The sequence below is a fragment of the Cupressus sempervirens genome, chromosome 9, assembly GCF_028749045.1.
Source record: "Cupressus sempervirens isolate cs-2001-9-10 chromosome 9, ASM2874904v1, whole genome shotgun sequence".
Taxonomy (NCBI): domain Eukaryota; kingdom Viridiplantae; phylum Streptophyta; class Pinopsida; order Cupressales; family Cupressaceae; genus Cupressus; species Cupressus sempervirens.
The window spans coordinates 75,387,819-75,459,907 of record NC_143126.1 but is presented as its reverse complement, the minus strand read 5'-3'; positions in this window follow the sequence as shown (position 1 = coordinate 75,459,907).

Genomic DNA, 72,089 nt, shown 5'->3' with positions numbered 1-72,089 from the left:
CTGTGCGTTGAGTATCCTGATTTCTTCATTTGCTTTAGTGATTTGATCAATAAGGTCTTCATGTTGATTGGATTGATTTTGTTCTTCATTTTTTCTTGCCTCCAAGTCTTCGTTTTCCTTATTCCTTTGTTCCAAGATTTCACACATTCTTATTGACTGAACTTCTTGTTCTCTTTTCAATTTTCTTACCTCTTCTTGTAGAGAGCCATTCTTTGCTAGGAGTTCTTTGACTACCTCATTAGCTTCATCTAAATTGCTTGATGGAAAAAAATCTTTGATTTTTTCTTCAACATACTGATGATCATTCATTTTCCTTGCAAGTTCCTTCCTTCTTTTTTAGGTATTGGGAAAGATGCTCTTTTGCTTCCTTGAGTTGAGCTATGGCCATCTCTAGATCTAGCTTTTCATTTTTAATTGCCTTGTCAAGTCTGAATATCTCCATTTGTCCTTAGATCTATGCTCAAGTTTTTAAACTTTATCTTGAGAACCACAATTCTCTAATACCAATTTTTGAAAATATTCAAGATATGATAAGTTACTGAGAAGGAAGGGGTGAATCGATAACTTCAAAACTTTTCTTTAAATTCACAATAAATCCATCTATACTACTGTATACATTAGTATTGAAAGATACAACATTAATCACACAAAAGAACACAATGTTTTGGCGACCGAAAAACCTTCCAAATAGAAAGTAAAACTAGGTTGGGGATGGTACCCAGAAAACTTCACTACTCTAGCACAAAGTTGGTCTGTTAAGGCTTACATTGACCACTTCTAGTGATCTGCCATGTTAGGAGCACAAAGGACTACTAGGTCCACATTGTTCGAGGATTTACAAACATACAATGAAGTATGCACTTGGTTAAAATATTTATACAAAGACTGTTAAGTCCACCCTATTAATTGATTTAGAAACCGATTCACTTGTTAGGATAAAGAAGTGGATCTACTTACAACTAATTTCTCATAAGATCCTTTATGCCTTGATCACCTTATGTGATAGATATGACTTAGTGACCTTTTGATACTTGGTGTCCACTACATTGCATGACATCATCATGCACTTAGTAGAAGTGAAGCTCAATGTAGTTTTGAATTTGGTGACCACTGGTGACTCAGTAGATGTAGTATCACTCGATAGATACTAACACTGAGTTTACCTTGCTTCACTTGGTAAACACTACTTCTTCCAATGCTTAGTTTACACTGAATTTCCATGACACAAACTTACTACTCGGTAGACACTATGAAGCGTGGTAGATATTCAGAGGCTCGGTAGAAATTGTTGTTTTTCACATTGCTTGTATTCACTCAGTAGCCACTGTTCTACTTGGTGTAAACTATTGAACACATCAAAGCTTGGCTAATACTCGAATGCTCAGTGAGTGTAGAAAACTAAGTACTGAGCTTTGTAGCTATACTGACATAGATAAGTGTTGACACTAATGGAAATAATAACTTAATGCCAACAGTGACTTATGAGAACAAGAATGATAGATGGATCATTAATAGTGGGTGTTCACATCACATGACTAGAGACAAAAGTAAGTTCATCACCCTAAATTTTTATGATGGAAATAGTATAAGATTTTATAATGATGCACCACATTTGATAAAAGGAAAATGTTCTATCAAATTCATAGATAAGATTTTATTTGACAATGCTTACTATGTTGAAGAACTTAACTATATTTTTGTCTGTGTCATAACTGAATAATTTAAGATATAAGGTTAAGTTTGAAAGTAAGATTGCTAAAATATATTGACACAAATGGAAAACTGATTGGAAAGGGTGATTAGACTAGGAGTAATCTATTATACCTTAACATAGAGGATGCTACTTGTCTATTTGTAAAATTTGATGATGTATGGATATGGCACAAAAGGATATGTCATGTTACTTTTGATAATTTGGTCAATATCAGTAACATGAGAAAAGTTAGAGGTTTGCCTAAATTGAAAAAACTTGATAATATAATGTACAAACAATGCCAGTTAGGAAAATTGACAAAGTCAAGTTTCAAGAGGAAACCTCATACTTGTAAAGAAATACTAGAGATTTTTCATACTGACTTGTGTGGACCAATTGAAGTGAAAAGTACAAAGAAGATAAGTACATCATGATGTTTGTTGATGATTATTCTAGAATGATGAAATTTATATTTCTAAAACAAAAAATTGATTCTTTCTAAGTGTTCTTAGCAAGAGTTGAGAAGGAAAAAAATAAAATTCTAAAGTTTTTAAGATATGATAGAGGAGGAGAATTTACATCAAATGAGTTTGAGATGTTTTTTAATGATAGAGGAATCAGAAGATAGAATCTATCCCTAGAACCCCTCCATAAAATGGAATTGTTGAAAGGAGGAATAGATCTATAATAGATTGTGCTAGAACACTCATGATGGAGAAAAATGTTTCTTTAAAATAATGGAGAGAAACTATAATTACAATTGTTTATACCTTGAACCATGTACAAGTCAAGAAAGGTACTCATTCAACACATGTTGAACTATGGTATGGATACTCACCCAATGTAAAATATTTGAAGGTATTTGGAAGCAATTGTTACATTCTTAAAGACTTCAAGAATGGTAAACTAGATGCAAAAAGTGAATAAGGTATATTCCTTGGCTATTGTACAAGAAGTAAAGCTTATAAGTGTTTAAATACTAACACTAACAAAGTTGTTGAAAGTGAAAATGTAAATTTTGATGAATATACATAAGTATATGATGCTAAACCTATAAAAGTGCCAAAAGAATACAAATCATTTGTAAACTTTTATTAAGGTATGCCTACTAAAGAAGATGTTTCAAATCAAGCTACAAACTAAAAACAAGTTTTAGTGACTATAGAGTCACATACTATGAATGTCAAGTTGCATTCATGAACTAAGCTACATTCAGATGCTAAGTTACACAATGAATTTGAAGCACATCTGATTCTAAGATTAGTAGAGATGCTGAGCTACCTGATAGAGATGCACACGATGACTCTAAAGTTGAAAGAAAAAATGAAGAAACTAGAGCTGAATTGGGATTTTCCAAATATGTCATGTGACATAATCTTGCTGGAAAAATTATTAGAGATAAAGATGCTAGACCAATGACAAGAAACAAATTGAGAAATGATACATATTTATTGAGCATGAAAGAACTTGAGAGATGCATTAGATGATATGGACTTGAGTAAAGCCATGGAAGAAGAGATTGAACAAATTGAGAAAAATAAAACATAGACTCTAGTTCCTAGACCAAAAGAAAAAAATGTTATTAGCACCAAGTGTGTATTTAGAAATAAGCTAGATGAAAATGGCGAAGTCGCAAGGAACAAGGCAACATTAGTTTGTAAAGGATATGCACAAGAAGAAGGAATTGACTATGGAGAGACATTTTCTCCTATTACTAGATTGGATGGAGTAAGAAATTTATTTGCTTAATTTTCATACAAAGGTTTCAAAGTTTATCAAATGGATATTAAATCTGCATTTCTGAATGACATATTATAGGGAGAAGTTTATATAGAATAGCTAGAAGGATTTGTTGATGTTAACAATAAGAACATGGTATGTATATTACAAAAAGATTTATATGGTTCGAAACAAGTACCAAGACCATGGTATGAGAGGCTTCATAATTATCTTATGAAGATTGGATTTGAAAGGACTAATGATAACAAAAATCTATACATGAAGATTGAAAAAAAGAAATTGTATTTTGTTATCTAGAATTTTTGTTGATGATATCATATTTTTAGGTCAAGATGTTTTATGGAAGGCTTTTGCAGATGAAATAAAGCAATAATTTTTGATGTCTATGTTTGGAGAGATCAAATTATTTATGGGTTTGCAAGTATATTCGATCAAATATGGTATATACATCACTTAGTCAAACTATGTCAAAGAAATATTGAAAACTTTTCGATTGGAGGATTCCAAACTAGTAAGTACACCTATGGTGATAGGATAGAAGTTGTCAAAGAATGATGATTCACCTAAGATGAATCAGACATTGTACAAGTCTATGATTGGAAAATTACAATATGTTGTAGATAGCAGACTTGACATTGCATTATCTATAGGGATAGTTGCAAAATTATTTACTAATCCCAGGGAGAATAATTTGATGGCTATAAAGAAAATGATGAGATATTTGAAACGAATAGAGGAGTATGGTATATACTATAAGAAAAATGAGAAATTTGAATTAAGAGCTTATACTAATGTTGATTGGGGGGGGGAAATTGAAGACAAAAAGAGCACTAGTGGAGGAGCATTTTTCTTAGGCAAGAGACTAGTTACATGGACTAGCAAGAAATAAAATTGCACTTCACAATCTACTGCTAAAGCTAAATATGTTGTCATTGCTATAAATTGTACAAACATTGTATGGATCAAACAACTACTCAAAGGTACAAAGGAAGAGATCATGAAACTAGTGACACTTTATTGTGATAATACAAGTGCTATAAACATATCAAAAAATCCTATGATGCACATAAAGACTAAGCACATTGCAATCAAATATAATTACTTGAGAGAATTAGTTCAAGATAAAGAAGTAAAGATGGAATATGTTAACACAAAAGAGAAAATTGTTGATATCTTCAAAAAAACACTACCTAAGGATGCTCATGAGTATCTAAGAGGTAAACTAGGGGTGATACCCCTATCAAAGGCTATCTAAGTAATAAAAGGAGTGCCCTACATCAACAAAAGGAGTGCTCTACATCAAACAAGCTGATTTTTATATGTTACAAATTGATTTAGAGGATCTTACTTTAGGATATGCCTAAAGTAATCAAAGAATTGACACTACAAAGAAGAAATTGAAGAAGCTTATATTTGTGTGTTAAGATGACAAGTCTTTGACATTGTTTTCAAAGAGGGAGATAGTTACTGATCAAGGGGAATACTAGAAAGAGAGAGGTAGTTATTGACCAAGAGATATACAAGAGGTTGGAGATTTAACAAAGAGGTAGAAATCCTAACATCTACCTAGTAAGAGGGAGATATGAGAAGAAATTCAAAGAGAGTTATAAGGATGACACAAAGGAGTTTTATAACCTATTCAAAAGATGAAATTTTTTGATAGAGGGAGAGATTTCAAGACAAGAAATTATTTTCTTTTTGGTATTTTTTTGGTCATACTATTTTATCCTAGTTAGTTTGGTTGATCAGTTTGATTTTCCATCAATGCCAAAGAGGGAGATTGTTGAGAATAGATTAAGGGAGATTGTTGAAGAAAGAGATGTTTGAGGACAGAGAGATGTTTGAGAAAAGATTGATACAAGTACGATCAATATGTTTAAATCATTGTTTTTTCATTGATGTCAAACTTGTTATTTGTTGGTAAGATAACTACTTATATGATTTAGGTACTATCACTTATTTTATTGATGAAGAGGATTTGCTCAAAAGATGTAGCAATAGAACCTGGAGGAAAGGTTGAGCTATGTTATGTAAAGGAGTACAAGAATCAATTAAGACAATGATTACATGATGTTTTAATAATCTACTTAAGGTTACAAAGGCTAGTTAATTAAGAAAGTATAGAAGAACAAGTTAAACAAAGTTTGTCTACCAAGGTTGACTGAGTGGATAGTAGGTACTGAGAAAATTTAGTGCAAGATAAGCAAGAAATCAGTTGGATCTGAGTAAAAGTCTATTCTAGTGTATGCTGAGAAAAATAGTGGACGTCGAGTAAAGATTAATTGATGTTAAGCACCGATAAATTTTAGTTCCTACCAAGTGATTTTATAGAAGATATTGAGCAACATAGTATGTGTTGAGCATTAGAAGCAAGTTAATGTCGAGTGGTTGCATTATTTGAAAGATCATGAATTTGATGGATCTAAGTTGATAAGTTTATTTTCTTGGATTATGTGAACCAGGTGGAAGATGCAATTGATGAGCTAGTGGCATAGAACTCAAGGTAAACCATTTTGAGGTGAATTTAAAGAAAATTAAAGGAGAAGTTTCTAGAAGAGATATGAAATATGGGGTAGATTCATTATATCCTACCTAATCTATCTTAACATTAAATTGCATGATGGAGAATGAGAAACAAAAGATCTTAATTTCATATTTATAAGAATGGCCAGTTAGAAGCAAGGGTTGTCATGTGTGAGAACCTAAGGAAGATAAGGAGTCAATGATTTTGCTTCATCAAGTGATCTAAGAAAGAATTTTACATTGGCATGTTAAGCAAGAAAGCTTAAGGGTATAAATGCTTGAAGGGTGAACAAGTTGTCAAAGTTGAAATGTGTGAAGGCCAAGTAGAATGGAGGACTAAAATAGAGATATGTAATCTACAAATGGAATTGTAGGTTGTTATCAGATCAAACCTTACTCACATTCTCTAATAATTGTATCAATCTATGGTAAATCTTTTGGATTAAGGTTGACCTAATAGTCATTTGTAAATCCTTTAATTGGGTGACATTTCAAGTGAATGGTCTAAAATCCTTTAATAAGGCTCACTCCTAATAGGGTGTTTAAAATCCTTTAACAGGGCCACATTTAACAGTGTGTATTGTAAGCTTTAATAGGGTTTGCCTTTTCACAAGTCATCATATCAAAAGAGTGAAAAAGGGTAGCATGTTACTTGTGGTTTTTCCAAAATTGGGTTTCCATGTAAATCATTATGCCAAATGTGTTGCTGAATCTGTTATGTTTCATGTTTACATTTTTGCAAATTGATTTGATAGTACCTTACATGTTTTAAGTGATTGCATAACAAATTTACCCCCAATCCCCCTCTCAATTATCCTAAAGTATTCCAATAATATATAATCTCTCGAGCTCTCTCATTTGTTCTCCCCCACACACTTTTCTCCCATTCCTTTCTCCTGTCCCTCATGTTGTTCCATCCATCTCTCCTTTAACTTGCCCTCTCTCATATCTCCCTCATTCCTTTCTATTTTCTCTCACATTGGTTTTATATATCTTCTTGCTAGTTTTATATATCTTCTTTCTATCCACCCCTACTTTCTAGCTTCCTGTCTCTTTTCTCATTTTCTTCTTTATATATCTATATATTAAACAATTTTCTTGAAAACCCAACTTTTCACTACATTGTTTTCAGCTTCTATTTATTCCAACAAGATCTACATTGAGGTGGCTTCACATGCATGAATATCATTCTTGTGAGATTTTTTGTGCAGTTGCTAATGATATGTTTTTAGAACCAAATGCTAGTTTCATAGGTATTAATGACATATTCCCTTAATGCATGTAATTCATAGGCATTATAGGGTTTGACCATGATTAGGAATCTCTTTCCATTAAGTTACTACATAATGCAAATAAAAAGTAAACTAAATGTATGCCGCAAAACAAAAATCTGACTTCCCACTATGTATACTTACTTGAGCTTCTTCAAAATTGTGGAATGTATAGAGTTTATAAAATTTAAATGAAATTTTTATTCCTAGTCACGACAATGCAAGAATCATAATAGTATTTTGGATTTCAATCACAAGTGTTAGAATTACAATAGGAAAGGTAAACTTCTAAGCAGGGGGGGAGTGAATTAGTAGTTTAACCTTTGACCCATAAAACTTTCACCACACATCAAATCTCATACATTTACTATGTAAATTGAAATACCATGTAAAGTATGCACATCTAAAATATGTAAGAAAGTAAACATTCACACACATATAACACCATACATGATTATCCAAAAACTCTCCAATGAGAAGGTAAAACTAGGGTGGTGATGACACCCATAAATCTTCACTATTGTAGTAATAAAATGTATCCAATGACGGTTACAATGCTTTGACCATGACACATGATCTACCCTATGAAATGTCTATCCTATTAAAGGATTACAAAGACTATTATGTCTCACCCTATTAAAGGATTTCAACAACCTATTAGAAGTGTGCCTTGCTAAAGGACTTCAACTCACTATTAAGTAAGCACCTTGTTAGAGGATTTTAGTATAGCCTATTAGGACTACTTAGTTAAGAGATTTTACTCATTCACCTATTAGAATGATTCAACAATGATCCTATGGTTAACACTTGCTTGCCTGATAATAGATCACCTCTAAACTATTTTCTTTTGGATCCTCCTTGATTAAATGTCTCTTTGTTGTATACTCTTCTCTTTCCTCTGTTATGATCTAACTGATTTTGTAATGTAATCTCATTTCATAACTCCTTAGTCGCCATGAATGTTCTTTTTTTTGCATGCAAGCTACTCTCTTTGCTCCTTCATACACGTTACACATGCTTGAGAGTTTAGGGTTTGTCCTCCTTAAGAAGACTTTGGTGACTTATGGTTAGGTATGAATAAACAGATATGATTCATCCATTTTGTTGCTTAATCCTTCCCTTTTTCTAATTGGTTGCATGTAATTACATTGGGAATCCAACTTAAGATTCATCCTTATCTCTAAAATATCATACCTCATCCTTAAATTAGCTTCAAAAATGGTTTACATAGTGTTGGGACTAAAAATTACATGCTTCATTTTTAGTCACATTTCAAAAATTTTGAGAAAATTAGGCCTATAAATGCTTTGTGAAGCCTATGTACCTTCTATTGAGTTAATGCATAAATGGTGTTTAATGTTTCTAACACCCTTCATTTAGCCTGTTCACATATTCTATAATGATAAACTGGCATTCTGAACCATTTGGTGAAGTCCCATTTTGAGTTGTGTTAGTTTTGCATTTTCTGTCCAAGTGTCAAATAATGACAAAGAGCCCAGTTTTCCATTTAATATCTTTTACCCAATTTCATTTCATACATCGCAACTTTGAGGATCTTTAGTATGCATAAAAGAGAACCTATTTTTCAAATTTCAAGTCATTTCAAATCCATTTGACTAGGTTTCGAACCCCTCAAAGTTGGTCAGTTATCTCTATTGTAAATCTGCATTTTGTTCAAATTTTTAGGTAGCCCTGTTCAACCAGTCACATCTTTGACCCTGTTGACCCAAATAAAGAAATTTCTTTTCTATTATGTTTCAGGGGTCAGACACTTCATATGTTCCAGTTTTGAGATCATGACAAATCCATTTACTTAGTTTGCAACATGATCAAAAACCCAGTTTACATTGTTTTGTTATGGCTAAAGTATCTAGATTGATTCGTACACTTGTTCGACATGTTATAAAGTTGATCCGGTGATTGGAAAACATAAATAAACTATACCATCCTATTGGGTCCTGGAAATTCTTGAAGTATGCCAGTTCTCAAGTCATGTGAATCCATCTGTATACTTCTTTACGTCTGGCTATTTACCAAAAATCACTTTTTGACACATTTCCCAATTAAAACTTCAAGTGCTTGTTTTTAGAAATTCGCCAAATGTTTCTTTTGATTTTTCATGAGCCCAAACTATAGAATTACTTTCTCCTCATGGCAAAGAACTTATATCCTAGTTTTCAGAACCCCCAAGTGATCAATAACCCAGTTTTATAATGCCAAACTCGAGCCCAGTTTATGTTTTTAAAGTATCAATGTTTGGCAATTAAAATCTCTTGACTAGGAATTCATCATGGGCTGAAAATTTGCAGTGTAATATAGTATATAGGATTGAACACTCATGCCAATTTTCGTGGCTTGGTAACTTGATTGAATCAATTTTTAGAGCCAGGTAACATGCGTCTTGACAGAGATTTCACAGTGGATCTAACTATGTACAAAGGTGAATCTATTTTTATTTTATAACTCAAAAGTGTGCACTACAGCATTTGAGCTATAAAGGATAAGTGAATGTTTTAAAAATAACATGTGGAAACAAATGGAGTGCATTGATGTTTCCTATTCTGCAGGCAACATTTTAATATCCAACACTAGGAAGCATAAAAGTACAAACCATACGAATACATGTTTTAGAATCAAGTTTGGATGATAAAGCATAAATATTTATTCTAAAATGTGGAGAATGCTGATCTTGGGATTTCTTCCAAGTCAAAGGAACGATGAATTCTCTATTTTTTTTTGCCTAAAGTTGCCCTCTTCATCACAACTTTAAAAACTCTTTAAAGTTTTTAATAAAATCAATATATATATATATACAAGAAGCCATCCACGTTAGAAGGCTGGGCATGGTAACTTGCATAATGAAGTCCACAAAAAAAAAAATTACTATCTCATATCGGTGCACACAAGTAAAGCCCACACTCATGATAGTCTGAGCTTGGCTGGATGCCAAACAAAATGAAAAAATTATAGCAATGGCAGGGGACTTCTACGTGAGTGGAAGAGAAGAGCTTCAATACTGAATGAGGAAAGTGGCACAAGAGACAGGTAGGGAATAGAAGTGTCATCAGGCAGAAGTTTTCAAGCAGGGAAGAGGAAGTTTTCTTTGAGTTTTTCCCCATGTTGGAGAAATAGAGCCTCACGCAATAAGGAGGCATTCCATTTAGCCCACATCAAACCACAGTTTCTCAAGTTGGATATCAACGTTTTAAAAAGGAAACCAACCCACACTTTATAGATGAAGATGCAGTAGAGGGTGCATCCATTTGGGAGCATAAGCCGTAGCAAGCCAAAGGTTTTTTTTTTCTTGGTTGGAAACTCCATACAAGAAAGAGAAGCCACATTTTGAGTTTTATCCCAAGCAAAAGGAACAGGGTCTCCACGTTTTTTGTAGGGAAGGCATGTAAATTGCAACCCACACATAGCACAAAGACTCATGCCAAAGTAAAGCAAAGGAATCAAAATTAAATCATAGGGATGGAGTGAAGAATAATGAAGCTGCTGGAAATTAGAAAAAAATATACAGTCTAAATGCTTAGTCCCACATTGTCTATGGGTTGAAGTTTTTAATCTTTAAATAGAAGAACATGCACAATGCATTGTGTCTAAAAGACAAGAGGCTTTTGTGAAAGCCAACTCGTGTGCATGGGCCCATGGCTGGGCAGTTGTCAATGAGGAGAAAATTTTGATGAGAAATTCAAATCTGGCCAAAAAAGTCCAAGTGTGGCATGTCACCATGTCGCTTGCTAGAAAATCTCAAAAAATCTAGCTAGTGACATAGCGACTATCTGAAAAACTCAAGAAATTGGCGAGAAAAAAAAGATGGTCATGGGTCCCGCATATAGTGTAGTCAACAAATTAGATCATGCCAAGTGGTGATTAGGAGTGGGGATAGAATAACCAAGCAATGATGTGGCAGACAATTTTTAAAAATCACCGAGTTGCACCATGTGGCGAATCCGATGACTGTCGTTAACTTGCTATGGGAGAGTTGCAGGGAAGTTAATATAGTGAGATAGTGACATTGATGTGGCATGGGTGAGTTGGCACAGTGAGGTGGTAGTATAGAGGACCAATCAGAAAGCACAATGTGGCTGGTCAAACCAGTTTGACCCTGAATTTAGAGGAATGAAGAGAAATTTGAAAAATAATAAAAAATATTCTTTTTCTTTTTCTTTTTCAAGCTGGACGTACAAATTCTTTTTAAATTTAAAAGGTTTTAAATCTAAAGTTTAGGCATTAGAAATTTTTAAATTTTTTAAAATAATAAAATTTCAAGGTTGCAAGTCTGAATTTTCAAATAGAGGGGACTGTTTTTCAAACGAATATTTCAGGCATTTTTGAGAGGCTAGATATGCCTTATCATATACCACCAGAATCATGAGAATCCAAATTTTCCATTTCTGAAGTCAGTTTTTGCATAGGTGCTTCCTGATTTGAGTTATAGCCAGAATCGTGAATTTTGGGGCTTTTTAAATGGAATGGGTAAAAAACTAAAACACTAGTTAGAAGATCAGTAAAACTAGGTAAGAATGCAATTAGAGTTCACTTTACTCACATTCACTCAGTAAAACTTGAATTTTGCCAAGCATTTCAATGGGTTTTTAGATATTTTGGTGACTCGAGAAGTTTCATGCTAGGAGAGGGAATTGCATGTGGACAGATGTCAAATGTAGATTCAATTCAAAATTTCCTTCTTCCTATATATCTCTCATACTTTCTCATGGTAGGGTTTTTAGTTTTTTTTTGTGACTGAGAAACCAGTAGGTTCCAGTTCTTTGGAGAAAATTGGCACATTACTATGATACCAAGGTTTTGGATCCAATTTTTAATGCATTCCCATGATTGTGATACCACATTCTTCAGCAATATTGTCTTGGATGAACAGTAGTAGTAAGGTTAATACAACAAGTTCTCATATGTTAGGTTTCTTTGTGTTTTCATTTCATCCATATGGTTGCATTGTTTCAAGGAAATAATACAAAGAGCACTAGATGATTGAGTTTTAGTTGAATCTTTTCTCTATTCTCAGTGAGTTGTAATGTTTTATGACCTTTGGACAAAGAACCTAGGTTATAGTTGCAGTCCCTTAAGGTTGTATGTTGTTTCATTGTTGCTGATAATTCAAGGAATTGCATAAATGCTTCATAGAAATCAACAGGGTTATAGATTTATTGAGGAGGATATTAGGTAAGAATGAGATTTAAACTGAACATAGATGTCTATTTACAAGTTGAATAGATGGATCAGATATTTGAAGATACACATATGTCTCAGATATTCATATGTATGTTTGTGATTCATGGATTTTCCCAATGGTTAAGGCACTGATCAATTACAGGATCATTAGGTCTTACTGCTGCATATCTAAGGGTTTGTTGAAATCAAAATTATTAATTAAATGTTCTTTCCATTTTATGTTGAAGAACCTAAATGGAATGCCCTCACTTAGCGTGTGAATATTCTAGATTTGTATTTAGCTACTATAGATTTGTGTCATTTCATGAGTGACTAGGAGAAATAAGGGCTTGTATATGCTTAATAGATTCAGGAATATGTTTTGCACTGGTACAATATCAATTGAATCTAAGGTTCACCCACCTAGGTTTAGCAGAGCGTGAAGTAGAAGAAGGGTTATGCCTTATAATTGGCCCATTGTCTGAAATGGCATGTTGAAAATGGGAGTTTGCTACCCCTAGAAGTGTCAATTTCTCAGTGGCATAATTGAAAACCCTCTAGCATTTTCAAAAACCAACAAAATGGCAACTCTGTTGGGGAGCTACAGATAGAAGAAGCTAAAATCGCTAGCATGAAATAGGTTGAATATAGCAAATGTATAGCAATAAGTGTTTCTTATTTCCTTGCTGAAGTTTCATGCACCCTAGTATGTTTTATCCATTTGCAATAGTATTCTTCAAGGTTGAATGTAGATTGTGTTGTTGACTAAGTGTTATTTTCAATCCATTTAGTCGGTTGTGGTTTTCAGAATACTATTGTAATTGCAGAGTCAGAATTGTTTAAAGATGTTTTCTCTCTTTTGAGTATTTAAAGATTTGCAAAGTTTTTCAAAGAAAAATTTCAGTTCAGATTTGTAGTGTTATGAATCATGTTTAAAATCTTTCTCACAATAGTGAGTGGCGACTCTATCTCTCTAAAGGATCTCTGAACCAGTGTAGATTGGTTGTATAATTTCTTTCAAAGAGTTTCCAGTTGAAATAAGAAGATCTAAAAGTTGTGTGAATTTTCAAGCAAGAAGAGATATCTATATAAGTTTCTGACCAGTAAGTTTCAAAGTGTTGTTTGAATTTTTGTTAAAAGTTTTTGAAATGATAAATGCGAATCACTTCTATGATTTCATTTCTCTCCTCAAGGAGATGGCAACTCTATAATGTTATGATCAGTGGTGTAAGGAATTCATGTTAGCACTAGGCCAATCAATAGATTAGTGGTTTCATGCAACAACACTAAAGGCATTCTCATTTTCATGTATTTTTTTTCATGAAAATTGACTGTTAGACAAGTGTGTTCTCCATCAAGTGAAGTTTCAGCACTAAGAAGAGGAGAATGGTTTTAAGGTTATACATTTCATTAGATTATTTTCAGTTGGCTGTTTTTAAAATTGGTGAAGTGTATTTTAGAAGTTGAAATGGGTAGAAGGGTATAGATCTGCTACAAAATATAAATTAGAAGTTGTTATAGGTGAATGAGGTTCAAATTTGTTAAGAATGTCAAGATTCAGTTCACCTAGGATGTAGCCAGTTAATTAAATGCATAGATCCGTTTCTACCAAGTGGTATATGCCATTGAATTTCAATGGTATTCATGGTTTCCCAAATGTCATTCCTAATGATGTTCAAAATAAATTGTCTAAGTTTAGTGGGAACCATATTGTTTCAGCTAGTCATCATATTGAGTTTTTCATTGATTTGATGGGTGACTACGAAATTGCTCATGAGGATGTGCACATGAAGCTATTTGTTCAGACCTTAGAAGGTGATGCTAGAGACTAGTTTTCTTTTCTACCAGCGTGTTTCATTTCATCTTGGAGTGAGTTGCATTCCTCCTTCATGGAGCAATTTGAAGAACGGGTAAGAATGTCTAATTCTTATGATAAGTTTTTCAAGATCCACATTGGGAGTGATGAACTTGTCCCTCAATTTAATATTAGATTTGCAAAGGTTTTGAGTGAAATCCTTGAGAGTTATAGACCTGATGATCAAATGTGCTTAGCAGTGTATTTTGATGCATTTGATAAGAAAATGAATTATCTACTAAGGGATAAAGAACCACAAAAATTATATCAGGCTTTTATGACCGCTAGAGATATTGAGAATAATATGAAGTATGGATTGACTAGAGGTTATTTTACCTTCAATGATTGCTGATATAATGTGTTTGAAAGAAAAGTGGAACACAGTGTTGATGTTTCAATTTCAAAAGAAAATGTCAACACCCCTACTGTAAGTTATAATCAAACTGAGAATTGAAATCAGAATGTGTGTATAAGAAAGGTTAGTCTAGTTGCAAATAGAAACACATATGTTCATGATGCTACAATAGTGAATAATATTTTAGACTCTAATAGGTTTCAGCGACATGTTGATTTTGCATCTCAGACATTGGTTACAATAAAAAATTCTTCTCATAATAGTTATGTATATGATGATGTTACTAATGTTTACAATTTTGAAGTTGTTGAACCTAGATCTCAGTCTTGTGCAAGTGAGAAGGCTGAAAGTTATGTCTCTAATCATGAGTTTGATGTTGTTAATCGGACATGCCATGGAGAGTTAACAAAAAGTGAAGAGCATGAATCATAGTCATCTCAGCCACAATCAAAAGAACATAATGCACATGTTGATAATGTTTCAATAGTAAATGGTAAGATGTATTCTTTTAATCAGTTGGATAGGCAAGAATTGAATTCTCTTATTGAGAGGTTGCATTATGTTAATGATGAATTAGAAAGATATGAATCTCAATGTGGGTATGAAGAATCTATAAGTCATCTTCCAAGTGATGAAAATGAAGTTGTTTATCCAATGTACAATCAAGAAGCATCATATGAAGCTGATGGTGAGAGTTTTTGCTCAAATCATAGTGAGGAAAATGACATTGTATGTTCGTCTTCATATGAGTCTGATCTTGATTGGGAGGAAGAAAGCAATGATGGTAGTGAACATTCATCGAAAGTTGAAGGTATGAATTCCTCCTTTGATTCTGAAAATAATAGTGCATCTTAGTTTTTGCATCATACAAATCAGTTAGCCAATGAAGATTTTAAGAGTGATCTGTCCCCAAGGTATGAAGATAAAAGAATGTTGAGTCTAGTTAAGGTTAATGATTCTAAAGACTTTAGTAGAAGGTTGTCAAATGCTTTTACATCAAACAATAAAAATAGAGCATGTAGTGAAGTGTTTAGGAATGAATCACAGTTTGTTTTTAATGGTTATCCTAAACAAGTTGATAAAGAGGATGTGACTATGGATACTATATGTTTGGTAGAAGAAATAGAAAAGGAGTCTTCATATAATTCTAACTTTTCTTCATACGCTGAAAGTTGCCATGAGGATAAATTGGGTAGTGAATTCAAAGTATATGAAAACACTTTATATGATTAAGCTTTTGATGATGAGCAACCATGTTTTGTCCTAATATTCAAAAGGGATTACTGTATGAAGTCATTAACCCATTGTTCAAAGACAACATGGAGGTTTCAGATATAGTAGGGTTAGATGCAAATTGTGATACATTGTCATATTGCTATAATATATTAGAATATTGTTCTTCCATTTCTGATATTGAATCTTCTAACGATGTTGTATTTGGTGAGTGTGAAGATTAAGTGTGTTATGGAGTTGTCTTTGAAGAGAAACTGACACTTCATGGTAAGTTCTATGATGATTCAAATGAGATAAAAGCCAATCGACACTTCAATTATGAGAATACATCAGAAGGTTATGAAATATTTTCAGATTGTGATGATGATGTTATGTATGAATACAAGTTTGATTGTTCATTTGAAATTTAGCCAACAACACTTGAGGAAATGCAAAGTCAAGGTGATTTAAAAATGCATGATATATATAACTTTTTCTGTGAAGTTGAGAATGAGCACTTTGCATTTCTGGTAGACAACATGCATGAATCAGTTAGTAATGATGAATTTCAGTTTGACACCAATATTCATGAGCGTGTTGATAAGTATTTTCACAATGAGCTAACGGTTGAGAATGAAGCACGTTTTCATATGCATTATGAAAGTAAGAGAGATGATTTTTTTTTGCCAAGTGATTTGTTATATGATGATAATATGATTGGTGAAATTGATAGGAGAAGAAATTTTAGTTTACCTCATGAAAGTTCAAATGAGAATTATGTTTATGATAGATGTAAACAGTTTTGTTGAAGTTCGGTGCCTTGAGGCCATCGTGTGTACATAATCTTGCTAGTTGTAGTTGTTTCCCTATTTTCAATAAAGCTGTTTCAGAGAGTTTTTGAAGTTTAGGAGTGTGGTCTTCTTCTTCTAGAGATCTAAAATCTTGCCATGCCCACAGGGGGCATGCATCCCCAGACAGAGCCACTGTTGGGACTAAAAATTGCATGCTTCATTTTTAGTCACATTTCAAAAAATTTGAGAAAATTAGGCCTATAAATGCTTTGTGAAACCTATGTACTTGCTATTGAGTTAATGCATATATGGTGTTTAATGTTTCTAACACCCTTCATTTAGCCTGTTCACATATTATGTAATGATAAATTGACATTCTGAACCATTTGGTGAAGTCACATTTTGAGTTGTGTCAGTTTTGGATTTTTTGCCCAAGTATTTTGAGTTGTGTCAGTTTTGCATTATTTGCCCAAGTGTCAACTAGTGACAAAGAGCCCGGTTTTCCTTTGAATATCTTTTACCCAATTTTGTTTCATAGATCGCCACTTTGAGGATGTTTAGTATGCATAACAGAGAACCTATGTTTCAAATTTCAAGTCATTTCAAATCCATTTGACTAGGTTTTGAAACCCTCAAAGTTGGTCAGTTATCTCTATTGTAAATCTGCATTTTGTTCATAATTCCAGGTAGCCCTATTTGACCAGTCATATCTTTGATCCTGTTGACCCAAACGAAGAAATTCCTTTTGCATTATGTTCCAAGGGTCAGACACTTCATATGTTCCAGTTTTTGGATCATGAAAAATCCATTTCCTTAGTTTGCTAACATGATCAAAAACCTAGTTTATATTGTTTTGTTATGGCTAAATTATCCAAATTGATCCGTACCCTTGTTTGCCATGTTATAAATTTGATCGTATGATTGGCAAGCCTAAATAAACTGTACCATCTTGTTGTGTCCTGGAAATTCTTGAAGTATGCTAGTTCTCAAGTCGTGATGAATCCATTTGCATACTTCTTTATGTCTGACCGTTTACCAAAAATCACTTTTTGACACATTTCCCAGTTAAAACTTCAAGTGCCTATTTTCAAAAATTTGCCAAATGTGTCCTGTGATTTTTCATGATCCCAAACCATATAATTACTTTCTCCTCATGGCAAGGAACTTCTATCATAGTTTTCAGAACCCCAAGTGATCAATAACCCAATTTTATAATACCAAACCCGAGCCTAGATTCTATTTTTTAACACTATTTGGCTGCAAAATAATTAAAGTATCAATGTTCAAAAATTAAAATCTCTTGACTGGGAATTCATCATGGGCTAAAAATTTGCAGTGTGATAAAGTATGCAGTATTGAACACTCATGCTGATTTTCGTGGCTTGGTAACTTGATTGAATCAGTTTTTAGAGCTAGGTAATAGGCCTCCCAACAAAGATTTCACAGTGGAGCCGACTATGTGCAAAGGTGAATCTATTTTGATTTTATAAGTCAAAAGTGTGCACTATAGCATTTGAGCTATAAAGGATAAGTGAATGTTTTAAAAATAACATGTGGAAACAAATGGAGTGCATTGATGTTTCCTATTCTGTAGACAACATTTTAATATCCAACACCAAGAAGCATGAAAGTACAAACCATATGGATACATGTTTTAGAATCAAGTTTGGATGATAAAGCATAAATATTCATTCTAAAATTTGGAGAATGCTGATCTTGGGCTTTCTTCCAAGTCAAAGGCACGATGAATTCTTTATTTTGTTTTGCCTAAAGTTGCCCTCTTCATCACAACTTTAAAAACTCTTTAAAGTTTTTATTACAATATATATATATACACACACACATACAAGAAGCCATCCATGTGAGAAGGCTGGGCATGGTAACTTGCATGATGAAGTCCACAAAAAAAAAAAAAAAATTTATCTCATACCACTGCACATAGGTAAAGCCCACACTCATGATAGTCTGAGCTTGGCTGGATGACAAACAAAATGAAAAAATTATAGCAATGGCAGGGGACTTCTACGTGAGTGGAAGAGAAGAGCTTCAATACTGAATGGGGAAAGTGGCAAAAGAGATAGGCAAGGAATAGAGGTAACATCAGGAAGAAGTTTTCAAGTAGGACAGAGGAAGTTTTCTTTGAGTTTTTCCCCATGTTGGAGAAATAGAGCCTCATGTAATAAGGAGGCATTCCATTCAGCCCACATCCAACCACAGTTTCTCAAGTTGGAGATCCATGTTTTAAAAAGGAAACCAACCCACACTTTATAGATGAAGATGTAGGAGAGGATGCATCCATTCAGAAGCATAAGCAGTAGCAAGCCAAAGGTTTTTTTTTCTTGGTTGGAAACTCCATACAAGAAATAGCACCCACGTTTTGAGTTTTATCCCAGGCAAAAGGAACAGGATCTCCATGTTTTTTGTAGGGAAGGCATGTAAATTGCAACCCACACATAGCACAAAGACTCACACCAAAGTAAAGCAAAGGAATAAGAATAAAATTGCAGGGATGGAGTGAAGAATAATGAAGCTGCTAGAAATTTAAAAATATATACAGTCTAAATGCTTAGTCCCACATTGTCTATGGGTTGAAGTTTTTAATATTTAAATAGAAGAACACGTACAATGCATTGTGTATAAAAGACAAGAGGCTTTTGTGAAAGCCAACTGATGTGCATGGGCCCATGGCCAGGTAGGTGTCAACGAGGAGTAAATTTTGACACAAAATTCAAATCCGGCTAGAAAAGTCCAAATTCGACAGGTCGCCATGTCACTTGCCAAAAAATCTCAGAAAATCCAGTTAGTGACATAGCAACTAGCCTGAAAACTCAAGAAATCGGAGAGAGACAAAAGATGGTCATGGGTCCTGCATATAGTGTAGTCAATAAATCAGATCATGCCAAGTGGCGGTCAGTAGTGGGGATAGAATAACCAAGCAATGATGTGGCAGGCAATTTTCAGAAATCACCAGATCACACCATGTGGTGAATCGAACAGCTATCGTTAACTTGCTATGGGAGAGTTGTAGGGAAGTTAATATAGTGAGATAGTGATGCTGATGTGGCATGGGTGATTTGGCGCAATGAGGTGGCAGAACAAAGGACCAATCAGAAAGTGCCATGTGGCTGGTCAAACTAATTTGACCCCAAATTCAGAGGAATGAAGAGAAATTTGAAAAATAATAAAACAATATTTTTTTTATTTTTTTGTTTCAAGCTGGACGTGCAAATTCTTTTTAAATTTAAATGGCTTTAAATCTAAAGTTTAGGCATTAGAGATTTTTAAATTTTTGAAAACAATAAAATTCCAAGGTTGCAAGTCTGAATTTTCAAACAGAGGGGACTATTTTTCAAATGAAGATTTCAGGCATTTTCGAGAGGCTAGATATGTCTTATCATATATTGTTGGAATCATGAGAATCCAAATTTTCCATTTTTGAAGTCAATTTTTGCACAGGTGCTTCCTGGTTTGAGTTATAGCCAAAAACATGAATTTTGGGGCGTTCTAAATGGAATGGGTAAAAAACTGAAAATCTAGTCAGATGATCAGTAAAATTGGGCAAGAATGCAGTTGGAGTTCACTTTTCTCACATTCACTTAGTAAAACTTGAATTTTGTCAAGTATTTCAATGGGTTTTCAAATATTTTGATGACTCAACAAGTTTTCATCATTCAAGAAAGGATATTTGCAAATCAATTATAGAAATGATGAAACCAATCTAGATTTTCAGTTGAAGAGAGAGATTAGAGAGAGTCTTTTCATGCTAGGAGAGGTAATTTCATGTGGACAGATATCAAGTGCAGATTCAATCCGAAATTTCCTTCTTCCTATATATCTCTCATTCTTTCTCATTCTAGGGGTTCTAGGTTTTTTTTGTGACTAAAAAACTAGTAGGTTCTAGTTATTTGGAGAAAATTGGCACATTACTATGATACCAAGGTTTTGGATCCAGTTCTTGATGCATTCGCATGACTATGATACCACATTCTTTAGCAATATTCTCTTGTATGAACAGCAATAGAAAGGTTAATACAGCAAGTTTTGATATGTTAGGTTTCCCTATGTTTTCATTTCATGCATATGGTTGTATTGTTTCAAGGAAATAATACAAAGAGAAGAAAATGATTGAGTCTCAGTTGAATCTTGTCTCCATTCTCAGTGAGTTGTAATTTTTTATGACCTTTGGACAAAGAACCTAGGTCATCGTTGTAGTCCCTTAAGGTTGTATGTTGTTTCATTTTGCTGATAATTCAAGGAATTGTGTAAATGCTTCATAGAAATCAATAGGGTTACAGATTTATTGAGGAGGATATGAGGTAAGAATGAGATTTAAACTAAACATAGATGTGTATTTACAAGTTGAATAGATAGATCAGATATCTAAAGGTACACATATGCCTCAGATATTCATAAGTATGTTTGTGATTCATGGATTTGCCCAATGGTTAAGACACTGATCAATTATAGGATCATTAGGTCTTACTGTTGCATATTTCAGGGTTTGTTGAAATCAACATTATTAATTAAATGTTCTTTCCATTTTATGTTGAAGGACCTAAATGGAATGCCCTCACTTAGCTTTTGAATATTCTAGATTTGCATTTATCTACTGTAGGTCTGTGTCATTTCACAAGTTACTAGGATAAATAAGGGCTTGTATCTGCTTAATAGATTCAGGGATATGTTTTGCACTGGTACGGTTTCAATTGAATTTGAGGTTCACTCACCTAGATTTAGCAGAGCCTGAAGTAGAAGGGTTATGCCTTATAGTTGGCCTTTTGTCTAAAATGACATGTTGAAAATGGGAGTTAGCTGCCCCTAGATGTGTCAATTTCTCAGTGGAATAATTGAAAACCCTCTAGCATTTTGAAAAACCAACACATAGTTGTTTGTGCCTTTATAAGAAAATATGTCAAAATTGTGTCACTCAGCATCTAATGTATCTTATTCTTAGCATACATTGATCTCTATGTTGTTTTTTAGCTTCTATATCACTTGGCATGCACTATTTACTTAGCTCCTATGTCACTTGACATATACTGTCTACTCAGGATTTGAGTGACTTGGCACATGAGTGGCTCGACACTCACTATTGACTCGGCATACTTTAATATATACATGTTGTGCTTAGCATGTACTACTTGTTCGACATGAACTAAGAAAATAACTTAAGTATTTTAACAGACACTTATCAAAACCAATCTGAGATAAAAAATCTTCCCCTTTGACATGAGTGTTAAAAACACTTGAGTATGGAATAATATCCTCAATCTTATGAGCACACCATAACTCTAACTCGACTTATGTAAAAAACTTAAAAATTTTGAAACAACTTAGATACCTCAAAATCTAATAACCCCCCCTGAGTTGATATGTCTATTTTGTATCCAAAATTATATACTCCTGCTAAGTAAATATGCCTTCATTGATACTTTTTGATTCATGCTCTATTTATGCTTTCTCCCCCTTAGCTTAATCTATCTTTTCTCTATCACTTTTTTTACTCTCCCTCATATTTCCCTTATATTTATTTCTCTTTTTCTCTTTTTCTTATTCTCCCCCATTTCTCATTCTCCTTATACCTCTTCCAAAGTTATCTTTTATTTCTTGCTCTCCCCCCTTTATCTTATTGTCCCCCAAAATAATTCATCTCCCTCCTTTTGAAACTTATGTCAATGGGCTATACACTTATAGTGTGTTTTACCAAAAAGGATTTATCAACATCTAGGATTATCCTGAGAGCTACATCCCAGTTTTCACATCCTAATCCAAAGACTTGATTTGGATGGCTGGCTTGGTAGCAAGGTGGACTAGGAAGTCTAATGTTGAAAGATTGGGGTCTTTCTTCATGAGAGTTTCAGCATAGCCTAGCTCTTTGTGTAAAGTTTCCATATGAGGGATCAAAGTTGATTGAATTCGAGTCAATTTATCACTTATACTATTCATAGTGTAGCTAACTAACTCTAGGTTTATAGTAATGTTTTGAAGTGATTTTCACTCTAAGCTAGTGTCATTAGCAGTTTTGCACCTGATGAACTAATCTAACTTTCCAAGCTCAAAGTGTTACTTGTAGTCTCTTGTGTAAAGAGTGTTGGATTACATAATTTTTTGCACAATGAGAAGATATTCTCAAGTACCTTCTACACACTTTCTACTTTTTTTGCCAATGTAACTTGTGTTAGTGCTATGCCACTTGATATCTTTTCATTTACTTTTCTCTAAAATTTATTTTAAAACCATTCTAACAATTTGTCATTTGTGTCTAGGTTTGTATCAATAACCTTTTCCACTATATGTATCAATTGTTCAATTAGTAGCTTGGTCTCATCTAGAGTTAGCAGACTAAATGCATCTAAAATATTTCCTTGATATCCTATAATGCCTACTTCTACCTTTTCTCCCTTGTAACCATTTCCTGATGCTTCTTCCTTGTTAGGGCTTTCTAAAGTATGCCCATTTGTTCTATAGTCATTATATCATAATCATACTTTGTCAGAACAATTTCTTCATCAAGGTTCACATCTCTATATTAGATTACATCCTTAGCCTTTGATGAGCTTGGGCTCAACATTTAGATCTACAATGGCATTGCATCCGTGCTTGGCTTCTGAAGAGTTTGACTTGAAAGTGTGCAAGATACTGGTAAGGTTACCAGGACTTGAATAACTTCTAGTATGTTGTCCAAAGGTTGTACATGAGTGACTTGTGGGATAATAGTAGGTGGTTCTTATGTATTTACCTTTACCCTTTTAGTATCAATCAATGCCTTCTTTAATTCATCCACACTAACCAATATAGGATTATCACAAAGTTTTGCCTACAATGTGGAATGATCAAGTATCTTCTTGAGATCTTCCTCTATAAAGGGATTGATGCTCTAAGCTATCAAATTAGAAACATCCTTCACTAATACTATTTTAGTAATCTCACCTATTACATGTTCGGGGCTGACATTAGGCAATTGTGTGTCTTTGACACTCTGTTCTTCTTGTTGCTCTACTTCATTTGTTGCCTTGTCATTTATGTTGATTTTAGTTCCTCCCTTAATAGTGTTTTCATGATCATCTTCTTCTTCATCATATTCTACCTCCATGGGCTCTTCCTCACCTACCTTCACTATAGTTAACCCATATGTAAGTTTTTAGAGGAATAATACATTGCCTTGTTAATTAAATCATTTTTATTTAATTATTAATTCACTTATTATCTCTACACTAGTACATTTGAGGTCATTTTTCGACCATTATTGGTCAAAATTTTGACCCAATTTTTTACCAAATTTGACCAACCCATTGGTCAAAATTTTTCTCATCAAAATTTTGACCAATACATTGGTCAAAAACCTTCCAGAGCCATGGTGCAAGTTCTACTAGGCAGTGGTCGAAATTTTGACCAATGATAGTAGAAAACATATAGGCATTGGTCAAAATTTTGACCATTGAAGGTATAAAACACCTAGGAATTATTAGAAATTTTGACCAATAAAGGTGGAATTTTTGACCAATGAAAGTAGAAAGCACCCAAGCGTTGGTCAAAATTTTGACCAACACCTATGTCTAAATTTTTTTTTAGGCATTCTATAAAACAGTTCACATGCCTTGCGTATGATATGACATTTTGCATGCATCCTGCACTCTCTCATCTAGCTGATGATGGATTACAGAGAGTGATCTGAAATTATGATGCTAAAAAAGACACACAATCAAATCCAAAACAAACTTGCATTACAAATGGATTGTGGAAATCTGATATTGTGAATTTTTCATGCATGTCTACTAGGAAAATCACAACTCAAACATACTTTAAACTTCTTGTGTATGTTTAAGTTGTGATTGTCCTAATAGACATCCATGCAAAATTAACAATATCAAATTTCCACAATCCATTTGTAATGAAAGTTTGTTTTGGATTTGATTGTGTTTGTTTTTTAGCATCATCGTTTCAAATCACTCTCCATAATCCATCATCAGCTAGATGAGAGAGTGCAGGATGCATGCAAAATGTCATATCATATGCAAGGCATGTGAACTATTTTATAGAATGCCTGAAAAACATCGATAGTAACTAATCAAATTGTCTTAAACACTGATAGTAACTAATATGCTTCTTCATTAGTATGCCTGATACAATAAGAAAACTTGGCAAGTATGCACAACAAGTTATATGCTAAAAGGAAATCATTTAGGAGATACAAAATTTGAACAACCATATGTTAAGTCTACATTTGTATCACTTGTTTGAGTTTGACAATTGAGAATAAGTTCATCATCCTACCTACAGTATTTTTTGATGGCTCACACATCCACAAAAGTTCCAGCATCTCAAATTTTTAGAATATGAATAGTTTGGTAGCGAATGGACATGATTAACAATAAATCATCATATAAAAGACTCCCATGTTGTGACCTAGATGAATAAAGTCATTGTGAAAAGTTCGTACATCCATGACTTCCCCATCTATCAACCTTCAAACAATGCCAAAGTAGGTCATTGTGAATTTTTCTAGACTGAAATGGGAAACTTCAATCATGGTTATTTTGACTAAATTAGTCATCTGTCACAAGAATATAAATAACTTTTTAGTTCAATTTCAACTTATTACTATTACATTAGATGCTAAAATCACATTGAGAAGGGCAAGCCAAATGGCGAGGGACACCAACTACAACATCTATGTTTACTAGAAATGCTTGTCTATGCAACATCTATTTTTACTCGAAATGCTTGTCCTACAAATGCTTGTCTATGCACTAGATACCTCTCCCATGGAAATTATTTCAAAAGCCTCTTTATATTGTGACTTTTTAATTAAATGTCATTAGTCCCACCATAATATCCCTATTCAAGGAAAAACATCCTTTAATTCAATATGGTTCACAAGAAAAGACTTATACAAGTTTATATAATTAGGATGAAAAACATTAGTAAGGGACATTGATTATGAGCACAACAAATATATTGTTCATAGAAATGGCAGTGAAAATAACATTTGTATTTGTACCAAGTACAATTAATTATGTTATGTATCACCACATGGGTACCATATGCAAAAGAAACATTAAAAGCCATCATAAAATACTACCTTTGATCATTCTCTGAAATAGATGACATATTTTCGCCATGTTGATTCTCAAGTTTGATGCAAGGTCAGTCATTCAATGCAAGGCAAATACACACTGTTGTATCCACAATGCATATAGATACAACAAAATAAATATTAGCATACCTAGATTTGTATTGATTTCACAGAGGCAAATAATAGGGTAACTGAATCATCTAGTAATTTAGCAAAAGAAGAGTACCGACCTTTTAATTTCACAAAGGATAAAATTATCCTAACAATTTATCTTGGTGAGCCTCCTAACAATTTGCAAGAAACTAGTTGCCTATCATATTATGATAGATATTGGTATTCATTCAATTTCAATATGATACAGTATAATCTCTCCCTACATACAATATACCTCATAATTCAGAAAGGGTAGAGGGCCTAAGACAATTGGCATCACATCCAACTTAGGCTTACATTTTCCTTCTTTCTTTATAGCAAGGGAACTATGCAAATACACAGTCAGTGAACATCCTGATAAACCATATTTGCAATGACTTAAATGACACTAATTTGTATTCATTTAGCCAATTAGGAAATTGAAAAAATAAAAATAAATTACATCAAATGAATATACTACCTTACCTTAGTTGAATCAATAATTCCTACAACCATCAAATCTTCATAACCACCTATAGTAGCACTGTATTCATAATTGGGATTATCATTGGAAAGGACCTATAAAAAGACAAGGATAGGGCTGTCATTTTACTACCATGAAGACTAGAAAGAGCTATTCACATGCAAAATGACATCCAGTGAAATTGAATAAGATTGTATGCCTCAGCACAATGTCAATTTACTTAAATTCAAGAGGCTTCATAAGGACTAGAAAGAGTTGTCCACATTTAGGCTGATGTCCAATGAAATTGAATATGACATACTCAGGAAAAAGAGCTTAAATCAACAAGGTTCTATTGAATAGTTGTGAAAGAATTGAGTTTAAATATACTCAATTTTATTCACCAATTTCTCAGAAGTTGTAATAACATTTTCAACCACAAAACTTCCATTTGCTCCTGCATTCTTTGAAATTAGTTTCACCAGGCAGCTCAAAGCTCATTTAACAATACCTACACCAATTTGCAGACACCAAAGAACTAGCAAATTTCAGAGCTAGATGTTACAAACACATTGCAGAGCTAAGTATCATATGACAAAGCATTATCTACATATCCAGTAAGGATTATAAAGCCACTTCCATGCCAGCCATACTTGCTCATGTAGCAAACAAAAAATTAAGCTACCTTCTATTCCTCATTTTCAAGTGTATCTCTAATAGCATCAACCTTTGTAGCAAGCCTCAAAAGAGCACACCCTCCACCAACAACTATGCCCTCTTCAATAGCTTCTTGTTTATAGAAATTAATTAGTGAATTGCTCCAATACAATTAATATAACTTCAATTAATTTGTCATTCTATGAGGGAGGATCAAAGGATAGTAGACAAAACAATTAGTCCTCTTTACACCATTGGAAAATAGTAGAAAAAATCCTTTGTCATTCCATACACAAATGGCTTAATAGTTAATTTTTGGTAGCATAGGAATTGTCATGGGAGTTTTACGCATTCATATCAAATGAAAAAGTTATTTACAGAGAAGACTGCCATACTTTTGTAGCATTCAAAGCATCCTCCACTCATAACTTTTCCTTCAAATCTATGTCTATTTGTGCTCCTACTTATCAATCATAATTCTTATCATCCATCACCTAACTTGGCTCATGTTTATTTATTATCATAATGATATAGGCACAATAAAGCCTATCTTAATGAATGATATATATGTAGTCAGTTACAGAGTAAATAAATATTATCTACTACAATCTAAGTTAGCCAATGATTACAGAGTGCATATCATGTATACATAAGGTATATTTTACATGAGTGACAACCTCAAGCTACACAATGATCATAATCAGACATCTATGAACAAATAGCATTCAGTGAAAACATATTAACTCAATGGATTAGATGAGGCAAATATTTATGATAGGGTTCCTTGGGTAATCATGAAAAGAGAAATATTGATTGGAAGAAATCAGAGAAAAGGAAAATACCGTCATTAATAAAAAAGAACTAACCAAAGAAACACCTATCATATCATAGGCTTTATAGCACAGACTCAAAAATCATAACAAACAAAGGGCAAAGTCCAACTTTACAGGCAGCCAAGAGATGCACATAACTAAAGATGGGGATTGAGAAATACAGTAAAAATCTATATCACAAATAGTATTTTTATTGCTACAAGTGATTATAAATTAAATGATGCATTTGTGAAGTGGAATCGATAATTTTTTAGTGATGCAGGAGCATCCTGGGTTGCCCTATTAGCCTACTCATTTTGTTCACCTAGTAGTTCCTTCATGTGCTGAGTTACCTAGTGTATGCTGAGTGATTCTTCATGTGTTTAGTTACTCAGTTAACCCTATTTTCTTCATGTGCTAAGTTACTGTAGCAATTCCTTCATGTGCCAAGTTACTATAGGATTCCTTCATGTGCTAAGTTACCTAGTGTATGTCGAGAGATTCTTCATGTGCTGAGTTACTCAGTGTATGCCGAGTGTTTCTTCATGTGTCGAGTTACTTAGTGTATGCCAGGTGTTTCTTCATGTGTCAAGTTACCTAGTGTATGCTGAGTGTTTCTTCATGTGCCAAGTTACTTAGTGCATGCCGAGTGTTTTTTCATGTACCGAGTTACTCTGTGTATGCCAAGTGTTTCTTCATGTGCTGAGTTACCCAATGTATGTCGAGTGTTTCTTCATGGGCCGAGTTACTTAGTACATGTTGAGTGTTTCTTCATGTGCCAAGTTACCCAGTGTAAGCTAAGTGTTAGTATTTGGACATGATTTTGTGAGCTGACTTGCAAAATTTATTTCATTCACAACATTTATGTTAAGATCTTTTATTGGGATGAGTCTAGACCATTGTTGGGTCAGCCTTCCTCTTTGTAATGATTCTAGAATGATCTATAAGCCATTTTGGCAAGTATAAATAGAATGTTCAAGCTTAGAATTAGCGATTTTTTGGAGAAGCTTTTGGGAAGAAAATTAGAGAGCAGAACTGAAAGTGCAAATTTGCAATTGGATCTTTGAATCTGAATGTATTTGTAATTGGCCATAATCTAGAAGGCCTTACAACTAGGCATGTATGAAGATATCTTGATGAATCAATAAAAGTAATTCACTCTTCTTCCTCTTTTGGTTGCTATCCACTTGTGTTTGCTTCTGTTGTGTTAACTCTTGCAAGGTGGATTGGATAGTTGGGTGACCCTTTGGCCCTAGTTATTCACCTCTTGCCTATGTTAGTTGGTATCAAAGCTTGAGGTTCATCCTTGTGGAGACTGGATCAAGTAGAACCTTGATTTATATTTGCTTGTAGGGTGGAAGATCTATGGATTTGCCCTATAACTTGCAGAGGGTTACAATCTTGTAGGAACTTGATTTGTAAAGATGGTTCATGATAGAGGAAATAATGTTGATAATGCTATATTGGATTAGTTGAGACAAATTGCAGCCAGATTAGATGTTGTGGAGATAGCCTAGAGGAGAGGAGTGCATCTTAATGATGTAAGTGATGATGAAGCAGCAACACCAAACCCTAATCAAGAACCTGAAGAAGACCAAGATGAAGTAAGATTGTTGAGAGTATTGGCTAGAGTGAATTCAAAGCCTACTATAGAAGTTGTTCCTTATGATGGAAAATTGGATCACAATGCTGTGTTGTATTGGATCTCTGATATGGAGAACTTCTTTGAGTATGAAAACACTCCTGATAATAGAAAGGTGAAGATTGCAGTCACTAGGTTGAAAGGTCATGCATCACTATGGTGGAAAAACTTGCAAACTAATAGACAAAGGAGAGGAGAGAAGAAGATCATAACTTGGCCAAAGATGGTGAACAAGGTAAAGAATAAATTCTTTCTTGCTAATTACCAAGTTAACTTGTTGAGAAAGATGCAAAATTTGAAGTAAAAAGACATGACTGTAAAAGAATATATAGAGGAATTCTATAGACTGGACATCAGATCTAGACATGTGGATGATGATGTTGAAAAAATTGCAAGGTACACTAATGGATTGAGATCTAGAATACAAGATGAAATAAGTTTTGTGAAGCTAGAAAGTGTAGAAGAAGCATATCAATATGCCTTGAAAGCCGAGGAGATCTTGACAAAGAAGCATGAACACAGATAGAGAGGTAGAGGTGGTAGATTCCAGAGAGGTAGAGGTGGATCTTATGGAGAAAGTGGTAGATCTAATAGTTCTATGTAGGATAAAGGAAAATCTGAATGGAAGAATGATGAAAAAGGCAAAACTAAATGGAAAAGTGGTAATTCTTACTAAGGAAGAGGTAATTCTTATTGTAGAGGTGGATTTCATGGTAATTTTTTTAGATGTGGAAAAGAAGGGCATAGACCCTTTGAATGTAGATCTTCTGAAGGTGGGCAGAATAATAGAAATGTTATGATTCAAGAAGACATTGAGAGTTCACAAAGTGGACTTGAGGTAGGAGAAAATTTGATGGTGAGAAGAACCTTATGTAATAAGGGAGGTGATGAGGAACCCATTTTAAGGAGAAGTCTTTTCAAGACAAGATGTAAGATGGCTGGAAAATGCTGTAAAGTGATCATTGACAGTGGAAGATCTACAAATCTGGCATCATCAGAGTTGGTTACAAAGTTGCAGTTGGAGAGGTTGAAACATCCCAAACCTTATCATGTTTCATGGATCAAAGATGAGCATAAGATATTGGTAAGTGAGCAATGCCTTGTGAAATTCAAGATTGGACATTATATTGATGAAGTTTTGTGTGATATTATGCCCATCGATTGTTGTCATATTTTGTTGGGTAGACCTTGGCAATATGATAGATATGCTATAAATGATGGAAGATTGAATCAATATACTCTTTGGGTAAATGGGAAGAAACAAACATTGTTGCCTTTGATCGAAAGTCCAAATGAGGTTAATTGTACTCTTATAAAAATTTGCATGGTTAATGGGAAACAATTTGAAAAGGAAGTGAAGAAGAATTAGGTTTGTTTTGCTATAATTCTAAGAAAATTGAGTTTTGTCAATGGAGACTGAGTGCCAGAAAACAATGTTAATCGAGTACCAATAAGTGGTGATCAAATGATAGATTGTAGTATTGATCAAGTGCCAGGAGAAATTGTAGAGTTTTTGAATGAGTATAAAGGCATTATTGCTTAAGATATTCCTAATGGTTTACCTCCTATAAGAAGTATAAGTCATTGTATGGATCTAATCCTTGGAGCTACTTTGGAAAACAAAGCACCATATAGATTGACACTTATAGAGAATGAAGAACTTAACAGACAAGTGCATGAGTTGTTGCAGAAAGGTTTGATCAGAGAAAGCTTGATTCCATGTGTTGTACCTACTATATTATCACCTAAAAAGAATGGAGAATGGAGAATGTGTACTGATTCCAAAGCCATTAATAAGATAACAATGAAATATAAGTTTCCTATGCCAAGGGTGGATGACATAATGTATTGTTTGAGTGGAACAAAATATTTTACCAAGATTGATTTGAAGAGTGGCTATCATCAGGTCAGAATTAGAGAAGGTGATGAATGGAAGACTAGTTTGAAGACAAAAGATGGTTTGTATGAATGGTTGGTTATGCCTTTTGGTCCAACTAATGCACCTAGTACTTTAATGAGGTTGATGAATGAAGTTCTGAAAATATTCTTGGGTAAGTTTGTGATTGCTTATTTGGATGATATTCTCATATTCAACAAGACTAAGAAAGAACATCTTGAGCATATTAGACAAGTATTACAGAGGTTGAAAGAGGAAAAGTTGTTGATTAATATGAAAAAGTGTTCTTTTATGCAAGAGGAGATTGTGTATTTATGATTTGTGATTTTTGCTAATGGTTTAAAGATGGATCCTAAGAAGGTTAAAGCAATTTTGGAATGGCCTACACCTGAGAATGTGAGTGAGGTAAGATCATTTCATGGTTTGGCTAGTTTTTATAGAAAGTTTATAAAAAAATTTAGTGCTATTTATAATGCTATGAATGAAACAATGAAGGGCAATAAAAAGGAATTCAAGTGGACACATGGAGCTGATAAGAGTTTTGATATTTTGAAACAAAAAGTTGCTGAATTACCTGTATTGGCTTTACCTGATTTCAACAAAGTATTTCAAGTTGAATGTGATGCAAGTGGTAATGCAATAGGAGCTATATTAAGTCAAGAAGGTAAGCATATTGCTTTCTTTAGTGAAAAGTTGAATGATGCTAAAAGGAAATATTCTATGCATGATTAAGAATTTTATGTCATTGTTCAAGAATTGAAGAAATGGAGACATTATTTGATGCCTAAGGAGTTTTTGTTGTATACTGATCATAAAGCTTTACAATACTTGGGAAGTCAACATAAATTGAATCAAAGACATATGAAGTGGTTTGAGTACTTGTAGAGTTTTACATTTGTGATCAAGCATAAGAGTGGAGTTACTAATAGAGTTGTTGATCTATTGAGTAGAAGATGTTCTTTTTTTATTGAAATGAAGGTTGAAGTTCTTGGTTTTGTTGAAATGAAAGAATTGTATGATGCTGATCCTGATTTTTTTGAGGCATGGAGAGAGTGCAAAGCACCAAATCTAACAGATCACATAAGTAAGTATGATGAGAATTTCATTCAAGAAGGTATGTTGTTCAAAGGTATTCAGTTGTGTATTCCTAGAAGTCCTATGAGGTTGAATTTGATTAAGAAAAAACATAGTGGTGGATTAGTTGGACATTTTGGAATTGATAAGACATTGAGTTTATTGAAAGAAAAGTATTATTGGCCACAAATCTATAAGGATGTTTAGAAATTTTTAGAGTTGTGGCATTTGTCAAGTTGCAAAGGGAGTGAGTCAAAATAAGAGTTTGTATAAAACTATTACTATTCCTGAGAAACCTTTGACTAACATTAGTATGGATTTTGTTCTTGGATTGCCTAAAATAGTGAAAGGGTATGATTCCATATTTGTTGTAGTGGAAAAATTTTCTAACATGGCTCATTTTATACCATGTAAGAAGACATCAGATGTTGAGGATGTTGCTAAAATTTTCTTTAAAGAGATTATGAGATTGCATGGATTAACAAGAAGTATTATTTCAGATAGAGACAACAAGTTTTTTGGTTAGTTTTGGAAGACTTTGTGGAAGAAGATGGGTACTGAATTAAAGTTTAGTTCTACATTCCATCCACAAATAGATGGATAGATAGAGGTTGTGAATAGAAGCTTGGGAAATTTTCTGAGATTTTTAGTTGGGAATAAGCCAAGTAATTGGGAGATGGTATTGGCACAAGCTGAATTTGTATATAACAATTCTATGAATAGGAGTATAGGGAAGACACTTTTTGAGATTGTTACCGAAATGCATCCTAGAAGTATATAAGATTTGAGAGATGTTGCTAGTGAAGAAAAAAAAAGTGTTGCAGGAGAAGAATTTTCTTATTTTATGGAGTCTTTGCATAAGGAAGTGAAGTTGAGGTTGGAACAAAGCAATCAGAAGTATAAGGACGATGTTGATCAGTCTAGAAGACACAATGATTTTCAAATTGGTGATGAGGTGATGGTTCATCTAAAGAAAGGAAGATTTCCAGTTGGAACATATAGCAAGTTGAAGATGAAAAAATTTGGACCTTGTAAGATCCTAAAGAAGTTTGAAAGTGGTAATGTTTATGAAGTTGAGTTACTTGATGACATGGATATATCTCCTATATTTAATATTGCTGATTTGTATAAGTATCATGAGTCAGAGGATGAAGTTGTTATACCAGATGATTATCCTAAGAAACAAATTGAAGAAGTTGAATAGATATTGGATCAGAGAGTTGGAAAGAGTATAAGAGGAAAAGATTACTAGGAATATTTGGTGAAGTGGAACAACAGACCTATTGAAGATGCTTCATGGATTTCTCAATTTGAGTTAGATTCAGCTCAAGTTGGGACATCTCAATGATTCAGGAGATTCATTTCTTTCAACCCCAGTTGTCTGATGTAGGAGCATCCTGGGTTGCCTTGTTATCCTACTCATTTGGTTCACCTAGTAGTGCCTTCATGTGCCGAGTTACCCAGTGTATGCTAAGTAATTCTTCATGTGTTGAGTTACTCAATTAACCCTATTTTCTCCATGTGCTATGTTATTGTAGCAATTCCTTCATGTGCCAAGTTACTATAGCATTCCTTCATGTGCAAAGTTACCTAGTGTATGCTAAGTGATTCTTCATGTGCCGAGTTACTCAGTGTATGCTGAGTGTTTCTTCATGTGCCGAGTTACACAATGTATGTATAGTTTTTCTTCATGTTCCAAGTTACCCAGTGTATGATGAGTATTTCTTCATGTGCTGAGTTACTCAGTGCATGTCGAGTGTTTCTTCATGTGCTGAGTTACTCAGTGTATGCTAAGTGTTTCTTCATGTGTCAAGTTACGCAATGTATGTCGAGTGTTTCTTCACGTGTCAAGTTACTTAGTACATTTCAAGTGTTTCTTCATGTGCCAAGTTACCCAATGTAAGCTGAGTGTTAGTATTTGGACATGATTTTGCAAGGGTACTTGTGGGATTTATTTCATTCACAACATTTATGTTAAGATATTTTCTTGGGATGAGTCTAGATCATTGTTGGGTCGGCCTTCCTTTTATGTAATGATTCTAGAGTGATCTGTAAACCATTTTGCAAAGTATAAATAGAATGTTCAAGCTTAGAATTGGGAAAGTTTTGGAGAAGCTTTTGGGGAGAAAATTAGAGAGAAGAATTGAAAGTGTGAATTTGCGGTTGAATCTTTGAATGTGAATGTATTTATAACTGGTTGTAACCTAGAAGGCCTTACAGCTAGGCATGTATGAAAATATCTTGATGAATCAATAAAAGTAATTCACTCTTCTTCCTCCTTTGCTTGTTGTCCACTTGTGTTTGCTTCTATTGTGTTAATTCTTGCAGGGTGGTTTGGATAGCTAGGTGAGCCTTTGGCCCTAGTTATTCACCTCTTGCCTACATCATTTAGTCATATTTTGGTTCTTAGAAATTATAATCTGACTTGGGTAGTTTTATGGTAGGCAAGCTTTCTAATATTTACCTTGTTGAAGAAAAATAATAAGAGTTTCTATCACACACTTTGGTATATAAATAAATCTAGAAGTGCACTACATCCATTTATAGGTGGCTCAGCTATAAATATATTGTGTGGCATTTCCTATACATTGTCACTACATAATAAAGGTAATCATCCTAGTTTAAGACTAAATATAAATTGAGTAATATATGTTGGTATAACAAGTGGTCACTCTTTCAAGTAGAACACCTCCAAATCAAATATAAACTGAATCAGCATCCTGAGATTTACATCTCAAATAGAACTTACAAGAACATAACAATGCAGGTAGACATATGATATGTACCAAAAGACTACTTTTAAAATGCAAAGTTACAGTCAAGCAAATCCCTAGCACAAATACACACCCCTAAAATATATAACTTTTGAACCAAACATGTAACAATCTTTTGTTAAGTAGCATAAAAACCTTGTAGAATAAACAAATACCACATATGATGCCTACTTTATCATTCCTCTAGTAACAACGCCTCATACTAGATCTTGCCAAACTTTATACAAATCTTGAATGAGCTCTTGCCAGTGCACCTGAGGACAAACTAGGCCTGCATACTTTGTGACTTCAGGCCAATCTTGAGATGCAACCACCTAACATTTTCACCAAACCCAAAATATTAAGATAATAATTTTTCATATGAATTGTGTGAACTAGAACAGTAGCAAACAATGATCTATATTGAAAACCTACATCCGCTATTGATGGATTGGAATCTTATCCAAGGTGTGGATGAGTAACATCTACCCCAAAGATGATAGTAGGTATATCACTGACCAGAGGAATCCTTCTAGAAATTACATCAGCAAGGACTGTGTTTCTTCCACCAACCTAACATGCAAAGAATCAACAATGACAAATTAATAAGTTACATTTTCTTCAAATAGACATAAGATATAGAATATCTGTGGGCACACTAGAACTACAAAATATATCTTCAGTACATACCTTTACATTAATTTTGAGGGCCACATTTGCTAAATATTGCTTGCTCATTTTAAACATGTGATTTGTCAGGAAACATTATGAAACTAAGTTGAGACCAGTTTCACATATTTGCTTAAGGTCACCTAAAGCAACACAAGACAACTCATCATTGACTAATATAATACAATGTCACAACCCATCATAGAATAAAAAAAAGTAATTCTTCAAGAAACTTCTATTATTTATAGAAAATAAATCAAATACCAGCAAACCATTTCCTAAACTCTTTCAAATTCTTGGATGAAACTAAAGGAAAAAATACACCATACAAAGAGCCATTGTTGTCAGAAAATATGACTATAAGAAGTTCCAACTCTTTTGTCTTGAGTCTTGCATTTACCTCTTTGCAGATGGTCTTCAAGGCTCTCTCTACTTGTTGAAGCTGCGATTGATGAATTTGGATCATAGGTTCTAGGTTGAAATTTTGTAGTCAAAAAAGAGGACATCACTTAATAATGAAGGACATGTCAAAGTATTTAAATTATTATGGGTGTCTAAATTGTAAGTTAATACCATCCCAGAAACTTGGCACATCTGTGCCAACTCTTGACAAAACCCATGGGCAAAACTCTCCTAAACACCTCATGAAAATTTTACACAAGCCCAATAGTTTATAGTTCCTCCATTCACCATTTTTTGTTTCATGAAATATACTAACAAATGCTAAGCACTTTCATAGTAATACTTGCATCAAAGCTTAATGTAAAATTTTCTCTATCAGTAGAGGTTAGAACTAAATAATTTGCATACAAAGTAAATCAAAGACATTTGAACTAAATAATTAGCATACAAAGTATCAAAAGCACTCTTTAAGTCTTTGAAATATGAAAACACTTCATCCATTACCTTATTCATCATATTCCACTGTCCAACTTGAGGTAAGCAATCCTTTTCCCTACTAGTTTCATGATACTTTAGCTTCACAATAATTGTTGCATTCACAACCAAACATAAATGGAATAGAGAAAATTTACTATATATTAAAAAAATAAACCATTTTGAAAACAAAATAAATGGTAATGAGGGAATCAATTCCCAAGGTGTAGGTAAAATCTAGGCTTCTATTGAAGTAAGCTTGTCACTAATTTTAAGTCCAAATTCTTTTGCATATGGATCTTGATGGTATGCATTGTGGAATATAGTCTGCATAGAAAGAAGCAATAATTTAGTCTTAAAAGATACAAAGTACTCTAATAAATCCTTTTTTTCTTGAACTGTGCTAAAAAAAATCTGGGGCACTTGCAATCCTACATGCCGAAAGAGATTTCTTCATTCAATTTTGGGATACAAATTTTTAGGTTATTTGTGTGTTTGTTTTGATCTCTATCTACTAAGCATAGCTAGTCTTCATAAATCAACTTGGGATTTTTCATACTTGTCATGTTTACTTATCAGGCGTCATATGGCTATCTTAGTAGTCCCCTGGCGACATTATAATATATTCTATTTCTTGATTAGTAGGATTTAACAATAACTACCTACAACTGGGCCATTACCATGCCCTTGTGTACTATGGTAACATCACTATAGCAGCTATTACTTTTAGATTTAATATTTACTATTTTAAATGGCTTTAAGTAGTCATTACTTCAACCATATAGGGTGACTAGGAATCTTGAGCTTTTGGGGGCCTTTTTAGTACTCTCTAGTAGCTCCAATACATCTCATTAAAAAATCTTTTATAGATCCCTGCATTAGCTAGTCTAGTTATCTAATGATTCACATGCTTTGGGTTGATGAAACGACTACTTTGAGATCATGGGCAATAGTGGGCTATATCCATCCATATACAATAATAAATACTAATTTGTTGTATTCATTTTGATATGTAGCAGCTATTGTAGCAATATGAGGGCATGTTAGCTACTATAATTACCTATCATTTGGGCAACACATTTATGTAGGATGAAGTATGGGCTAAAATCTAAGAATTGAAGGGGGGCTAAAATTATTCAAAAAAAAAAAATCATTCATACGAACATGGAAAAAATATGGTTATGACACTAGTTAGACTCTACAAGTCATTGACAACAAGTCTTGGTATCATCCAGATTATACCATCCTTTTGAAACCAGAGCCAAAGTATGGGTCTTCACTGATTATGGAAATTCAAACAAGTGAGTTGGAAATCCCTAGGATTCAACTCGAAAGTAATCACAAGGCATAACAAACCCATGAAAAGATGGAAATTAGTATAGAAAATAGTACAAAATTTTGGAGTAGGCAACACTTAATTCTAGGCAAGGTATCACACAAGGCCATAGCTGAGAAGATGTGTGAGAAGCCACTTTTAGGCCCTCAATGGAATCCAAGAAAAGAATAGCCATGTGACCATTTCACTAAAAAATGGTATCATGCAAGTTGCAACAACTGAAATTATGTGTACAATCAAACATGTAATGTTGTAAGGGATGGAACACTGTGACATAAAGGTCTAGAAGAAAACATTTGTTAATGAAAGAGAGATCTTTATTGATGAACATAAATGGAACAACATACAATAGTTGGAACCTAATGAGAACTACAACCTTTCTAATGAAAATGATAGTGATTTTGACCACTCTCTATAAACAAAGTTCTAGTAGCAATTTTCCTATAAAAAATGACATAGAAATCTCTCTCCATAAACCTCCACTCATCATTAGCATGCAATTTATGCAAACCTAGCCACAACATGCACATACTTAAGATGGTCAATCAGCTCATAGATTGTCACAACTGGGCACATCACAATCTCTACATGAATAACATTGCCTGCAAACATAAGTTTTAGGAGAGGTGTACAAGGATCCAATGACCACAAACCTCCACTCATCATTGGCATGCAATTTATGTGATCTAGCCACAACATCCAAATACTTGAGATGGTCGATCAGCTCATAGATTGTCACAACTAGGCACATTACAATCTCTACATGAATAATATCGCCTTGAAACCTAAGTTTAAAGAGGTGTACCAGGATCCAACAACCAATCACAACTTACTGTAGCAATCGAAAGAAGAAAAGCATCACTACTACAACAAATATTGCTTGGCTTCCTTTTGATAGATTTGGTTCTTTAATGGTGCTTACACGCTTCAAATAATCTACAAGTCACCTGGTTTGTTTGTTAGCAAACATATCATGTTGTTAACTAACATACTCAAACACTACATCATTATTCACACTTACATTATATAATCAAATAAGACAACTAAGGTCCCAAATTTTAATGGTCTGCCTATACCAAACATGTTTGTGGACTAGCATAGCAATGCATATGATATCAATCCTACTTTTAGGGAAGAAATCAGCAAAGCAAGCCTCATATGTGACTTGTGTGACTAATAGTACGTGTTCAAGGAAGACCATCACATTCCATGCCACTTAGAGTTATTGCTAATGTTTTTATACTCCTACCTCAAAGGAAACTAGAATTTGAATATTCATATTAAACAAATAATATCTAGAAAGCTCAATCCACTGTTGCCCATAGGGAACAACATTTCTCATGGCTCATGTCATATACATAGCTGACTCCTAGCACCTTCAACCTCCTTAACATAATACTAGTGTCAATTTTCAAGGCAGCCTCAAAAATTCACTTTTTCTAGTTGCAAGCACCATAGATCATCATAGGACTCCCATGTGGTATAGAAAACATAGCATCTTCTTAATTTTTTTTCATCTCCTTTCAATCACAAATACTGAATAGTATTTATGATAAAGTTGGATACCCTAAGACCTGTGTCCATCATTTTTCAAGCTGAATTGTATCAAATTTTAATTAGGTTCTTCAGATTGGTGGAAAATATTGATATGCAATTAAGTTGCAAATTCTGTCTAGACACTACAATAGAAAAGATTCTTGGAAATATGAAAAATAATCTATCTATAAACATTTATTAGATGCATTAAGTGCCTCTCGGGCAATTTGTCTATCTGTTAAGAGTTGTTACATGCTTGGAACAATACATTGTTGTCCAGCAATATGTTACATTCCAACCAATGATAATTTTCCACTTAGTGACATCCAATCCAAAATATACTCAATGGCAATGACCTCCTCAAAGCATGCAGCTTCTACTCACACTAATTATCTAAGCTTGTCCAATTCATCTTTAGCCCATATTAAAAAACAACATGACAAAGCCACTTGCCACGTGTGACCATAAAGGAAAACTTCTTTGGTTAAGAACTGAAACATAGCCACATGCACTAAACAAAAGCTCTAAATTATGACTGCTACTAATTCACTAAATAAATCTACAAATAAGGACATGTTTTAAAATTTAATGTCTTCAGAATGCTCCACTAGTAATGCTAGGACATCCCAAATGCTTTCTATTTTCTTTAACCTTTGCAATTCATCTATAAAGTTCACTACTATCTACTTATATATTTTAAAGGGTTTACAGTGCACATTAATCTCCTAGGGCGACTTTCTCTTCTTGAGGGTAGCAAAGGTACCACATCTGACTTTGTATTTCTACTTTTCTATGGCAATTGAATACTTATGCATCCACTCTTTATAAAAGGTACATTGATCAACAAACCTATAATAGGTAGACACTTTGTCACCTTGTCTTCCTCCATTATTCCTTCCACTACCATAACCTCCTTTATATAAAATTTTCCATCCTCCTTTCTATATTCTATGTTGGCATTGTTGTTTGTTGTAGTGCCACCAATCATCTTTCCAAGAATTGTGGAGGTTTTCACTGCCCCTAGACATGCTAATTGAAATTGACAACATCCTTAGAAACTCTACTATTGTGATCGTGTGATGTTTGAAGTAAGCTATACTAGTGCAACACAAGATTGTAAAAGACTCAATGGTTGGCCATGTATGCCTAACTAGGTGGTTTTTGCATCCTCTATGTTACAAGTCTTCATGTCATGCTCTATTCCTTCCATCCATGCATACCATTTGTCCCCCTACAATTATTAAATAAAATTTACATGTGATATGGAAAATTAATTGTGTGGTATGTGGCAAAACATTTTGTAATGAACAAGGTTGCTGCAAATGTCAATCCCCATTTCATGCATAGTCCACAGTCCACACCACACTCTCTCTAGGGTTGATTTTTTTATCTTATAACCCACAATCAATAAAACAAAATTGTATTTACCTCCATAAGTGATTGTAGCAGTAGTTTCTTGGGTCTACGCAGATCCATAGACAAAAATTCTAATATGAGATGATGCATATACTTTCATCAGGTGCTAAATATGCCCACATGATTCCTTTACACTTAAATTTTTATGTTGCAACATAGATGCAAAATACTCTAAACAATTCAATTATTGTTATCTGTTAACTATCATCCAAACTTATTCCTATAAGTGCTTACTAGGAGCTATGTGGAAAATTAACTGTGTGGTATGTGGCAAGACATTTTATAATGAACAAAGTTACTACAAATGTTGATCCCATTTCTGGCATGGTCCACAAATAATCACAAAATGAAAAGTAGAGAGTTCCAAATAGGAATAGTGCTCTTCTAAAGTTTGATGCATTCAAAAAAGTCAATTTAACACTCAAATATTTAGATATACCATGGTATGTTTCAACCCAGAGGTTTCCATCTCCATTTCATATAATCTTGATCTTTCCTACCATTGTTCTGACAATGGAAGCCATGTTCAACAAAATGGCAGTTAGAGACATTGTATAAAGGGTATGTTTTGTCATAAACCCATTTCCCACTGAAAACATCACAACTAGAATTTGAATTGATGCCACTAAAGATTGGATTAACTGTAGCACTGAAATGTGTAGAAGAAATAAAGATCCTCTGATAACTGAGTCTGAAAATATCCCTTACTTTCAATGAAAGTTAAAAAGATGAATGGAAGGATTGCTACCAAGAAGCACAAACTACAATGCTTGATTTAGTGGTATCCTAGTTGTCCAACACTATAACTTCTTTCATCAAATTGGCTAGTGAGGATCCCAATAGTATTTGACAACCTTTTGAGCAATAGATCATATATAGGAATTAAAAAATGAACCAATCCATGGCCCCTTATCTTGAACTAAAATTTGTGTAATGGGAAAATTCACTCTTTGATTGAATTTTAAAGCACCTAGTACACCACATCAAAGCCTATGCCTAGAAAGATAGAATAAATCCTAAAAACACACGTGAACAGAATGAGTTGAGGTAGTAGATTCATCTAGAGATTATTCTTTAACTTCTTTGAAACAACATGAGTGGAATCAACAAAAAGCAAATTGTGCATAATCCAAGTCTACAATGAGTTTTTCCTCTATTTGAAACCCCTTGAAATAATACGTAGGATAAATTCAAGAAGGGATTCACCAAAAGCAATCATTTTGAAAAATCCATCTGAGACTGATCCAAAAATATGATTTTTTTCATCTAAAAAATGAAAAACAAATTAAAATTGAGCACCCAAAACCCAGTAATCATTAGAATATAAATTTTTCCATCCAAAAGCATCACCTAAGACTAATCCAAAAATAAGAATTTTTTCATTTAAACTTAATAATTACTCCTTCCTGATACAAAATATAATATAATGACGTGGGAAACATTTGCTAATAGAGAAACAATAGCTATCCTAATTAGTAGAAGTTTAACAAATAACAGAGCAAAAAAATAACGAGAAAAAAGACTTCAACAAAGATTGGAAGTGGTCTTCCTAGATGATGATCTTATGAGTCAAAAAGACCTCACAAGACTTTTCCTCTAAAGATATGCATCAAAGTGGGATTGGTTCCATTGAAATCTATTATGAGAATGCTAGAAAATGACCTGCCAAGAGAATGCTAGCAAAGGTTGAATGATTCACCTTTAAATCCACCAATTGAATTTGTTTAAAGGTCTCCAAGGCCTTTTTAGCAAACCCTTCCTACACATATCCTGCAACCAAGGAATTCGATGAGATGAAATTTGGTCAAGGAATTTCTTTGAAAAACCTCAAAGCCTGATCGACATCACCATTCGTTGTCTCATTCTTCCACCTTGGTCATTAGCCAAACCCCTCAATGAATTAGGGCACATGAAATAATTTTTTTTTCATTTGAAGAGAATGAAGGTCATGTTGGTCAAAATTTTTACCAACGTGGGCATGGATTTTTAAAAAAAAGACATTTTTCCTTGCCTATTCTGACCAATTTGACTCCATTTTAATAGATGGTCGAAAACTTTGTTCTAAAAATGGGGTCAAGTGTATTAGTGCTAGTTTACTTAAGCTAAACTTTAGGCATATAATAATTAATTCATTTATTAATTGTTATCATGTAACCTAGCTTTCACCCTATTAGGGCTTTGATCTCCTTTTATAAGGATTGATCTCTTTGTAATTTTTTTAATTTAGTATTTGTAATAGCAACGTATTTTTTGCTCATCAAGAATATCTCATCTATGGATCTAGCAATTTCTGCCTCCATGGCCTTTTACTTCTCTTTCTATGATAGGTATTTGTATGTAGGTGGTTCTTAGGAGCTATGGGATTGATCTTTTATCAACTTCAACATGGTATTAGAGCTCTAGATCTTCATGCGCCTATTCAGTTCATGAGAGATTTTTCTTGGCTCTTAGATTTGTGATTTTTGTATCTCAAAGGGTTTCAATTTTTAGAGTCATTTTGTATCAACTTTGGGCAACAATTTTTTGGTACAAGTTGAGCCCAAATGAACCTCACCGTTGGATTTGTAGCACCCAAAAAACCCTTATTTCCATATAAAATTTGTCCAATTTGGACACAGTCAAAATTTGAGGCAAACAATTTCTCACACTTGGGCACACTTCACGAGGTGATGATTTATCTTTTTATTAAAAAAAAAATCAAAAATCACAAAAAAGGAAGAAAACACTTTTTACAAAAAAGAAATGCATCTTTTATTTAAAGTTTCAAAAAGCACTTGCATGCTTTCTTTTGTTTTTCTTTTTTAATTAAAAGTGGAAAGGACATTGCATAGTGCTGACATTAGCAAAGTATTGATGTAGCAAGTTTGATAGCTGTAGGTGTGATGTTAGCATTTTGGAGTCAAAATTTGATAGCCTTCAAACCATCTCTTCTATGATTTGGTTTGTCGTAAAAATATATCTATGGTTTTTTAGCCATAACTTGTTCATTCAGACTCTATTTTTTGATCCAAAAGAAATACTAGAAAGCTAATTCCAAGCCCATCATGATGGTGTAGGTTATTTAGATTTTTGATGCAGTTTCATTTCCTATATGGGAAGTCATAGTTGGGTGTTCTATTTTTCACTCTAAAGCATATATCTTGAGCATCCCAACTCCATTTTTCAAAAATGATATATTTTTCGAAAGCTGGTTCAGTTCTGTTTTAAGAAATGCTAGTTTTTCTTCCATATTCTACTCCATGTTCTTTTTATCATATTTTTCTTTATTGCACTATGGTGGATATCTTAGATGTTTCAAGTCTAGGGATCATTTTCGTGCCATGGAATTTTTACTATCTATTGTAATGGCTCTGTTCCCTTTTTGATATTTTTTCACATCCTTTTGTAATATTTTTGCAAATGCACTGAGATAAAGTGTCACTCTATTGCATTTTAGGATCTTGGTTATCTTTGCATTTTTTTGTACTTGCACTACATTATAAAGTGCCTTGGGGGATTTCATGATGGCCATATTTTCCATCTTCCTTTGTTAAGTGAGTGTTCCTTCTATGAAGTTAGCTTCATGATGTGCCAATGAGATGTGTCAGTATAGGTGTTTGTACATTTTTTACACTCTCGATGTTCCCAGTTCTTCTTTCCGTTGGAGGTATTGCATTTAGTTTCAATCTTCATGCCTTACCTCTAAGCATTATAGGGGGGTTATGTTCATTCAATTTCTTTCTTGATTTGATGGATTGAGCTATGTATTCAATATTTGATCATATATACAAGGCAACTCTAGTGGCTAGATACCTATGCATTTTGATGAGATGAATCATTTACCATATAGACATTCTTTCATTCCTATTTTTGGAGGCCATGAAGATACCTTATGTTGGTGTTTGAAAATGCTAGAGGGTTTTTAATTATCACACTAAGAAAGTGACACATCTAGGGGTAGCTAACTCCCATTTTCAACACGCCATTTCTAACAACAGGCCAACTATAAGGCTACACTTCTTCTGCACTTTAGGCTCTGCAAAACCTAGGTGGGTATACCTCAGATTCAATTGATACCGTACTAGTGCAAAATATATCCTTGAATCTATTAAGCAGATGAAACCCTTATATCTTCTAATAACTCATGAAATGACACAGATCTATAGTAGCTAAATGAAAATCTAGAATATTCACAAGCTGAGTGAGGGTTAAACATTTAGGTTCTTCAACATAAAATGTAAAGAACATTTGATTAAAGATGTTGAATTCAAAAAAACCCTCAGATATGTAGCAGTAAGACTTAATGATCCTATAGCTAATCAATGCCTTAACCATTGGGAAAATCCATGAATCAAATGCATACATATGGATAACTAATACTTATACATATATTCAGATATACAATCTATCTATTCAACTTATGAATAGACATCTATGCTCAATTTAAACCTCATTCTTACCTGATATCCCCCTTAATAAATGATTTATAAGCAACAATAAAACATCATACACCTTAAGGGACTGTAATTACAACCTAGGCTCTTTGTTCAAAGATCGTAAAACATTGAAGCTTACTAAGAAAGGAGACAAGATTCAAGATGAAACTGATGAAATCCTATTGTTCTTTGTATTAATTTCTTTGAAACAATACAACCATATGCATGAAATAAAAACACAGAGAAACCTAACATGTCAAAACTTGTTGTATTAACCATCCTATTGCTGTTGACATAAGAGAAATTTTTTGAAGAGTGTTTGGTATCACAACATGGCAACATATCAAAACTAGATCCAAAACCTAGTATCTCAGTAGTGACTGGTTTTTCTCCAAAGACTAGAACCCTTCAAATGATAGAAAGAAAGAATGAAATAGACAAAATGAATTCTTGGATCTATTCTGAAGATGACAAGTGTCCACTTAGAATTCAATCTCCTGCAATGAAAAAACCTCTCTTCTCTCTACCATTTTGATCTGATTTTGTTTTCATCATTTCTTTTAACTAATTTGCAAATATCCTTTTTTGAATGATGAAAAACTATTTGCCAAAATATTTGATTTGCTCACTGAAATGGTGGTGAAATCTTGGTTTTTACTAAATGAATCAGAACAAATTTCAACCCAAATTGAGTTTTTACTACCTTTTACTGATATTTAGGTCATTACTATGTTAAAAATCAGTTGTGAACTTTGATTACCTGAATACAATTGCAATTTAAGTACCTAAGAAAAATCCTCCTATAACTCAGACACACTACTACCTATATAAAAACTAACTCCAGAATAAAAAAATTCAGATTCTCACGATTCTGGCAATATATAACATCGCCTATTTTGCATCTCAGGAACCCCTTGAAAGTTTGTTTGAAAATGACTCCCCTATTATAAAACCTTGGTTTGCACTTTGAGAGATTAAAAATTCAAAAATTTAATTCAATTCTAAAGATCAAACTTTATAATAGAATCCTTTTGAATTTTAAATATTTGAATGTGGAAATCACTTTTTGAAAAAATAATTTAAAATCGTTATTTTTTATATTCAAATTTTTTTCCCTCATCTCTAGGCCCACTAGGCACCACCCGGACTGCCACGTGGTGGCCCCTAATTGGCCATCCTATGCCACATCATCTATTTATGAAGCATGCCCTATCACACCTAGCCTAGGCCTTGCTGACACATGTCACATGCTCACTTCCTTGCATTATTTATGTAGTGTGCACTTTGTTTTTGTGGGGAAGCGCTATCTGCCAGATCGTGACACATGTCATGATCAGAATGCTTCCCATTTGAGCCACTCTGTGATGCCACCTCGCTTGGATCTCACACTGCCACATGGAAAAAATTTGCATGCCCATTTTATTTAACTTCCTCGCAGCTTAATTTTGCGAGCATGTGAGCACCACACAATCTTGACACATGTCAAACTCTCGATGCATCTAGATCTGGGTGCCACATCATCATGCCTATGGATTCATTTAAAATTTGTGTTTATGCCTAGCTGACATCAGCCTTTATTGTCCCTTCGGCTGACAATGAGCCCGTGCATGGACTTGGCTTTCACAAAAGCCATATGTCTAATAGACATTAACACTATACTATGCAATAGTATTTAAGCACTAAAATAAGTCCACCCACGATGAATGTGGGACTAAATGTTTTAACCTTCTCACACTACCTTGTAGATTCATCTCAAATGACTCCCTCTCTTTGTCTGCATGGATGCCTTTGTTCTGCCCCTGCTCATCATGGTCTTCTTCTCTACATGGTGGGAGCTCTGTTATGTGCTTAGTTGTGGATTCTTCTTGAAAATCCAATTGAAAAAGACAACCACTCTTTCTCATGCATGGTCAATGCCTTAAGATGTGGGTCCTGGTCTAATGGTGTCCTCAAATTCTGATGCCTTCCTCTGCTTTCAGCATGGATTTTTATTTGATTTCCTTTTCCTTGTGCTGAGACTACAAGGCATTTTCTAAAACTTGTATCCTCCTGCAATTTCCTCTAAGAAACTGACTGATGCAAAATCACACGGGTCTCCTCCTTTACTGGCCAATGGCTTTATCTTCTCACCATGACTTTTTCTTTGCAGGCATGAGTGTTTGTGCTTTGATAACATCCTTTAATGAAGGCTCCCCTAATTACTAGGTGGTTTCCCTACATGTTGATCAGTCTTCCTCTTCTTGGGTGTGGATGTTCTTCCTTTTATTTGCATTTTTTCCTGCTCTTAATGCGTGAGAGGCCTTTGTTTCTTTGTGAATGTGTTTTCCATTGACTACCCCTACTCCAACATGGGCTCATCTTCAAAACCTTCTGGATGCCTTCCCTATGCTTTGAAAGCTTGCAAGCTTCTTTTTTTGGTGTGGACGGCTTGATGTGCTTGCATGGACTTTGCAATACAAATGACATCTCCTTTTAATTTGATGAGTGCTCTATGCTTCTTGTGCAGGGTCATTTTGTGATGGCTTTCTTCAGTGTGCGTGAGCTCTCTTGATTTGATATTAGCCTTCAACCTATAGCTTGATCCTAGTTATTTTAACCTCCTTTCCTTTTCTATCATGCAAGTTCCTTTATCGACATTGACGCAGGTGGTGGTCTTGGGTGTCTTCTTTTGTTCAGGCTGTAGGCTTTCTTTGACCCGTGTGAGAGCTTGTGAGACTATGCTTTTTAATGCTCTTCTTCATTCAGCGCATGCTCCTATTCTTTGCTTTCAGTGCCTTGGAGATTTATTGGGCTTGCGTATTGATTGGAGCTTTGTCTTGAACAATGTTGGCTCTCCTTGCTTATTTCTATTCATTGCTTACTTTTTTTTTTCTTTTTTCTTTTTTTTGTTCTTTAATGGTCCCTTCATTTTCTGAATTCCCTGGCATGAGGGACTCCTCTCTACAGTGGCTCTGTTTGAGTGTGGAGCTTTAATACTAGCATGAAACCCTCACATCCCTACCATAAGAAACATGGGGCTGTCCCCAATTCAAGTGCAAGGTCTCAGACTTGGCATGAGTTGCTTTGAGCTAGCGTGGAGTTGCAGAGTTCCCTTTTTAAATCTGATGTGATTTGATATTTTCAATGCAACTAATGGCTTTGATTCTCACCTGCGGCTGTTTCCCATTTTAAACTGGTCATCTCTATCCAGTGATGACTACCCCTTTTTATTTGTTGAAGCTACTTTCTCTAATGCATGATCTCTTGTCATAGTCATTCATATATCAATGGACGTTCTTCCATGACATCTCATTAAATTACACCTAAGGTTAAGGGCATGAGTTACCATATTTTAGTTATCTCGTGCCTTTGTCCTACACCTCAAGATAACATCCAACTAGCATGGCCATCTGTATTTCTTTTATATGTATAACTCCTACCTACCAATAGTGATATTGATATCTATTCAATCAAACCTTACTAATTTGATTGAAATTAGTCGGGCCCTAGGCGGGCCCGACTAAAATAAATTTCATTTTCGAACAATTGATATGGCAAACTGGTCCGTTAATTATCTTGAACTGACTGGAATCAATTTTGACCACTGATTGACTGTTAAAAACTTATTTCAATTATTTTTGCACCACTATGAAATCTTTGTCAAGAGGCTTGTTGCCCAACTTTAAAAACTAACATAAACACTTGACCAAGCTCCAAAACTCAGGATCTCTATTCTCTCTGAAATGTTCAGCAGGCCTGCCAAATCTTGTTGCATGAAGACATCAAGGTCAAAAGATATTGACTTCCAAAGTTGCCAACTTAAATTCACCTGCAGATAAACATATTAGAAAACTGGAAAGTGCATTTGGAAATGGCCTAGAAAACTAGACATATGGGCACTTGGGAAACTGTAATCTAGGGCATGAGTACATTGTCCTAAGGAGAATATGATTATACGATTTGGGTTCATGAGGGATCATGAGGCAAATTTGGCAGAGATGCAAAGATGGCCACCTAGATTTGCAAGAGAGCAAACACTAGTAAAAAATCATTTTCTGTGAATGGAATGACCTCGTTCAAGTGTGAAGATGAATTCGTGATGGCTCAAAAACTGACACACTTGAAATATTTTTGGAGGACAATAGAAGGGTGCAATCCATTTGACTTCACCTATCACGGATCTCAAATTATAACATCACGAACAGGGGTCCTGACAATCTGCACTTTATGACACCAGTAAAAGGATAGAAATTGCATTTGGAATCACATTTGAAAACTGATCAAGCAGATTTTTCATAAGCTAAAACTTGAAACATAACAAGTCTCTAATTTCTATAATGCAACACAAAAGGAATTTTCTCATTTGGGTTAACTGGTGAAAATTTATAAGTTGTCAAACAGGGCTTCCTAGAAATGTGTGCAAAGTGCAAATGAATGAAAACAATAACTGACCAAGTTGAGGGATTCAAAACCTAGTCAAATGGATTTGAAATGACTCAAAATATAAAACATAGGTTCTCGGGTATGGACACTAGACACTCCCAAAGTGGCGAATCATGACACAATTCTGTTTGTGAGATATTCAAAGATCAACACAACCTCTTGTCACTGTCCGACACTAGGGATAAAATGCAGAAAAGACACCAACTCAACACAAGACTTTGCCAAACAGCTCGAAATCTCAATTTAACATCATGGAACATGTGGATAGGCTAAATAGAGAGTGTTAGAAATATTAAACACCTTAGGGGCTTCAAAGGTACAGCCGGGTACATTTGCATTTATGGGGCTTGATTTCTCAAATTTTTGAAATGTGACTAAAATGAAGCTTGCAATTTTTAGTCCCAACACCTACCATCTTGATTGATCAACTCTTTAGACTTATTCTTCTCTACCTAGTCATGTTATATACAATGAAGGTTCTTCAAATAAACAATTTGATAGTGTTTGCATTTTCATACTTTAGTGGTGTTCTTCATAATCATCCTTTTGTTCCTATCTTCTAGAACATTCTTTCCATCTCTTTTTGGAGTAGGAATTTTCCCACGTGGTTCTCTCTATTTTTCTTCTTTACAGAGATTTTGTTGTGCTTGGGTACCTCATCAGGTGTTGTTTCCAAGACCCAATTTCCTTTTAGTAATAGTTTCTAGGTTTTTAGCTACTCCCTAAGTTTACCTTAAGGGGGGGTATTAGAGGAATAAGACATTGCCTAATTAATTAAATCATTTTGATTTAATTATTAATTCACGTATTATCTCTAGTTTACTTAAGCTAAACTTTAGGCATATAATAATTAATTCTTTTATTAATTATTGTCATGCAACCTATCTTTTACCCTATTAGGGCTTTGATCTCCTTTTATAAGGATTAATCTCTTTGTAATTATTTTTAATTCAGGTTTGATAATATCAACTTATTTTATGCTCATTAAGAATGTCTCATCTATGGATCTAGAAATTTCTACCTCCATAACTTTTTTCTTCTCTTTCTGTGATAGGTGTTTGCATGCAGGTGAATTTGGGGAGTTGTGGGGTTGATCTTTCGTCCACTTCAACATAAGGTTCCACATCTGTGTGGACTTCTTAACTACATCTTCAATATTATTTTGAAAAATGCTAAAGGCTCTATATTTAGGTACAAACCTAACAACATATTTCTTGATAGCCTTAGTAATTTGTACTTTAGTGAGTTTAGGCATCACTTGTGCAAGAGATGACTCTCTTATCTATCTCTCCAAGTTTAGTCAATAATGCCATTTCTGCTCAACTCTATTATATAAGCTTTTGGGCATTGAGTTGGAAATCTCTAGTGGAGTAGTCTTGAATTTTTTTTATCATGGAATATATAGCCTCCTCCTCTTGATTGTTCTCCACTCTACCAAGATTATCAAGGTATATATGAAAAAATCCTAATAAATCTATATTATTCATGACATTTTCACACAGATTTTCAAGATCTGGTAGAGGATTATGATTCACCATTTTAAATTGGTTACTGTCATCTAATTCTATTTTCTCCTAATCTGATTCAACTTGTGCAACATATTTCCTTCTTGGCCTTTTCTACACTTGTCCTCCCTACTCAGCAGGTTTTCTCTTCTTTTTAGCCTTTTGTGTAGTTGCACATGCACTAGCCCTTGTAGTAGGTGCAATTGGTTTGGTTTGACTTGGCTTGGCTACCTTCTTAGCATTTATTACTAGTTTGGCCTCAACCTTCCTTTTCTTTTGTTCTATGGGAGTAGGTTCTTCCTTGGTTTCTTCTCCCTTGGCACCTTTACCAACTTTAGTCTCCTCTTCTTGTGGGTCTCCTCTCATACCCTAAGTTAGTGCAAGAGGTGCTTGAGTCTGGATGTCTTCTTCCTCTTCATCCTCCTCCTCCTCTTCTTCTTCCTGCAGTGCATCCTCTCGAAGTTCTTCTTCTACCTTCTTCACCAATTCGTCCTTCTTCTTTATTATAGAAGTAGTCTTTAGTTCCATGGTGATTTTGGACTTTTCCATTTCATAATTTTGAAATGCCTTAGCATTTTTATCTACCTCTTCTGCAAGTACAGCTATAATAGCTACAGAGGCCTCATCCACATTTATTTTATATCCAAATGGTCTTATCCATCTCATGCTTGGTGTAGTAGCTTGTACAAAAGTATAGTCACCATCTACTAGCAAACAAACATCATCATAATGTTTTTTTACTAGAGATAGTAGTATTCTCAATATTTTATTCATTGACTACTTGAAGTCTTCAAAATAGCTAGTCATAACTAATTCAAAATTCTTTCCTAATTGTTTAATGTATTCACCTGTATGTACTGCCATTGATTTGTTGGTTCTCTAGGTAACTGTGCTAAATGTAGGAAAAGTGTTTTGAATATAAAAGAATATGCATTGTTGGGTGATGCGACACGCTCCCCTGCCCACAGGTGGTTAATTATGTGGTGTTCCATGTTCACTAACAGTCATGGCTTTTGGTGCAACAAAAAATGGGCCCTACAATTGGTATCAGAGCTATGGTTTTATTATTGTAACCCTAGATTGAATCCATGGGAATGCATGAGAGGATAAAAGAAAAGGGCAAGATATATGAATGATTTATTGCAGATCTGAGGGTTTTGGGTTTGCTGTTATGATGGGATGTTAAAAGATTTGGGCATGGGAAATTGTTGGACAAAAAGATTTTTTTCGGATGTTTATTTAAATGAGGGTTTTGGGGGGTAGCTTGCAGAAATGACCTCCTGGGTAAAAACAGACCTCACCATTGGATCCGGGTCGACATTTCCATAAATTTTGATATATAATATGCCCTAGTTTGGCCATGTTCAGAGGAAATGAAAGAGTTTTTTGGTTTCAGCCCATGATGGCCGTCAAATTTAATCCCGTCGGAATTTTCGTCACTGAAAAAATTAAAAATGAAAAATCGTACTGAAAATGGTAAAAAGACTGTCTTAGTAAAATGGCCATAACTTTCTCTCAGAATATCGGATTTTAGAGTTCTTACAGGCGTTGGAAAGAAAATTCAGAGCACTACAAGATGGTGTAGGGTTGGTTCTATGATTTTGAGATTTTGTCAGGTTTTCAGAGCCCTAAAGTCAGATGTTATTTATTTTGAGCACAGATTAGGGCATAACTTGGGCATACGGAGTCAGATTTTGGACTTCGAGTAGTCAACGGAAAGCTCTTGGAGAGCTCTACAAATTGGTTCAGATTTGGTGCAGGTTTGGCAAGATTTATTTGTTTATATATTGATCTCAACAGTTTATAGGTATATTTTGACAATGGTAACATGGTGAGTTTATGGCATTGGAAATTTAAGATTTGATGTCATTGTATACTCAATTCATATTTCAAATTGGTCTCATGATGATATGGTTATCAGTGTTTGATTTGGATATGCATGATGACTTGTTGGATCTACAAGTTGTGCAGTGTTGTAAGCGGTCTATACTTACAGGTTGCATTTATAGCTTGGTTATGGGTTGTCTTTGCCCATTGATCTTTTATTATTGATGCATATTCAGATTGGTGGCTTGGATTTGGGTTGTCTATGCCCTAATTCACATGATTTACTATTTTCTTCATGTAGAAGGGATGAGATGTTGTTACCAGGTACAGTCATGGTGGAGGATTGTGGTTGACTATGCTGGCAGGTTCGACACTTTGAGAGCCAGATGCTCGATTCATGAATGTGATCATGGTGTCATGGATTTTGGCATGACATGATTGGTTATACAGGTACATCCTTGATGTTCATTAGCTTAGATTTTTCGATTCAGTTATGGTGGTATATCTTCTTGGTTGAGGATCATGGTTATTTGGTTTTCTTTTGAGGAGTTCATGATGTGCACTTTGAGTTCTTTGATGCTTTAATGTCTTGGTTGATTCTCATGGTTAGAGGATGATATTTTTGTCATGATGTCATGGATAGCTTGGATACACGGTTTAGTAGGACCTTGTGACAATGATGGGGTGACAGTGCAGGATTAGTTCCTAGTTTGGTTTGGATCTTCAAGTAGAAGATGGATTTTATGATGCCATAGGCGACTTGGTACCACGGTTGAGTGGGAGTTTTTTTTGGCATTGATATATTTATTGAGTGTTTGCAGATGTTGGAGGTTTGTCTTAGATCCTGTTGCCGCAGAAGCATCTTTGACATTTGCATGGTGCACTTGTTATCTTCATGGTGTGAATATGGATAGATCTTGAGGACTCATGGAGTTCTTGGTTATCTTCATGGTATGTGGAGATGGTTCTTCCTGGCATGTGGAGATGGTTTTCTTCATGGTGTGTGGAGATGGTTGCATCTTGAGGACTCATAGGGTTCTTGGCAAAGGTGTGGTTTATATTTTTTATTTGGCATGTTATCCTTGGTATGAGGATGGTTTCATTATTATGTCATGGTATACTCTTGATACGCGTTTAAAGTTGTGACATGTTATAGTATGTTCATATGGAGCATGTTATCTTTTTAGTTGAGATGGTAAGATCATGTTGTCATGTTTATGTTCCTGAGGCCATGGTTGGAACTTTTGACATTGATCTTGGTTTAGTTTCTTGGTATTGAGTACACTGATCATAAGCTGGATACTTCATGTTATTGCTATGTTGCATTTGGAGTTGGCATGGATTGATTGGTTACAGGTGCTCATGGATACTTAGAGACGGTGGTGATGCTGATTTCTCTTAGATTAGAGAAGTATTTGTTGGGATGGTTGATGGTTTCAACAGGAAGTCCGAGGGGCAGTCACCTGATATGGACTTGAGAGGAGATTGTTCTTAGATGAGTCTTGGTTGGAGACTTGGGTATCTTGATGAGCATTCTCATTCCCCACTCTTGGTCTACTCGGCGGTTTGCTACTTGAGATGTATAGCCCATTGTTTCTCTCAGTTGCATTATATTTATGCTTGTCTTTCCGTTTCCAGATAACCCATAATAGATCTAAAATAAACATAGAATTAAAATCCACATGCAAGAGAATAGACAACATACCCACAAAATGTGACACAAGATATACCCTAGGAAACCCTCATTGAGGGAAAAACCCAGCCTCCAAAAGCATCCATCACCATGTATTATTTAGCAAAATAACCATTGCCATACAACCATGGAAGCCTTCATGGCCATAGCCACAACCGAGAAAACTATGTGAACAAGCATGAATCCACACATCCCATGCCATGCTTTCAACCTTCACAAATGCTCCCTTGGCTAACCTATCAAGCCTTGTCCCGCTTGACTCTTGCCTTTTGTCTTCTCCTTGTCACTCTTTCTATATACAACAACTACCCTTGTGGCTGCTTATATAGTAGCAAGTCCCACAAAACCACCAAGTCGTATTACATAAACCATGTGCTAAAACTATGTGCTACCTAACCCACTAACCCCACATTTAATATTGGGCATTTAATTCTTTTCCCCAATATTAAATAATTACATGAAATATTTTCACAATGTTACAATACAACTCATCAAGAATATTTTATGGGAATCTTTACATGTTGCACGTCCATCGAGGTACAACATTACATAATAAAATAAAATAATAAAATAATAATATTATGCAATGTGTGCAACACCCATTATCTCAACATGCATATCAAAATAGAACCAAATTTACATTGTGCACTCTTTTTTTACCTTATTGCTTCTAAATTTTCAACTAGTTGTTGTAGTTCTAGTTCTGCTAGATTGTATGTGTGATCTTTCTTGACAATTTTATATCCCACATCCACTGCTATACAAAGCACACTATTCAATCTACTAGATTGATAAAATTTATATGAAATAACCCTTATTGAAACTACTATCAAAGGATCAATAATTGTGTCAATAGTCATGCCTCTCTTCTTCCACATGGCTCTAGTGTTCTTCTCAATCACCTCTTTTGAGTCACTCCTTAGTGTCTTAGGATGATCTAGGGTTGGATAACTAGTAACCCTATGGATTATCCTTTCCATTATATTGATAGTTCTATTGTCCAGCCATAATGAACTATCATGAATTTTGCTAAGCACTCTTCTTATCCATTCAGTTTTAAAAATATTTAGAAAATCTAGAGCTTGTGTCAACCCTTTCTTTTCTATGATTTTGAATTCTTCCTTCAAGACACCATTCTCACATAATCTATCATATGCTTTCCTAATTCCCATATCCCTAATGCTACCAATTTTGCAATTATAACATTTTCTAACATCTTGCACTATTAAAACTTTTAGTGGTATCATGGACAACACACCGAAGGGGTATTACATGTAAGAAATATCAAGAATACCTTTAAATATGATTTTCTTACTTTTATTACTAACTAGTTGAACATCTAAAACCTCCTTATCCTCTACATTCTTTGAACTTGATGCCATTTTGTGAAACCAAGGTTTATGAAAATATAAATTGTGTAGCTCAGTACTAGATAAATACCTTATGAGATCTAACAAAATGTTGTAGAATCATTGCTCAAACATTCTACAAGTGCTTTGAATAGATTTCTAGATTTAGTTCTACTCTCCTTGCTCATTCTCAATTTTGAAATGATGTGAAATGAGTCAAAATTTGATAAAACACCCTTCAAAACTCTATAATTAATGTTGAGTGCTTACATAGTTGTAATCTTGCCATCATCCAATTTCAGGCTCACTCATCATCCATTAACATTCCATTTGTTCGGCATTCATTACAAGCTTAGCATCAACTGGCTAGTCTATTAGCTTAGAATCTTCTAGCATTTAACTCAGTACATAGTAAATATTTCATGCTCGATAGTAGCATGAAAAACTTAAAGATTTTACTTGAATTTCTAACAAAATCTTGCATCTTTATTCATTCTTATATAATCTTTTTAGTACTAAATCATTTGGAACTGGTGTATAATATAAACTTTAAATATTAGTCCCACATACCTCTTGATTGCTTAGTTTGATGAGGTGTGATCACCTGACCTATTAGGTGAAGTGATCCCTTCTCCATTTGATGTGTTGTAATCATCTTTCTTCTTCCATATCTTGTTCATTTCATCTCTAACATCTTCGACATTTTCCATGCCTTTGCCTTTATCAAATTCATAATTTGGTGCCTTTGACCTTGTTGAGCAATATCTACTGATTTGACTAGTCTTTAAATAGCTAAAGCATGTGGTTTGACTCAACCACCTTTTTTAGTTACCTATGAAGTGTGTCCTAATATAATTCTCATGAACATGTCAATATTCTTGACAATAATGATAGCAATATCTTGTACTATAATCCTAGTTATAAGAGGTTCCATTATTCCTTACCTTTTCTTTCCTATTTGATGACCAGAAAGGTTTGGATGCATTCAAAAGTTCTATGTCCATAATTCTATCAGTTCTAGCAATATCCTTCAAATCTTTGTGTATGCATGGTCCTAGTTCTACATTCATGTTCCTGATGACCTTGCTTGTCACACTTATGATAGTGAACCATGCTCTTCTAGTTGACATTTTGATTTACAATCTTGCTCCTAAACACATTAGCAAGATGTCCTTTCTTTCCACAATTAAGAAAAATAGGTTTAGAGTTCTTACCTTTGATGTTCCTTTCTTAAGAACTTTTAGATGATTCTCCTTCTTCAATACTTGTGTATCCTAGTCTAGATGTATCATTATTGGATCTAGGAGATCTCAATAATTGTTCAAAGTAATTGATAGCTTCATTTGGTTTGTTGAAACTTTCAGCATAATCATTTTCCCTCTTTAGGTCATTTTGTAGTTGTTCATTCTACAACTTTAATTTTGTTATCTCAATGTCTTTGACATTCAATTCATAGTTGGCATTCATCATTTGGCATTCATAGTTAGCTTCAAAAATGGTTTACAGAGTTGTTTGTGCCTTTACAAACAAATATGTCAAAACTATCCCACTTAGCATTTGAAGTCTCTGATGCTTGGCATACACTAATCTTTATGTTGTAACTCGACATCTTTATCACTTGGCATGCACTATTTACTGAGCTTCTATGTCAATCAACATACACTTTTTGCTTGACACTTGAGTGACTCGATACATCAGTGGCTCGACACTCACTATTGACTTGACATGCTCTAATATATACATGTTGTTCTTGACATGTACTACTTGTTTGACATGAACTAAGAAAATAACTTAAGTGCATTAACACTCACTTGTCAAAACCAGTCTGAGATCAACAACAAGTTCAAAGAAATATTGAACATGAATGTCATGTCATTTGATTATTTGTGGACAATGAAGAGCCAAGATGTCTAAACTTGTTTTTCACAAAATTTTCCTATAAGTTAAAGCTAAGTTAAACAATTATCATAAATTGATTGTTTTAGATTCTCATAAATAGTATACATTTTCAAATTTATGAAAATGATTAAATGTCAAAATATCAATCAATGAAAACGAACAATTTAAATTTTTTTCTTATTGTTTAGGACTTACAAAATTCTATAAAATTTTTTTTAGCGAATTCACTTATTGGAAGTTCTCATAATGTGATTATAATAAGTATGGTTTAATAAAATTTCATAAATAATTTAATTACTAACCAAATTTATAGATAAAAAATTTCCACGAAAAATAAAATGTAACCTCTATTAAATATGTACATTAATTGAATTGAAAGGAGAAGTATTTCACTTACATGATTTTCCATAATGCATCAATCACATAATGTAAAGATTTACAATGAATATTCCCTTACACGAGAACTATGTACAATTTTCCAATATTCCCTTACACAATCTCAACAATATATAATGATGAACAATTCCTTTTACATTAAAATTCAATAAAAATGAAGACTTGAGGACCACAATCCATTTGAGATAACATAAAACATTGGTCTTTCTATACACATTTGATTTACAAACTTGTCAAGGGTGAATTCGTAACATCTTCAAGGAAGCCATCTTCACAAAACTTGCACATAACACAAAAACTAGGAACCATTGAGGCTCACCTACCATCTTAGGCTTCTATGAAGGAACCCACTGAGCAGTGGAAACAAGGTCCAAACAAGATACACACACACATCACTTGCCATTGCATGAACATGAAACATAACACAAACAACTCCCTCCCATGGCTTGCACAATGATTCACCATTGGAAGCATTTCACATTAGATGAAGGTGGACTCTTCAAAGAAAAGATGCCATAACCAATATAAACATCATTTTACACTTGCATTTGTCTTTCAAAGCCATCATAAGGATTTCCTCCTTACATACAAAACCCCTTGTATCTCCCAAAACAACAAGGTATATGGATTCAATGAATCCCATACTCCATGAAAGAAAAAAACTCCTCATCATGACGTAAATCTTCTCAACTACAATTTTGAGCCTGACTAAGCCCTTCACCCAAGGTTTCTCTTCCCTCCCAAGGGTGAGTGAAGACTTCACACCCATGAACACATTCAAAGAAGAAAATCAAGAGGAAAACAAAACCAAAAGAAAATATTCAAGGACACATAGCACATTCACATTTCCACAACATAATTTCCCAAGTCCACAATCCAAGATTCACAATACAATGCATGCTCCATTGACAAATCCTCCACACTTGCAGATTTATTTTGCCATACGAAAAGAAAGAATAAAAAGAAACATGTTTGAGACACCAACCTTGGTCCAAGATAAAGGTAATGATAGTTGTAGTAGAGCTCCCTTAATCTCCCTCCAAAACCCTATCTATCTCTAAACTTAGAGAGTGGGTGAACAACCCACTAATTTGACCAAAACTCTCTACTAAGGCCTTCCCACTAACTATTTTAGCAAAGACACCTAGCAATTTCCTCTTACAAATTTGTCTCCTCTAAATTTTCCATTTTTGACTTAGTGGGAACATGGGAGAAACACATGTGACAATTCTAAATTTGAATTGATGGAAGAATGCATGGGTAAAGGGGTCCCTTAGGCTATCTAGGCACTCACATGGTAAAAATTAGGTCCATAACTTGATATACTATCATATGGGTAACTTATTTTATCATAAAAGACACCTTGGAACTACCTAATGCCCCCTCAAAATCCTAGCCAAGTCCAAATTCGAATTTCCTTTGATTGTGACCCATCCTACCCCTTTTCAAATGGGTTTACTTACTCATTAACAAGGTAATTAGTTTTAGAGTAAATTTCCACCATGATCAAAACCCTAATTGACATGTCAATTACACACAAAATCAACAAGTGTCAAGTGACACATAAAAATACATTCCACATCACCATGACGTGCTCCCAATGTATCTTTATGATTAAACATTCCCACATGTAGGCAAACTCACATTTGTGAAGAGAAATACTTTCACGATGAGGGTTTTGAATCTTCCAAAGATTTTCCTTGGTTAAACTATGTTCACAAATGTTTGGAACCTATTTCCCCCAAAAATTCCATTTTTCAACTTCCTACACATTAAACTCAAGCAACAGTAGTCCAAGGAGGTCGTATAAAATACATATATCATAAATGCACATAATTTCATAATTGAAATTCAATTTCCTTCCCTAGTCATTTTAAATAGTTCGTTCAAAATGTTAGAATATCAACATCTACATAGCATAAGTCATCATAATCAAATTAACATTTATCTGCATATCATATACATCATAATAATCAAGTTAATATTTATTTGCATATCATAAATCATCATAATCAAATCAACATTTATTTGCATATCATAATCATAATAATCAAATTAAATTTTTTGCATTGCATCAAAACCTAATAGTATCATGTCATAAAATTGCATCCATAATTGTTCAATCATTTCATACACAACATCAAGTTCTTAGTGCATATGATAATCTAAAAAACTATTGTAGTTATCAAAATCAATAGATAAAACAATCCACTATCCATCTAAGTCTTCAATAGCTATCAAAATATCAAAGTCTCAAATGTCAAAATGTAAATAAAATTTCTATTCTATGATAAGTTAGGGTGAGGCCTCACATCCCCCTTCAGGCATGAATTTTCTCCTATTGTTCATAAAAAAGATATGGGTGTTGAGTCTTCATTTGAGCTGCATCCTCCCATGAAGTTGTGACATCATCATAACAATCCCATTGGACCCTAACCTAGTCTAGCTCTTTGCCTCAAAGTGTAAGCATCAGTTGAGCCAAAATGCAAATGGACTCCAATGCTATCTATCTATCTGACTCCACCTATAAAGCATCCCAATCTATAATGTAACACTCATCATAAATATACTTCCTTAAAACAGACGCATGAAATACATTGTGAATGCACGACAGGCTAGGTGGAAGAGCTAAACAATAAGCAACTTGTCCTATCCACTCCAAAATTTCAAAGGGACCCAAAAAGCAAGGTTCTAACTTAGAGCCTTTCCCAAAATAGATTAGGCTCTTATGTGGTCACACCCTCAAAAATACTCTCTCACAAACCATATACTCTCTATCCACCCTCTTCACATCTTCACATTTCTTCTATCTATCTTGGGCTTCTCTAAGATGCTATCTAATCAATACCACCTATTCCTTCATGTTATTAACTAAATATGGTCCTATAGATATCATGTCTTCAATCCTATACCAACTTAGGGGTGTCCTACAAGGCCTTCCATACAAGGCTTGATAGAGTGGCATGCTTATGGAAGTGTGATGCCCATTGTTATAGCAAAATTCTGCAAGATGGAGGTACTCCTCCCACTTGGGCTAGTGGTTCATCACATACATTTGCAACATATCCTATTGGATTTGGTTAACTCTCTCTATTTCACCATCTATCTGAGGATGATAGGCTATGTTAAAATTGAGCTTGGTACCTAGTGATGTTTGAAATTCCCTCCAAAATGAAGAGGTGAATAAGGAGTCTCTATCTGATATTATCTTACAAGGAACACCATGGAGTCTAACAATTTCTTGCAAGAATACCTATGCTATTGCAGGTGCTATGAAGGTGGTAAAAATGAGTGAAAAGTGAGCAACTTTGGTCAAAGTGTCAACCATCACTATGATGGCATTGTGACAAAAAGAAGACATTGGAAGATCAATAATTAATTCCATAGAGATAGTGTCCCACTTCCACTTAGGTATCTTATGTGGCTACAAGAGTCCACTTGGATGTCCATACTCTACCTTAACTCTCTAACACTCTAGGCATTTGGCTATTATGTTGGCAATTTTCTTTCTCATTCCTGGCCAATGATATAACTATCTCAAATTTGCGTGAAGCTTCTTGACACTTGGATGTGCTACATAGGGTGCTTTGTGAGCCTCCAAAATGATGAACTTATGTAAGTCACCTAAGGATGGTACATATATGCAACCTTTATGGTGTGGTAATCCATCTGGACCTAGTGAAAAATTAGAAAATCTTCCCTCTAGGGGTCTTTGAGAGTGGACTAACTAACAAACTTCTATATAAAATACATCTTTGGGAAGATGAGACAGTATGCACTCTCTTAAATCTATCTTTGTAATCATCAAAGATATCTCATGACATATCCTACTTAAGGAATCTATGCCTACATTCTCATTTCCTTTAATGTAATTTACAATCAAATCATATTCACATAAGAACTCCATCCATCTCCTTTGTTAGGCATTCAAATTTGGCTTTGTGAAAATATACTACAAACTTTGATGATCTGAATGAAGTTCAAAGTGATGTCCTAGAAGAAAGTGGCATCATCTTGCCAAGGCATGAACTATTGTTGCAATTTCAAAATCATGGGTGGGATATTTGAGCTTGTGAGTCTTAAGTTTCATAGACTCATATGTTTTGACATGGCCATTTTGTATGAGAATGGCTCCAATAACATCCAGTGAAGCATTTTTGCATACTACAAAATCTGATGAAGCATTAGGTACTACTAGGATTGGAGTGCTAGTGAGTGCCCCTTTTTGTTCTTGGAAAGCCCTCTTGCACTTTTCAATCCATTCAAACTTCTTCCCTTTCCTCTAAAGTGAGGTGATGGGATGAGCTACTTTGGAAAATCCTACCACAAACTGCCTATAATACCGTGCTAATGCCATGAGGCTTCTAACTTCTGAAACATTAGTCAGTACTGGCCAATCCATGATGGTCTAGATCTTGAATGGATCCACTATGATTCCATCTCCTAATACCACATGACCTCAATAATGCACTTCCTTCCTAAAGAAGGCACACTTGGACAAACTACCATATAGTTGATTTTCCCTTAAGCATTGCAATACCTACCTCAAGTGTCCTTTTTGTTCCTTCTCATCACATCAATATACCAATATATCATTGATGAAAACTACTACAAACTTATTCAAAAATTTATGAAACACCTTGCTCATAAGGCTTATGAATATAACTGGGGCATTTGTAAAGCCAAATGGTACCACTATGAACTCATAGTGTCCATACCTTGTATGGAATGCAATCTTTTGAATGTCACTTTCCAAAATCTATAATTAATGATATCCTAACTTTGGTTCTATCTTGGAGAATACCTGGGTACCTTGCAATTGATCAAATAGGTCATTGATTCTATGGAGTGGGTATCGATTCTTGATCATTACCTTATTTAATTGTCAATAGTCAAGACACAATTTGAGAGACCCATCTTTCTTCTTCACAAAGATCACCGACACACCTTGAGATGATACACTAGGATGAATACATCCCTTCTCCAAGAGTTCCTCCAACTAAATCTTAAGTTCATTGAGTACATGTGTAGTCATCCTATATGGAGGTCTAGAAATGGGTTCAACTCCTGGCATGAAATCTATATGGAAATTAACTACCCTAGGTGGTGGCATACCTGGAAACTCTGAGGGAAACATATCCATGAATTCTTGTAGTACAGATAGTCATCTAAAGAAGGTTCTCTCTCATCATCTTCCTCCTTATTACTAATGGATACTACAAATAACTGATATATCTTTTATAGACATTTCTTAAGTTACATGGCAGAGATCATACGAAGAGACACTAGCCTTTGCACCCTTAAAATTACCATAGGAGTACCACAATCTTGAAGGCACTTAACCATTTTTTGTCTATCGTCCATATTAGTGTTATGTGTGCATAGCCAATCCATACCAAGGACTACATCATACGATTCTGAGGGGGTAACTTGAAGATTTGTGGTCATGTTCATGTTTCCAATTTCAATTAGAAAATTATGTATATAGGAATTAATTATCACCTTAGTCCCAGATGCCAATTTTAATTCCCAATTATCATTCTACCTAGTTACCACTAGCCCAGAACACTCCATTATAAAAAGAGATATAAAAGAATCGGTAGCTTTGGAATCAAACAAAATAAAAACCTTAATAGCCTTGATTATACCTATAGCCTCAATGACTATAGCCTGATGGTTGCCGTGGCAGGTTATTAACTACTCTAAATACCCTATGGGATCTACCCATGTCCCCTACCATAGGTCTAAAGGGGCTCCCCACTGATTAATGGCTACCAATCCCTAAGGAAACTATTTGGCTATATGTCCCATACCATCACAAGCATAACAAGGCCCATGAGTCTAAATTTGAATTCCCTATGACCTAGGCTACTGCTAACCACCTATCCTATTGGATCAACTTTACCCACCATGGGAGGACTCTTGAGTCCTAGTTGGCTATGCATATGGAGCTTGTGGCCTCCATCTCACTAGGACCCCTATGATTTCCATTGCTTGGGCTTAGAGCCTTGATACCCTTGTGCTAACTTTTTTCCCTTATCCTATTGTGACTTTTGTTTTACTTGTGGGGCCTTAGAGGAGACTACTAAATGACTCTAATTACCCTTTCATGAGGGTTTATATTTTCCTAATTGATGGGAATAATTCTACTTGTGGGATCGATCTCAAGATTCCTATTTGCTATGAAGATCTTCCACAACCAAGGCTATCTCAACTACGTCCCTGAAAGTGCTTAGAAAAGCTACATGTACTAAGATTTCAAGTGAAAAGTTAAGGCCCTTGGTAAATTGGTAGCACAATAAGACCCCTATGCTAAAGGTCATGGAACTCTTGAATTTGACTTTGTTTAAAATGCTCTAAAAGATACCTATCTCTGAACCTAGCTACAAATGTCTCATAGGTAAGTGTGTCTACTTTAACCTTTTCTATGGTCTCCTCCTACTTCCACCAATTAGAATCATTGTCTCATAATAAGTGGATAGAAAGTCAGGATTTCAAATTGCTCTCATATGGTCACAACCCAAAACACCTCTCTAAGCTCTTTAACCATGCCTTTGTCTAAGTACCATCTATGGTTCTAGTAAAAAGAGGTGGTTTGAGTCAAATAAAATCCATAATCTCATTCCCTATGTCCTTGGATGCTCTCACTATGGCTGGTGGTTCTATGACTAGTGATGGATCAATCTGATGAACTAAGGCCTCTTCTTGGTCATCTTCTCCCTCTACATCTCTAGGTGGGGGACTCCTACTTCTTTCCCAATTATCTTCTTTATGCTCTCCTATTCCTTGTTTTTCAAGTTGTGGGATTATAGGTGGCATTCTCTCCTGTACTACTCCAATAAGGTTTTGAATGGCTTTAAAGAGCTAACTAAGATTTTGAGGTTGCTTAGGTGGAAGTTCAGTAATTCCATGTTCCGCCCCTCCAGATGCCACTCATTCACCTCTAGGGCATCTAGCCCTTTGATGACCATTACAGGTAACAACAAGCATTCTACACACAAGCTTTTAGTTTTAATGAGTTAAGTGTAATGGGTTAGGCTCTAGTGTTGTAACCAATTCTCTAATACCAGAATGTCATGTCCTAAAATTACTAGGCAAACACAATCAATGTTTTTTTGTTTGAAGGTATACTATAGATTTTATGAAAGGTTCTATACTTGTTATGAACATTCCATTGAATGATGAGCTGTCCAGATAATAATTTATATTTTCTTCTCGAGGGTGTTGGAAATTTATTGATTCGACCACAGAGTTTGGAGACGATAAGGTCAGTTGATGTAACATAATTAGTTCCATTCAAAATTTGGACTACAAGTTTCTTATGAGAGGTCACCTAGTTGTCCATCAATGATTTCAATACTAACTTATAATGATGTTATGGTCATATGCCTTTCATCTTCTATACTCTAATTAAGACACTTTGTACATGCAAGTGAAGTTCAATTTCTCATCTTAATGTAGTTGCAATTTTTCTAGGGTTTGCAAACACAGAGATGTTTAATAACTATACCAAATGTTTTGAATACAAGTTACCATAGATCACATACATACCTTTCCCATTTATCTTCCATATCCATTTTATTTCATATATATCCCCATAGTGAACTACTCATCTTTTAATTTTAATTTTTTTCCACTTCAACCATCTTGGTAATTTACTAATTAGATGCTACTAACTAGGTCCCAAATATTAATTATTTATTGGATTTGTTATTTTATTTTATTTTATTATTATTATTATTTTTACATATACCTATCTCTCTTCTAATACCTATATGTAAGTTAGTTAAATTACTAAATTTATTTTATAAATACAATGTCTATTCCCTATAATGCAATCAATCTATAACATGGTCACTTTATGATTTATTAAATAAATTCTTATAACCCCCATTAATGACATGTATTCATAATATACATTATTTGATCATCATAACTCTTTTTAAATTTATAATTTTAACATCTAACACAAGATGCCAATCATAAATATTTTAATTAGAGAAACCCATGAAGAAAACACTAAAATGAAATAACTTACTTTAACTCTACTTTTTACATCTTTTCCTATCTTTCCAATGTTAATTTAAAACTACTCCTAGATTCCTACACCTACTAATTTATAATAATGACACTAACCATCATATCTCTCTTTCCAAAGCTAACAAATGTCTTTCTAATACTACCTAAGACAAATATTTCATTCCAACTCTTAATACTATTTTCTTTAAACAAAATAAAGGTTTGTTTTTGAATTTTTTTCTTTTATCCTCTAGTTTTCTTGTCTCCCTTTGTTTGTCCTTTATAAGCTAATGATTTAATTATTGTTTTTTTCTTTTTGTTGAGCACATCATTCTTAGGATTTTGTTGTTGCATAACTTAGAGTATAGGTTTTTTCTGATGTATTAAATTCTTTTCCTTTAGGACATATGTTATATGTTTAATACTCATGTACTTATCTTATTTTACTAACCCTCCAAGCATAAGATTCATAGTATATTCTCCCTTATTAAAACATTTATTTGTAGTCTAGGGAAGGGAATTAATTTTCTATCCCATACATTTTCCAGAGACTTAATGTGCACCTACAAGCTTGTCCTTTTATGGGTATTGAACTATGCCTCTATTTTTCAAACTAGATTTCTCTTGATTCTATCATGGATTTTTATTTGTGAATATGTTTTAATGATGTGATGGTATTACCTATCCTAAAAATCTATTAGAACTAGCAAAGAAATATGATTTAATTTTTATACACAAAATGAACTATCAAGTAGGATATCTTCCTTTCATCTATTGAATATTGAACTAAATGAACCATTTCCAAAAAAAAAATACAACCTCTATTAAATATATACATTAATTGAATTGAAAGAAGAAGTATTTAACTTACATGATTCCCATAGTGCATCAATCACATAATGTAAAGATTTACAATGAATATTCCCTTACAAGAGAACTATGTACAATTTCTCAATATTCTGTTACACAATCTCAATGATATATAATGATGAAAAATTCCTTTTACATAAAAATTCAATAACAATAAAGACTTGAAGACCACAATCCATTTGAGATAACATAAAATATTGATCTTTCTTTACACGTTTGATTTTCTAACTTGTCAAGGGTGAATCCCTAACATCTTCAAGGAAGCCATCTTCACAAAACCTACACATAACACACAAACTAGGAACCATGGAGGCTCACCTCCCATCCTAGGCTTCTATGAAGCCATCCACTGAGCAGGGGAAACAAGGTCCAAATGGTATACACACACACATCACTTGCCATTGCATGAACACAACACATAACACAAAAAACTCCCTCCCATGGCTTGCACAATGATTCACCATTGGAATCATTTCACATTGGATGAAGGTGGACTCTTCAAAGAGGAGATGCCATAACCAACATAAACATCATTTTGCACTTGCATCTGCCTTTCAAGGCCATCATAAAGTTCTCCTCCTTTTAACATACAAAACCCCTTGTATCTCCCAAAACAATAAGGTATATAGCTTCATTGGAGCCCATACTCCATGAAAGAAGACAACTCCTCTTCATGAGGTAAATCTTCTCAACTACAATTTTGAGCCGAACTAAGCCCTTCATGAAAGGCTTATCTTCCCTCTCAAGAGTGAGTGAAGCCTTCACACCCATGAACACATTCAACACTCACATTCAAACAAGAAAATCAGGAAGAAAATAAAACCAAAAAAAAATCTTCAAGGACACATAACACACTCAAATTTCCACAATAGAATTGAAAAATTCCATAATGCAAGATTCACATTACAATGCATGCTCCATTGACAAATCCTCCGCACTTGCAGACTTATTTTGTCATACTAAAAGAAAGAAAGAAAAGAAACATGTTTGAGACACCAACCTTTGTCCAAGCTAAAGGTAATTATAGTTGTAGTAGAGCTTCCTTAATCTCCCTTCAAAACCCTATATATCTCTAAAATTAGAGAGTGGGTGAAAAACCAACTAATTTGACCAAGACTCTCTAATAAGGCCTTCCCACTAATTGTTTTAGCAAAGACACCTAGCCATTTCCTCTTACAAACTTGTCTCCTCTAAAATTTCCATTTTTGACTTAGTGGGAACATGGGAGAAACATGTGTGACGATTCCAAATTTTAATTGATGGAAGAATGCATGGTTAAATGCCCCCCTAGTCTCTTTAGGCACTCACATTGTCAAAATTAAGTCCCTATCTTGATATACTATCATATTGGTAACTTATTTTATCATGAAAGACATCTTGGGACCACCTAATGCCCCCTCAAAACCCTAGCCAAGTCTAAATTCGAATTTCCTTTGATTGTGACCCATCCTACCCCTTGTCAAGTGGGTTTACTTACTCATTAATAGGGTAATTAGTTTTAGGGTAAATTGTCGACATGATCAAAATCCTAATTGACATGTCAATTATACACAAAATCCACAAGTGTCAAGTTACACATAAAAACACATTCCAGATTAGCATGACATGTTCCTAATGCATTTTTATGATTAAACATTCCCACATGCAAGAAAAATCACATTTACAAAGAAAAATACCTTCACAATGAGGCTTTTGAATCTTCCAAATATTCACCTTGGTTAAACTTGTTTACAAAAGTTTGTAACCTATTTCCCCCAAGAATTTCCATGGTTCCACTTCCTGGACATTAAACTCAAGCATCAATAGTCCAAGGACATTGTATAAGATACATATATCATAAATGTGTATAATTTCATAGTTCAAATTCAATTTCCTTCCTCAATCATTTTAAATAGTTTGTTCGAAACATTAGAATATCAACATCTACATATCATAAGTCATCATAATCAAATTAACATTTATCTACATATCATATACATCATCATAATCAAGTTAACATTTATCTACATATCACAATCATTCATCTACATATCATAAATCATCATAATCAAATTAACATTTATCTACATATCATAATCATCATATTCAAATTAACTTTTTCGCATCACATCAAAAACTAATAGTATCATGTCATAAAATAGCATCCATATGTGTTCAATCATTTCATACACAATATCATGTTCTTAGTGCATATCATAATCTAAAACACTACTATAGTATCAAAATCAATAGATAAAACAATCCACTGTCCATCTAAGTCTTGAATAGCTATCAAAATATCAATGTCTTGAATATCAAAATGTGAATACAATTTCTATGCTATGATGAGTTAGGGTGATGCCTCACAAAAATGTCATTTGTGTACTTGTTGATCGATGTCTATACTTAGCATTGAAGAAATTCTAGGAAAGCCATTATTTTTCATTCACTAATATATCTTGAAAAGTATAGATCACTTTTTATTGTATTCATTGGCATTTTATTTCTTAATAATTTTTCAATGATTCTCCCTCCCCTCTTCCTATATATTTTTCCTAAAATCAAATAAAATCAAATTTATTCACAAGAAAGAGGATTAAACTTGCTTCCATTCATTTGCCATAGGAACAACAACTTAGGAATTTGTCATCATTAATAGTCCCCTTTGAATCATTCTTCAATGATTCTAGACTATGAGAATAAAAATTTAATATCTATACAATAATTAGAAGATGCTATGATCTATTACTATGTAGAACACAATCATTTATATTTGGGATAAACCCTCACCTCTTAAGTCTGAAGCTAACTAATCGAGATTGGATGGACTATTACAAAACTTTCCATTGACTCTAGATGCTTGAAATATGAGATCAACTCTTCTCCCTGAATCCATACTATAAGATCAACACCAGCTTGATTGTAAAAAAAGATTAAAAAATAATAATTTATTTCTCTAACAAGATAGCTATTAAAGGCATATTTGATTATGCAAAACAAATAATCAATTTTCTCTAGAAATTAGCTTTGGTTAATCTTTACAAATATTTATAAATGAAAGTATAGTCTATGTGAATGATTTGCAATTCAATTCAATAAAAATGTGTTCATGATGTTAAGCATGATTTAACATCAAAATTTTAACATTGAGTGTACATTTTTGTGTACCAATAGACTAACACTTGTATGAGAGAAGTTGAATAGATGAATATATGATTTTTTTCTCCCATAATTTAGATATGACTTTTGTTTTGTCAATCAAAAAATACATTTTAGGATTGTTTAGGTGTGATTTCTTTGTATTAGATTATTTTAGGTTTTTTCAATTAAAAATCCAAATAGAATGGTCCTCCATATTAATTATATTTTATAACTTTAGAGGATGGTAATGGCAAGATGCTTTCAATTAATATTATATTTTGATTTTCAATTTATTTAATAAATTTACAAAATTATGTAACTGGGTGTATTCTACATGGTCTATAGTCATGTGTCATAATAAGGGGCTTTTATTAACACAAAATTATGGAGATATAAGATGAAATTTCTAGTTGACTAGTTAAATAATGGGAAAAGTAGGGTAGAATCTCCATAATGACTTAAACTTACATAAGATTTAATGGAATAATATTTATTAAATTGATATGATTCTACCAACAAAATTGTCTATATACTCTAACTCAATATTGTTTAGGTATCGATATCACACCCTTTTTAAGCTATTGAACAAAATCAAAGGTATTACCACTTTAAAGTTTATTGCATTGCTTGTTCTATTTAAAATGCTCTTATTTCTAAGGTATAGTTAAGATAATATTTGAAATATTTAATAATATATAGTAATATTAAGGAATCATTTTTCTTCATGTTTCCTTATAGGACTTTATTCATACATTAAAATTAGTCTTTTCTTTTTTATTCTTTACAAACTAGTACATTTAAGACCAAATTACAATGGTATGCCATCATAATTATGATAGTAACCCATCACCCAACTGACATCAATCAAAATTGGTCCTCACTGGATGGATGTTAGACTTTTGCTATCACAAGTTCTGAGGAAAAGGGTTACTATCACAATTAAGATGCCTACAGGTGTCATAATTGGGCTACTGTTTTGTCAAATCATTCATTTTTATTGTAAGAATCTTGACAAAAATTTATCAAAGATATCGTCCTAATTGTAGCATTTGTATGACAAAAATGCTATGGGTCCTATAGCAAGCTTTTAGAAACCTTCATTGCAATTGAGATGGGCATGGCAAAAGAATGTTGTGGGATCAATGATGTGCTATATTAAAAAAAATTCCAAAAAACATTAAATAGCTATGATATAATCATAAGTTAATATTGAGCTTCACTGGGTTTCGAGAATAGTTTAATATTTTGTACTAATCAATGACAACTACATGAAGGTGGAAGCTAAAAGCTCATTTCCCCCTCCTCTCCACCAACATTTAGATTCTCTATTAACATCTAAAATCTCTAAGAAAGGATCAATCTTTAAAGTATTTTTAATGTCCTCATTGCCTCCTACTGCTCTTAGGGGAAATCCATCTTCATTTCTCACAAGAAATTCATCAGACAGGTACATCCAAAAATTTCCTCATTGCCTGCTACATAAAATGAATCCAATATTAAAAAACACCTCTTAAGAAATAATAGTTCAAGTCAAATAAACAAATGAAAAATGAGAGAGAGAAAGAGGAATCTACTTACCAATAGGCATTGCCATCGCATTTGTGGCTATGCTAATTGTTG